The following is a 71,461-nucleotide window of genomic DNA, read 5'->3' as shown; positions in this document are numbered from 1 at the left end:
TGATCCATAAAGCATAACTACTCTAAGGACAGGTAGCACAACAAGCCAACTTAAGAGCAATACTAAATTGCAATTATGTACTTAAAATACACGGGTACCGTCCTTTTGAGAGCAGGTTGTAGATTCTCATCAAGGTCCTTTACTTGATTCACCAATAATGATTCAGGACCTATACACCTTATTTCACTTGAGATGAACATGGGATTAGTGTTTCACAATAATTCAACCTTGGATCAATAAACACCAAAACAATTAACAGCTTAAGCATATAGTTTTAGATAACCGTCTTAATCTCTCTCATGGTCTCCAGTCCATCTCAAGGCACCTGCATGGTCTAGTTAGCACAGTTTGGTACCCATCTCGGGATGGGTCCATAATGATCATCTAAATGTGCCTTTGGTACCCAAATTGCCTTTGTGCTAGTTCTAGGTGATCTCGTTATAGATCTAGCACAAGTGTATGATTTGGGTCTCCTACGCGAATAAGATTGACACAAATTCACTTGCTTAGGAATCTTACCTTTATAACATACCTTGAATAGATGACCCTGCTCACCACACTTGTAGCAGAAGCGTCGTTCAACTTGACACGACGCTTGCTTTGTGTCATTTTCCTTGGTGAGTGTCACCTTGGGGGATGCACATCCTTGATTCTTCATGATCGGACATGAAGTGATCGTGTGGTCCTTATTGTTGCATCCAAAACAACTCCTTGTCCCTTCATTTTTGTCTTTGTACGGACAAGACGTGATGAGGTGGCCCAACTTCTTGCACTTGAAACACCTCCTTCTTCCTTTTCCCTTTGTGTACTTGAATGACATGGAGAGAGGGTCAGTGCAAACAACATGATTAATTGAATCTTTACCTTTTTCCAAGCTCATGTTGATTTCTTCATCTTTAGGAACATTTTTCTTATTGAGCTTGACACTTGCTGCAGTTTTTCCTTTCTCAAGCTTCTTCACCACGCGCCCGTGGATATCTTGAGAGAGTTGAGCAAAGTGTCTTCTCCTCAGTTGTCGTTGCTTCTTATTCCCACAGAATTTCTTTTGTGACCCTAAAACTTGTTGCTCAATCAATGATTGGCTTTCTTTTGAGCAACAGAGGTTAGCACATGATGATATACAATTCAAATGCGCACACGTGCGAGGATGAGGTTCACATGAATTTAAGTTTGCAATTATAACCTCATGAGCAACATTAAGCATGATATGGTCATCAACTAGTTTATTATGAGAATATGACAACATATCATACTTTTTACCTAGAGCACGTTTTTCTAAGTCCATTGTTTCTACTTGACTCTTAAGCATAGAATTTTCCGTTTTAAGTTGAGCAACATCAGATAATACATCATGATTATTTCTTTGCTCAAATAAAATAGATTCATACCGATGGACCAAATTATCATGAGAGCACTTTAGCTCCTCATGTTCTTTGGTCATCTTCTCCAAGCTGTCGTTGGTTTTGATGAGAGTCTCCTCTAGCCTGAGAAGCGTCTCGCCTTGTTCCTTGTTCCTCCTCAACAACTTAACTAAGAGCACTTTGTCTTCTTTGTTGAGATGGGTGTAGAACCGGCGAATCTCCTCTTCTTCCACATCACCGGTCTTATTTTCCCTGTCATTATTATTAGTGGAAGCAGTACAGGAAAATGTACCTTGTGGTGATGAAGACTCATCCTCGCTATCATCCTCATATTCCTCCTCATCATCGCTTTCGTCTCCACCATCATTGTTAGCAATAAGACATTTATAACTAGTGGAAGACAAACCTGTCGACGAGGTGGATTCATCGTTGGGTGCCCATTGTTCTTGATCTTCTCCCTTTGAAAGGTTAGTATCACAAGCAATATAGGGAGTAGAAGCAGTACAATTTGCCACACAATATTTTACTTTAATTCTATTCCATAAATCATGAGCATCAACAATTAAATCATTACCACTACTCATGATGGCAAAATAAGCACCTCTAGAAAGAGAATCAACTAAGATGCTGCAAGCACGGTGATTGAGAGAAAAACATCTTAGTTCATCATTAGAGGGATTTTTACTAATATCAGATGGAAAAATACTTCTCCTAAAGATCTGTCTCAAATCAGGATCAACACTCATGAAAGCATTATAAATAGAGACAGACCAAGATTTGTAATTAAAGCCATTGCCTAAAAGAAGTTCTACAGTTACCTCTTGTGACGACATCGTTATCTCCGGACGGCTAAGCCCACACTGGAGAGGCCTAGCTCCGATACCAATTGAAAGTTCCCTCTGACCCGGGAACAGGATCTGGATGTCGCCTAGAGGGGGGGGGGGGGTGAATAGGCGAATAAAACTTATTACTTTAAAACTTAAATTCTTACTCTACTCGAAGACTTCGTACGCAGTGGAGTGAGAAGACTCTTCAAGTAGGTTGCAGCGGAATAGAAGATCCTGTCTCAAAATGTCCTGCACTTCAAATAAAGCTTATACCACAGATAAGTATTGAAGTGCAGATATAAAGGCGAGTAGAAAGAGAGTCAGGATACAATACAGAACAGAGCACACAGACGCAAGGATTTATCCCGAGGTTCGGCCAAGCCTGAAATGCTTGCCTAGTCCTCGTTGGAGTTAGCCACACCTGGGCTTGGAGTCTATTTCAACTCCTTCCTCCGTTTGCTCAGATCTGTCAGTATGACAGATAGAGCCTTTCACTATTGAGTGGGGTTACAACAGAACCGCGGCTGCTTACAAACTTCTTGGCAGCCCTCCGGCAGAGTAACGATACGCTCAAGACCTTGCTCTAGCTCTTAGCAGCACTACTCCTCTCTCTAAAGGCTTATAGTTGTGCCTTCTACACAAATTAGAGAGATACACACAAGAGGGAGAGTGAGAATTGATCCGAGTGATGTCTATACTTGTTGGCTGCACTTGTTGTCTGCTTGAGGCGCCTAGGGGTCCCTTTTATAGGCACAAGGGGCCTAGGAGCCGTTGGAAGCAATCCAGGAAAGCAAATCTTGCCTTCAGTCGGGTGGCGCACCGGACAGTCCGGTGCACACCGGACACTGTCCGGTGCCCGATTTCTTTCCTTCTATGGCGAAGCCGACCGTTGGCAGTCTTGGAGCCGTTGGCGCACCGGACATGTCCGGTGCACACCGGACAGTCCGGTGCCCCCACTTGACCGTTGGCTCGTCCACGTGTCACGCGCGGATTGCGCGGCCGACCGTTGCCCAAGCCGACCGTTGGCTCACCGGACAGTCCGGTGTACACCGGACAGTCCGGTGAATTATAGCCGATCGTCGCCAGACTTCTCCCGAGAGCGGCCTGTTCACCGGAGTTCAGCCTGGCGCACCGGACACTGTCCGGTGCGCCACCGGACAGTCCGGTGTGCCAGACTGAGTTGAGCTTTGGCTGTACACATCCAAGCCTTTTGTATTCCTTTTCTTTTCTTCTTTTCTCTGTTTCTAACACTTAGACAGATACATTAGTACACAAAAGCCGATGTACTAAGTCTAGAAACATACCTTCTCTTGACTTTCACTTCTTTAGCATTTGACATGCTTTGAGCTTTGATGTTGGACTCATAAATCATCAAGTCAGCTTGCCTTGATCTATATTAACGTTTCTGAGCTCCAACATCCTGCGAAGGTCACATAGAACATCTCCAAACATGGGAACAACCCAAACTAAAGGTCAAGGTGCACTTAGCTCTTTTGGGCTGCTTCCAGTCCTGGCTTTGACATCTGTTCTCCTTCTAGTGACCTTGTTCACTTCTTAGAGCTTGATCTTGAGCCTTATGACTTACACCACATAACTATAGCTGTTACCTCATTGGTTGTAAGTCATGTCCTTATGTAGTGATCCTTGATGTGCCATAGCTCTTCTCAACTCGATCATCCTTGACTTTGCAAGTCTTCTTCTTCACCTTTGGCTTTGGGTTCCTCAGCCTCTTTGACCTTCTCCCATGCACTTGGTACCTCGAAGCTCTTCTTGCCTCCATCCTTGGCTTGATCAGTTGTTTCCGAGCTACGCACCCGAGTCTCACTTTATGCAATGTCCATCTTACTTGTGATGCCCGTTATCTATCCATCATCTAGTCCTTGGACCATCACATTTGTTCACTTGTGTTGAACCCTGTAGGCTTTACCTTAAGCACCTGTTCAACACTTAGTACACTTGTTAGTCCTTTAATTGAGTTGTCATCCAAACACCAAAACTCACAAGAGAGCTTTCAATTGCTTCGGCCTCCAGGTGGTTCACCTTTCCATGGTTGTAGGCCTGACCACGACCTCCTGGTGCTTACTGTGGCGCTCCTTGTCTTGTTGGGGTATTGACTGCTGGCGACTGCTGAGCTGCCTTCTTTGGACAGTTCTTCGCCCAGTGGTTTTGTTCTCCACAATAGAAGCATGCACGACCTCCTACTTGCGCTGGAGCTGCTTGGCTATTCTGGTTGGTTGCTGGGGCAGGAAGGCGAGCTGCCTGGTTATTCTAACGCTCGTACTGATTTCCTCCCTGCTGGTTGCTTTGACGGTACTACTGCTACTGCTGCTGAGGAAAATGCCTCTGGTACTGGTGCTGACGCTGATGCTGATGACCTTGCTTGAATTGCTGGGGTGAGTTTCCTGAGTAGCGGAGACGACTGCTACTCCCGACCTGAGATCCACCGATCTTGCGTTTCCTGTCCTCCATCTCCCGACGCTTCCTTTCAGTAATGATTGCCCTGTCGATCAAATGCTGGAAGGTAGGGAAAGTGTGGTTCATCAGCTTGTGGTGGAGGGGATCAACCAATCCTTTGAGTCATGACCCCTCATGAATTCTGCCCGCTTGTCTCTGGGCACCTGTGGCATCTGAACTTCACTTGAGGCTGAGGTGGGGGTGGCTGCTGCTGCATCTGCTGCATTGCTGCTAAGGTCTGACTAATTGCTTAGACTGCTTGGGTCTGCATCAGGAACATTTGCTCAATGGTCATCGGGGGTGGCGGTGGCAACTGCTGCTGAGCTACATCTTCCTGGGGTGCCTGCTGTTCCGGCTGAGCACGCCTTGCACCTCTGCGCCTGTTCTCAGACATCTGTAGAAAGCACACACACATTAGATCTAACTCTGCAGTCTTTCAGCATAAGAAAATATATACGGAAATCTCCATAACACTAAACAAATGATCATCTTCACTGATAGCTTCTCAGATAAAGAGGAAAGTGGAAATAAATGGATTACCCAACTAAATGACTGACTTTATTAATAACTACACCAAGTTGCAGGGGATACCCATACCTTGATGACAATCATTACAAAGATCCAACTTCATTACATGTTCATCACGACAAGCATTCCAACATATGATAAGCAAATTAACTCTAACTAAGACTTACTAGACTAAGACACTGAATTAAGCATTATTATAGACTCCGACTCTATCGATCTATGGATCCAAATCTATCCGGGTCGTGCAGTCTGGGGTACCATAGTCGAAGCGATCACGGGGCGGTGAGCGGTAAGGGTGCTAAATCCTGACAGGGGCGAGAGAACCACCATCCAGATAGTGGCGTGCTGCGCACTCAGTATACAATTCTGCAACCTCCGCCCAAACCTTGCCCAACTCGTCAAGGGCATGGTCCAACTCGGTGTTGAGCACGGCGGCCAGGTGGACCATGCTGTTCAGCCTGGGATTGCCTTCACCAACTAGCGAGACAATCACACCTCTAGCACTGCTGGTCGAACAACGAGAGTAGTACTTCAGGTCAAGGCCATCAGCTACCCCGCTGAACAGCGAGCAATACTGAGAAAGTGCATGTCGTGCTGCATCTTGCATGGCTGCCTCGGCAATATCCCTCTCAGTAATATAATAGTGCTCTGAGAAGGCCTCTGCACCCCGGAGATCATCGTCCGGATGGCGCACCAAGCAAGTAGCCTCCCACTGGTCCGGGTATAACCCGTGACGATGCTGGTAGACTACACAACGGTACTCGACGGACCAAGTGTGTCGGTCGAAGGCCCGACATAGCAAGGTATCGAGAGCGTCGTGGAAGTGACACCCGCAAGCGGCGTCATGAGTGATGGGTCTAGCGATCCACCCCTCCGGCTCTGACTCCTTCGAGAACTCCGTGCCGTGGCTCGAACTTCCACCAGCGTCGTCGTCGTCTCCGTCTCCGTCTAGGTATCCTCCGGCAGCAGGGATGCCCTGTGGTGGTGCAGGGGGCATCTCTGGCTGAGGTGTAGGGGAAGACGACCTCCCAGACTCCACCTCCTGCTGAGGCGAGGGGGAAGAGTCCTGCTGCTCCTGCTCCTGGCATCGACGCTCCTGCTCCTCGCGCAGGCGACGATGCAGTCTCTCCAGGTGACTAGACTGACCTAGCACCGTGCGACGCAGTGGACGCTCCGCCAGGCGAGAAGTCAAAAAGGGGATCACTGACTTACGTGCAGTGCATCTAAGATGAGCCATCTACAAAAACATCGTAAGCACAAGAGTGAGAGTAGAACTATAAGACCAGAAAGTAAACAGAAAGAAAAGTGAGACAAAACTTTTGAGATAAGTAAATAACATAGAGTTGGTCAAGATGACCAACTTTTGAAAGGACACTAAGGTCAAGGTAAGAGTAGGGGTCTATAGTCCTTAGGGCGACCATCCTAGTCTAGATTAGCGGTCCTACAGTCAGCAAGGGCTTTGATACCACTTATGTCACACCCGGTTTTGGAAGGCAAACCGAATGCGAACTATGTACGTGCCAGGATCAGAACTCACGTACACAATGATTACATAATTGGACATCATCACACAATGCTCAAAGTAAATAGAGGAAAGGTACTTTAATTACATCAAGATGTCCAAGACATCCACAGAGTCTAATACATAGCCCTAGTCTTCAACATTAATATCAAAGTGCGGAAAACGAAACTTAGAAGATAAGCCTACACAGGCAGCTGACTGGGGTTTGCCACTAAGATAAACTAGAACTCATCGTAGTCCTAGAACTCCTCAAAGTCCTCCATGTTGCCAGCATCTTCTCCTGAGCACTGAGTATAGTGGGGACAACCTGGGGTGGGGTGGTTTGTAAACCAAGGGTGAGTACACATCAACGTACTTAGCAAATGTCCCGTTTGGCTAAAGTGGACTAGCTGTATGTGGAGTTAAGTTTAAGCAGTTGCTTTTAGTTGGTCAAGTTTTAATACTATAACTAGAGCCATATTTTAGTAATAAACCCAATTATTACCCAGAAGTACTCCCTCCAAAAGGACATACTAGAGAGCAAAAATTATGACTATCATTGCTAACCATCATCATAAAAGTAATCAAAGTTCTATAATCAAAGAGAATCCCAAGGCCGCTCATAACCATGAGCACGGTTGATATACCAGTTTCTAACACTTTGCAGAGGTCGCACACTTTACCCACAAGTCGTGATTCCCTTTCTGCCTAGGGTTCTAGCCTCCCCATTGATCACTACCAAGGTGACCTAGCAAGGCCTCACAACGTAGCCTTTACAAAGATTTCCCAGAGGTCATAGTCGCCCGTTAGGTTTCTCCAGTTTGATAAACACACTACATCTCCCCAAAGGAAGGGTGACTAACAAAACCAAATCGAGAACCTCTACAATCAGCCTCGGCACAGCAAGTACTGTGCCCGGACCCCATTGACGAACCTACGGCGAAGCCAACTACTCCTCTGGTTCCTCTAATTAATCAGCTAAGGGCGTCTCATTCCACCCTCATGTTTGCACTGTTATCCCGGGTTGTCACTCCTCAAACAGGTCCTTACGGAGAGGTACTCAGGAAACAACCAAAGTCCACTAAAGTATCACAAGAACATCATCGGGATAACATCATCGTACCATAAATATTCACATCATGTTCCTTGATTAAAGTAAAGCAGTAGCATAAAGCTAACCATGATAACCCAAAAGGTAAACAAAGATAAGGTAAATACAGACTTGTTAATCTTTAAGTTTTCTATAATGTAATACGGGACAATGAATTATGAAGTATGTAGGACATAATAGGTCAGAGGACACTTGCCTTCACCAGGTTGTTGCTCAGGAAGATCTTCGGCAACACACTTAGGAACCACAGACTGCTCGTTGTCTAAGTAAAGCGATCATACATTCAATACATTTGGAAAGTACAAATGAACAGCACATCAAACATGTATAAACATTGGAACACATCTCAAAAGATATAGTATTAATTAAATAAGAAGGAGATCAAATTATAACATGAACTAATCTTAATTAGGAGTTGATTACTCTTTAAGTGTTGTCCATGATTACATAATCTAATACTATTCATTTTATTGAGACCTAAAGGTTAAACCAGAGATTAATTCTTATCTTACACATTATTAAACTCACAAGATTAAACATCAATTTCCCTCTAGGGTTTTCCTTTTATTTATTTTATTAAAGGAATAAATCAACATTTACATTAATCTTATATTCTAGGTAAAAATTAAAGTGCAGAGACTATAGATGAACATAATTTATTTGGACAGAGAATAATCTTATGAACATTTTGCAATTTGAACCACTAAATTTGGAGTTCATATGAAAATATATGAAATAAACAAGTTTTGAAGCTTAAAAAATACGAAATTAGGTCTAATTCTGTAATTATTTAAAAGCACAGGGGTTGTTTAAAAGAACACAAGGGCCTACGTGCGAAAACCAGGGACGACGTGTTCATTTCCGAAAACCCGAGGGTCTCTTAAGCAAAAATACACGCAAAGGGGTATCAGACAATCTCAACCATCGGATCACAGATCCATGGACAGGATTAGATCCGCGGACACGCGCGTGGGAGCGGGCGCGACTGACAGGCGGGGACGGTTGTCAGCGACCAGAGGGGGAGATAGGCTTACCGGTCGGGCCCAACGCCAGGCGATCTCAGGGCGATCTAGCGAACCCGACCGTGGGCACCATGCCGGCGCAGGAGCACCAAAGAGCGCGAGACACGGTGAGGCGGGCTAACGGTGGCGCGGATCAACTCCGGCAAGGAATTGCGCGGGCAGAAGGACAGTAACGGACGAATTAAGGGCACGGGAAAGTTGCTCACCTCGAGTGCGAACTCCGGAGCGCTTGGGGTACGACGGGGCTGCGGTGGAGCCTCGGGTCGACAATGGCGGGCTCCGGCTGCGCAAGAAGTGCTCCGGTGAGCACGGACTGGGCAAACTAGGGAGGGAAAAGGCAAACCGAAGGGTGTCCCAAGTTGCGGGTGATGCGGCGGTGCTTACCAGGGCCACGGACGCGACAGGGACTCAACGGAGGTCGCAGAACGGCGGCGGTCTTCGGTGAGCGGCGACATAGCTTGTCTAGTCGCGTGCGCAGGGTGAGAGAGGGGGCGAGGGGGTTCGGCTGAGGGCGCAAGTGAGAGGGGGGAAGTGGGCGAGCGGGGCGCGGGGATGTGTCCGGAGAACGCGCGGTCGTGGGCGCGTCCACGACGAGGGACGTGGGCGGGAGGGAGAGAGGGGAGAGAGCGCGCAGGCGAGATAGGCCGATAGGCGGGGTCCAGCTGTTAGCGCGGGCGGGCGCTCGGGCACGCGCGCGGGCTGGGTCAACTTGGGCTAACTGGGCCACATTGGCTTTTTCTATTTCCTAGGAATTTCTAATGCCTTTTCTATTTATTTTCTCTAGGGTTTTCAATTCAAATTCAAACCAAGTTTCAAATTTAAATTAAATCAAACATGTGCAACAATTCAAAGAATATTTGGAGCTCAACATGATGCAACATTTCATGACTCATATGGTTTTGACAAAATAAAATAAATAATCCCTTACTAATCAAGCTAATTCTACAAAAAGAAAAGGAGAGAGAGAAGAGTAACACCTGAATTTGGTTGATAACTAGAAAGAAATTTTATACCCCCAAATTCAGGGTGTTACAGTTTCGAAGTGGGAGATTATGTTTACCTGAAGGTGTTACCCATGAGAGGAATCAAAAGGTTCAGAGTCAAGGGCAAGCTAGCACCTCGATGCATCTGATCGTACCAGATTCAGGCAAGACGTGGAGAAGTGGCATATCAGCTTAGCCTACCAGATAGTCTGTCAGCCATGTGCATGATGTGTTCCATGTGTGTCAGCTGAAGAAGTGTTTGTGAGTGCCAGAGGAGCAATTGCCAACAGAGGATCTCTAAGTTCAAGAAGACCTAACTTATATTGAGAAGCCAACCCAAATTCTGGAGACAACATACAGAGTCACTCGAAGAAGCACCATCAGAATGTGCAAAGTCAAGTGGGGCCATCATTGAGAGGAAGAAGCCACCTGGGAAAGAGAAGATGATCTGAAAGCTAAATATCCCGAGCTCTTTGCTAGCCAACACTGAATCTTGAGGGCGAGATTCTTTTTAAGGGGGATAGGTCTGTAACACCCTGAATTTGGGGTATAAAATTTCTTCTTTAATGCCTACCAAATTCGAGTATTACCTCTTGTTTCTCTCTCTCTCTAGACTTCTTCTCTCTTCCTTTTTATTAGAATTATGTCAATTAGGTGAGATGTTAACAATTTATTTAATGTAGCAAAACCTATCTGAGTCATGAAATGTTGCATCATGCTGAACCTAAATTATTCTTTTGTTTGATGCACATGTTTGAATTATTTGAATTTGAATTGGGTTTGAATTTGATTTGAATTCCATAGAGAAAATAAAAAGAAAAGCATTTGGAAATTCCAGGAAAATAGGAAAACCAAATTCGGCCCACTTGGCCCAATCCAGCCCAGCTAGGCCGCGCGTGCGCTCGCTCCACCTAACAGGTGAGACCCGCCTGTCAGCGTCAGCCACGCCCGCGCTCGCTCGCGCTCTCTGTCCCTCTCCATCTGCCGGTGGGGCTAGCTTGTCGGCGCCGATTCCTTCGTTCGCCCGCCCGCTCCCTCTCGCTGCCCGGTGGGTCCACCCTATTAGCGTTGACTGCCCGTTCGCGAGTTTGCTCTCACTGGCCCGCAGACCCCACCTACCAGCCACCTCCCCTTCCCTAACCTCCCGCCCGCGCACTCCACCGTGGACGCACCCACGTCGAGCGTTTCTCGGCCACTCCCCCCACGCGCCCGACCTCCTTTTGAGTCCACACCCACTCACGCACTCACCTTGCCCAGTAGCGCTCCTCTGCAGACCCCCTCGCACCCCTCTCTCGCTCTGCGCGCGCGCCCGTGGAGCACCACCGTCGTCCGCCGTGACCTCGGGTTCGTTCCGCGACCGCCGTCGAGCTTCTGTCGCGTCTGTTGCTTCTGTAAGCTTTGCCTCCTTGTCAGCAACTCAACACACCCTCAGGTTTGCCCCCATCTCCTCTATTTTCCCCTGCTCGCGCTCACCGGACTTCTTGCCGTACTGTCGTGTCTCCGCCGCCGTCGACTAGGGCTCTCGTTGTGTCCTCGCCATTGCTGAGGCACTCCAGAGCCATCTCTCGGGGTAACAAACCTCCCCATGCTCTTGATTACCCATTTCCTACCATGTTGTTTGCGTAATCGCTCGCCGGAGTTGAGCTGCGCCGCCGTCGGGCCACTCCACCGCAGATCGGTGCCCCCTGGTGCCTCTGCGCTGGTGTCGTGCCCACGGTCGAGTCCGTCGTGTCACCCTGAACTCGTCTGAGCCCTTTCCCAGCGTTCCAGACACTCTTCGTGGCCGCGCCCTCGCCTCCGGCGAAACTCTGCCGTGGAATCAGGCGACGCCGCCGCTAGAAGCCCAACAACCCAGCCCGAGCTCGCCATTAGATCTCAAGCGTCCATCTGAGATATGACGGCCTGACTGTAATTAAACCCGATTTGATCCTAGCCGTTCAATGGGGATCTAACGGCCTGTAGCTGGGCCTAGGCAGTCAAGCCGCCTCGCCCTAGGCCGCTGACTCCCCTGGCCCACTTGTCAGCCCGCGCTCGCGCGCGTGCGTGCTTGCTTGCTCGCTGAAATCTGATCGTGGCCGTTTGTCTGCGATCGGATCGGATGGAAGAGACCCTCAGCTTTCTGAAATCAACCTGCTGTCCCTAGTTTTTGCGCGCAGGCCCCTGTGTTTTTGTAGAAAAGCCTCTAACCTTTTAGTTTATCGCAGAAATAGACTTAGTTTTGTATTTTGAATTCCAAAATTTATTTATTTCATATCTTTTGCATATGAACTCTAAATTGGGTGGTTCAAATTGTGAAATGTTAATAAAATTATTCTCTATCTGTTTAAATTATAATCATTCACTGTATGCATGTATTAATTTTATGTCTAGGCTATAGGTGCATGTAGAGTAATGGTTTAGTTATTAAAAATGGAAAACACTAATAATAATTAAGCGATTAACTTTGTGAAAGTAATCTCATGTAATGCATGAACCCATCCCTGGTATAATTTTAGTAATTCATTAAGATAAATGAAGTTAAGCTATGTGATCCCTGAGATAAGTAGTACTTAGAGAATCATGAACCTCTAGGTGTATTAGTCCACTCTAGAACCTAGGTTTACCTCTTGTGTTTTTACTGTTCTTTCGAGCTTGTGTTCACTTGATTGTATATGTTTGGTGTACTATTTCTTTGTCATTATCCAAATGTGTTGAATGCATGCTCGCTTTATTTAGACAATGAGCAGTTCATGGTTCCTGAGTGTGTTGCCGAAGACTTCACTAAAAAGCAACCTTGTGAAGGCAAGTATCCTCTAACCCATTATGTCCTACTTACTTTATAATTCACTGTCCCACATTACTTAATTGAAACCTAAGGATTGACTAGTTTGTATTTACCTTGTCCTTGATTACCTTTTGGGTTATTATGGTTAGCTTCATGCTATTGCTTTACTTTAATCAACAAACATGATGCAAATATTTATGATACAATGATGTTATCTTGATGATGATGATCTGTGATACTTTAGGGGGCTCAGGCTGTTTCCTGAGTACCTCTCCTTAAGGACCTGTTCATTGAGAGACCACCCGGGATAACAGGACAACCATGAGGGTGGAACGGGACACCCTTAGCTGAATAATTAGAGGAACTTGAGGTGTAGTCGGCTTCGCCTTAGGGTCGTCAATGGGGTCCGGGCATAGTACTTGCTCTGCCAAGGCTAGTTGCCAAGGTTCTTTTGATTTGGTTTTGTTAGTCACCCTTCGTGTTTGAAGAAGTATTGTGTTTATCAAACTGGAGAAACCTAACGGGCGGCTATAACCTCTGGGGAATCTTTGTAAAGGCTACATAGTTAAACCTTGCCTACTCACCTTGGAAGTGTTTGAGGGTTTGATCAACTCGAGGCAAATAGGTATCACGACTCGTGGGTAAAGTGTGCAACCTCTGTAGAGTATTCGAAATTAGTATATCAGCCGTGCTCACGGTTAAGAGCAACCTTGGGATCCTCTTTGATTAGAGTAACTTTGGATACTTTATGATGATGGTTACTAATGATGAATATAACTGTGGTTTCAGGTATTTCCTCTTGGCGGGAGTACTTTTGGGTAATAACTGGGTTTATTACTAAAACTTGGCTCTACTACTAAGTAATAAATACATGACCAACTAAAAGCAACTGTTTTAACCTTAACTCCACATACAGCTAGTCCACTTTAGCCGAACAGGACATTTGCTGAGTACGTTGATGTGTACTCACCCTTGCTTTAAAACCCCCAACCCCAGGTTATCCCCATTGCAATCAGTGCTCAGGAGGAGATGTAGGCAACATGGAGGACTTTGAGGAGTTTTAGGACTACGATGAGTTCTAGTTGTGTTAGTGGCAAACCCTAGTCAGCTGCCTATGAAGGCCTTATCTACTACGTTTCGTATTCCGCACTTTGATTATGATTATGTTCAGTTAATGACTCTGTAGATGTATTGGACATCTTGAAGTAATAAAGTACCTTTTCCGCTATTTATTTTGAGCAATGTGTGATGATGTCCAACTATGTAATCGTTGTGTATGTGAGTTTCAGATCCTGACACGTACATGGTTTGCATTCGGTTTGCCTTCCAAAACCGGGTGTGTCGGCGTTCCGAGACCGGGGGGTCCCTTGGGCCGACGAGTGAGTGTCGCCGCGTGCCCCAGCCCAGATGGGTCGAGTGCGAGGGCGAGCGCGAAGGGGGGAGAAGCGAGGCGGCCGGAGACCGGTGTGAGAGAGGTGGGAATCCCGCGGCCTTCGTGTTCGTCCCGCGCCCAGGTCGGGTGCGCTTGCAGTAGGGGGTTACAAGCGTCCACGCGGGAGAGGGAAGCGAGCGGCCCCAAGAGAGCGCCTGTCTCGTCCTCGTCCCCGCGCGGCCAACCCTCTCTAAGAGGGCCCTGGTCCTTCCTTTTATAGGCGTAAGGAGAGGATCCAGGTGTACAATGGGGGGTGTAGCAGAGTGCTACGTGTCTAGCGGGGGAGAGCTAGCGCCCTAAGTACATGCCGATGTGGCAGCCGGAGAGATTTTGGCACCCAGCTGGTGTGATGTCGTGGCCGTCGGAGGAGCGATGGAGCCTGGCGGAGGGACAGCTGTCGGAGCGGTTGGGTCCATGCTGACGTCCTCTTGCTTCCGTAAGGGGGCTGAGAGCCACCGTCGTCACAGAGCATGCGGGGCGCCATTATTGCCTATCTGGCGGAGCTAGCCAGATGGGACACCGGTCTTGTTCCCTGCGGCCCGAGTCAGCTCCAGGTAGGGTGATGATGGCGCCTCCTGTTGACGTGGCGAGCCTGTGCCCTAGGTTGGGCGATGTGGAGGCTCCTCCGAAGCCGAGGTCGAGTCTGTCTTCCATGACCGAGGCCGAGTCCGAGCCCCTGGGTCGGGCGAGGCGGAGGTCGTCGGCAGAGGCCAGGGCGGAGTCCGAGCCCTGGGGTCGGGCGAAGCAGAGTTCGTCGTCTTCTGGGGCTGAGCCCGAGTCCGAGCCCTGGGGTCGGGCGGAGCGGAGTTCGTCGTCTTCTGGGGCTGAGCCCGAGTCCGAGCCCTGGGTCGGGCGGAGCGGAGTTCGTCGTCTTCCGGGGCTTAGCCCGAGTCCGAGCCCTGGGTCGGGCGGAGCGGAGTTCGCCGTCTTCCGGGGCTTAGCCCGAGTCCGAGCCCTGGGTCGGGCGGAGCGGAGTTCGCCGTCTTCCGGGGCTTAGCCCGAGTCCGAGCCCTGGGTCGGGCGGAGCGGAGTTCGCCGTCTTCCGGGGCTTAGCCCGAGTCCGAGCCCTGGGTCGGGCGGAGCGGAGTTTCCTATGGTGCCTTTGGCAGGGCCTGACTGCCGGTCAGTCTCACTCTGTCAGGTGACACTGCAGTCGGAGTGGCGCAGGCGGCGCTGTCCTTCTGTCAGGCCGGTCAGTGGAGCGGCGAAGTGACGGCGGTCACTTCGGCTCTGCCGGAGGGCGCGCGTCAGGATAAAGGTGTCAGGCTACCTTTGCATTAAATGCTCCTGCGACTTGGTCGGTCGGTGCGGCGATTTAGTCAGGGTTGCTTCTTAGCGAAGGCAGGGCCTCGGGCAAGCCGGAGATATGTTCGCCGTCGGAGGGGGGGGGGCCTCGGGCGAGACGGAAATCCTCCGGGGTCGGCTGCCCTTGTCCGAGGCTAGGCTCGGGCGAGGCGTGATCGAGTCACTCGAATGGACTGATCCCTGACTTAATCGCACCCATCAGGCCTTAGCAGCATTATGCTGATGGGGGTTACCAGCTGAGAATTAGGAGTCTTGAGGGTACCCCTAATTATGGTCCCCGACAGTAGCCCCCGAGCCTCGAAGGGAGTGTTAGCACTCGCTTGGAGGCTTTCGTCGCACTTTTTTGCAAGGGGACCAGCCTTTCTCGGTTGCATTTTGTTCCGGTGGGTGCGCGCGAGCGCACCCGCCGGGTGTAGCCCCCGAGGCCTCGGAGGAGTGGTTTCACTCCTTCGAGGTCTTAATGCCTTGCGTAATGCTTCGGCTGGTCTGGTTGTTCCCTCATGCGAGCTGGCCGTAGCCCGGGTGTACGGTCGGGTCCCAAGTTCTCGGGCTGGTATGTTGACGCTGTCAACGGTTCGGCCGGAGCCGGGTTTGCGAGAGCAGCCCCCGAGCCTCTGCACAGGGCGAGAGGGCGATCAGGGACAGACTCGGCTTTTTTACATACGCCCCTGCGTCGCCTTTCCGCAAGGAGGAGGGGGGAAAGCGCCATGTTGCCCTCGATGGGCGCCGAACATGGTGTCTCCGGTGAGCTGCAAGCGGGTAATCCAAGTGGACGTCCGTGCCCCGTTCGTTAGGGGTCGGCTAGGGGCCCAGAGGCACGCCCAAAAGTACCTGCGGGTGATCTGCCGGACCCGGTCCCCTGGCGACGGGGTCCGAGGGCTCGATGCCTCCCTCTGATGGGATTCTGTTACAAGATCGCTCCCGCTGGTCTCGGAAATGTCCTAGGGTACCTCGGGAGCGCAACCCGAGCCTTGGTTATGTATCGAATGTACCCATGGTCATCCCTCGCTCGGCGTCTGAGGCGGCTGTGAACCCTTCGGGGGCCAGCCTTCGAACCCCTGTGGAGCCCGAGTAGCCTGAGGCGGCCGTGGAGCCCTTCGGGGGGCCGGCCTTCGAACCTCTGACTAGTAGTGGGTGTAGGGCCCACGCGATCTGAGGCGGCTGTCGAACCCTTCGGGGGGCCAGCCTTCGAACCTCTGATCAGTAGGGAGGCTCGGAGCCTGGTTCCTTCATGGGGAAGGATCCTTTTCGGGGTATCCCCCTTTCTCGGTCCCTGTTGCAAGAGAGAGAGAAAGAGGAAAAAAGGAAAAGGATACGAAATCGAACGACGCGACGTACCTTTTTTGGCGCGGTTATTTCGGCGAAGGCGAAGCGTCGCCCGCTTTTCCTACCAGAGGCGCCGCCTGTCCCGCCGCGGAGTTAATGCGACGGGGCGAGTGGTTGGCGGGGCGGCCGTTGCACGTGCGCGAGCCATTCGAGGAACGGATCACGGGCGCGTTGTCTTCGCGCCGTGAGAGGGGGTTTTCTTGCTGCCCCCGGATGGGACGTGAGCTTGGCTGACGACGTGACCGCTGCTCCCGCCCGCCTGCCACCGTCATTACTGCCGGCCCATTTTTGACCGCATTGACCGCCACGCCAGGCTGGCGCTGCTGGGTCGTGCGCTGGGTCGCCTCGAGTCGCGGTATTGGTTCTGCAATCGAGGAGGCGCGGTGGTGGCGCAAGTGGCGGTGCAGTTGCTTGCATGAGGCATCCGGCGCGCCGGTTGTGTGACGCGTGGGCCTGGGCCTCCATGCTGGGCGTGTCGGGAGTCGGAGAAGCGCGCCCACTTGGCGCGGTTGCATGCCGCCTGCATGGCTGCCCGCCCCTTTCGCCCGTTGGTCTGGGCAAAAGTGGAGGGTCACTTGTAACCGCTGGGCGGTCGTGTGCACCGCGCGCGACGGTTTGGCTTCTTCTGCTCTGAGCCGGCTTGCATGACATGCGGGACCCAGCCCCCGCGCCGCAGGGGAGGGCCTTGGAGCGTGTTGGAGAAGACTCAGCCCATGACGGCTGGGGACGCAGGTAGGGATAGTCGCCTTTAAAAGGAGGGTGACCTCCTTTGGAAGGTGACCATGTCTTCGCGCTCCCTTATGCACCGCGTCTTTCCACCTTCCAAGCCCCCGGATGGGGGATACCCGCCGTCTTTCCGCCTCATCGTTGGAGGAATGCAACTCCATGGGAGTTGGTACCTTTCAGCCATTGTTCGGCTTCAAGGATTTTCATCATGCAGCCTGGCTGCACCCCTCCGCCGGCGGTCACCCAAGATGGTGACCTCCAGCTTGATGGTGGGGGAAAGCGAGCCGGGCTGCGGCCTCTGCCCCTCCCTCAGCCTCAAGGATTTTCATCACCAGGGCTGGGGAGGGGAGTGTGCCGAGTTGGGGTCGGCCCCTGCATGGGCGGTGGCCCGCTCCTTCACTCAGTGATCGGAGGGAAGGGCGGTCGTCGTCCGTGGCGCTGGCAGCTACAGCGTGCCTGGCTTTCGGGCGCGAGTGGCTTCGGAGCCGCTCGCAGCGCCGGCGTCTGCCACGACAGCTGGAAGAGGTTCTTCCGCCGACGAGATAGCCAGGGTCGCCCACGGACCGACCTCCAACTCTACGGTCTTCTGCCCGTCCTTGCCTCACAAGTTTGGGCATGGGCGGGGGCCTCCTGGCAGCTGCACCCGCCCTGAGGTTAGTGCTGCCGCTGTTCGGCCCCCTAGAGCAGAAGTCGTCGTCGTCGCTGCTGCTAGAGCAGGTGACGGCGCGCCGTTCGTCGGTCTTCTGTTGCTCCGCAGGCCCTCCCCCATGGAGTGGGGTTGTTCGTACCTGCGGAGGGGGAACCGGAGTTCTGTTTGTAATGGCACTTTGAATGCCAGTATTTTTGTTCATTATGGCTGTCGAGGCCTGAACATGTATGTAATTTTGGCACGGAGCCATGTTTTTTTCCTCATTTTCGAGCACTAAGACTCGCCTGTTGGTTGTCTGAACCGCTTCACCAAGCATGAGTCACCCCGTGTCAAGGTGACGAGTGAGGTATCCGTATCCCGGAGGCGTAGGAGTCCCTCGGCTCGGTCGGCCTTGTTGTCTGAGGCTTCTCTAGCTTAGTTAAAGGGACCCCTTGGCCGCTCTTCGATGAGCCGAGGCCAGGGGTAGCGATATTAGCACGAACAGAGGCAGAGTTGGCTCAAAAATGAAACCTGGTTGGCCGGAGCCTAGCCGGGTCGTCCGTTAGCGGGACCGACGCCGGAGTTGACCAGCCGAGGCCTCGGGTCGGGCTGGCGCCCTTGGAAGATGGTTGGCCGAGGCCCCAGAAGTGACTGGCCGAGCCGCCTGCTCAGGCCGGATTCCCGGAGAAGACCCTGGCGGCGATGGCCCGGGCGTGGTGATGACGTCGTCCTTCGGAGTGGAGATCTTTGGACCGCGTCGCCGTCCGAGGCTAGGTCGAACCTCGCCGAAGGTGTCGTTGATGCCGAGGGTGCTGCTGCCCCCTTCCAACGTCAAGATCCGAGCCTGCAGGATCAGATTGTCTTGTATTGTGTGCCTTCTGCGGCCGCCGAGGCCAGAACACACACCCTCGCTGTGTTGTAAAGCTGCGTCTCTTTTCCTCTTGTTTCGAGTATCTGGACTTTTTTGTCGGTAACAGGGTTGTTTGTGCGAGCGAGAGTTGCTTCTCGCGGAAGGTGATGAGTGAGGTATCCGTATCCCGGAGGCGTGGGAGTCCCTCGGCTCGGTCGACCTTGCCGCTTACGCGCACTTTCACCCGTCCATGAGGCTCTGTCACCGACTCAGTCGAGAAGGCTCGAAAGATCGCTTCGGCAGAAGAGCTTCCGAATCATGAAGACTTGTTCGGTCCGCGGAATCACTTTATCCAAACGCGAGTTACTTATCGCAGAAGGTGATGAGTGAGGTATCCGTATCCCGGAGGCGTAGGAGTCCCTTGGCTCGGTCAGCCTTGGTTGCTTACGTGTACTCCGTCGTTTTCAGCATCCACTTTTCGAAGCAGTCAAAAAGCACGAAAGATACTCTGGCAGAAGAGATCTTTTTTCGAGGAAAATTTCAACGCAGAGGGGGTTCCCCCCCTTTTAGCCCCCGAGGGAGGGTCGGGCTTTGCCGAGGCGAGGCCGACCCTTCCTTGACGACTAAACTTTGCGTGGGTGCGAGGCATATGAACAACTCGAAAACATCTTAAGGGTAGAAGCGACGTAGCTGTTGGATGTTCCAAGCGTTGCCGTAGACCTCGCCTTGACTGTTGGCCAGCTTGTACGTTCCGGGCTTCAGAACTTTGGCGATGACGAATGGCCCCTCCCAGGGAGGCGTGAGCTTGTGCCTCCCTCGGGCGTCTTGTCGCAGCCGAAGCACCAGGTCGCCCACCTGGAGGTCTCGGGGCCAGACCCCTCGGGCGTGGTAGCGTCGCAGGGACTGCTGGTACCGCGCCGAGTGTAGCAAGGCCTTGTCCAGAGCCTCTTCCAGCTGGTCCAGCGAGTCTTCTCGGCTAGCTTGGTTGCTTTGATTGCTGTAAGCCCTCGTCCTCGGGGAGCCGTATTCCAGGTCTGTGGGCAAGACGGCCTCGACCCCGTAGACTAGGAAGAACGGCGTGAAGCCCGTGGCTCGGCTCGGCGTCGTCCTCAGGCTCCAGACCACCGAGGGGAGTTCCTTCATCCATCGCTTGCCGAACTTGTTGAGGCCGTTGTAAATCCGAGGCTTGAGCCCTTGTAGAATCATGCTGTTGGCACGCTCTACTTGCCCATTCGACATGGGATGAGCCACGGCGGCCCAGTCCACCCGAATGTGGTGATCCTCGCAGAAGTCCAAGAACTTTCTGCCGGTGAACTGGGTGCCGTTGTCGGTGATGATGGAGTTCGGGACCCCGAAGCGATGGATGATGTTGGTGAAGAACGCCACCGCCTGCTCGGACCTGATGCTGTTTAGAGGTCGGACCTCGATCCACTTGGAGAATTTGTCGATGGCGACCAGCAGGTGTGTGTAGCCCCCGGGCGCCTTCTGCAAAGGACCGACGAGGTCCAGACCCCACACGACAAAAGGCCAGGTGATGGGTATCGTCTGTAGAGCCTGAGCGGGCAGGTGGGTCTGCTTCGCATAGAATTGGCACCCTTCGCAGGTGCGGACAATTCTAGTGGCGTCAGCCACCGCCGTTGGCCAGTAGAAGCCTTGTCGGAAAGCATTCCCGACAAGGGCTCGAGGCGCTGCGTGATGGCCACAAGCCCCCGAGTGTATCTCCCACAGGAGTTCCTGACCTTCGGTGACGGAGATGCATCGCTGGAGGATGCCTGAGGGGCTGCGGTGGTAGAGCTCCTTCTCATCGCCGAGCAAGACGAACGACTTGGCGCGCCGCGCCACCCGCCGAGCCTCGGCTCGGTCGAGGGGTAGCTCTCCTCGGTGGAGATATTGCAGGTACGGGGTCTGCCAGTTTCGGTTAGGCGTGGCCCCGCTTCGCTCCTCCTCGATGCGCAGTGCCTCACCCTCGGAGGCCGAGGGTACCTCGGGCTGAACCGAGGGTGCCTCGGGCAGAGCTGAGGGTGCCTCGGGCTGTGCCGAGGGTACCTCAGGCTGGACCGAGGGTACCTCGGACTGGGCCGAAGGCGCCTCAGGCTCGGGCGTGTCGTCGATCTTGACGGAGGATTGATGCAGGTCCCGGGAGAAGACGTCCGGGGGAACCGTTGTTCGCCCCGAGGCTATTTTAGCCAGCTCGTCCGCAGTCTCGTTGTAGCGCCGAGCGATGTGGTTAAGCTCGAGCCCGTAGAACTTGTCTTCCAGGCGCCGAACCTCATCGCAGTAAGCCTCCATCTTCGGGTCGCGCCAGTGGGAGTTCTTCATGACTTGGTCGATGACGAGCTGCGAGTCACCACGGGCGTCAAGGCGCCGGACCCCTAGCTCGATGGCGATCCGCAACCCGTTGACCAGAGCCTCATACTCGGCCACATTGTTGGACGCCGGGAAATGGAGGCGTAGCACATAGTGTAGGTGCTTCCCGAGGGGCGAGATGAAGAGTAGGCTCGCGCCGGCTCCCGTCTTCATCAGCGACCCGTCGAAAAACATGGTCCAGAGCTCCGGTTGGATCGGAGCCGTCGGTAGCTGGGTGTCGACCCATTCGGCTACGAAGTCCGCCAAGACCTGGGACTTGATGGCCTTCCGAGGGGCGAACGAGATTGTCTCGCCCATGATTTCCACCGCCCACTTTGCGATTCTGCCCGAGGCCCCTCGGCACTAGATGATCTCCCCCAGGGGGAAGGATGACACCACAGTGACCGGATGAGACTCGAAGTAGTGTCGCAACTTTCGTCGTGTCAGAATCACCGCATACAGCAGCTTCTGAACTTGTGGGTAGCGGATCTTGGTTTCGGACAGTACTTCGCTGACGAAGTAAACTGGCCTCTGAATGGGCAATGCATGCCCCTCTTCTTGCCTCTCGACCACAATCGCGGCGCTAACCACCTGAGTGGTCGCGGCGACGTAGACCAAGAGGGCTTCTCCGGCAGCTGGAGGCACCAAGACAGGCGCCTTTGTGAGGAGCGCCTTCAGGTTCTCAAGAGCTTCCTCGGCCTTAGGGGTCCAAGTGAAGCACTCGGCCTTCCTTAAGAGGCGGTACAGAGGCAGACCTCTTTCGCCGAGGCGTGAGATGAAGCGGCTCAGAGCCGCGAGACATCCCATGACCCTTTGTACGCCTTTTAAGTCCTTGATGGGCCCCATGCTGGTGATGGCTGCGATCTTCTCTGGGTTGGCTTCGATGGCCCGTTCGGAGACGATGAACCCCAAGAGCATGCCTCGGGGCACCCCGAAGACACACTTCTCGGGATTGAGCTTGACGCCTTTCGCCTTGAGACATCGGAGTGTCACTTCAAGGTCGGAAAGGAGGTCGGAAGCTTTCCTCGTCTTGACTACGATGTCATCGACGTAGGCCTCGACCGTGCGGCCAATGTGTTCGCCGAACACATGGTTCATGCACCGCTGATACGTCGCGCCCGCATTCCTCAAGTCAAATGACATGGTGACATAGCAGTACATGCCGAAGGGCGTGATGAAAGAAGTCGCGAGCTGGTCGGACTCTTTCATCCTGATTTGATGATACCCTGAGTAGGCATCGAGGAAAGACAGGGTTTCGCACCCAGCAGTGGAATCCACGATTTGATCGATGCGAGGCAGAGGGTAGGGAACCTTCGGACATGCTTTGTTGAGACCAGTGTAGTCTACACACATCCGCCATTTCCCGCCTTTCTTTCTCACAAGCACGGGGTTGGCAAGCCATTCAGGATGGAATACCTCTTTGATGAACCCTGCTGCCATTAGCTTGTGGATCTCCTCGCCCATCACTCTGCGCTTCTCCTCGTCGAATCGGTGCAGAGGCTGCTTGACGGGTCGGGCTCCGGCCAAATATCCAGCGAGTGCTCGGCGACATCCCTCGGTATGCCGGGCATGTCCGAGGGACTCCACGCGAAGACGTCGGCGTTCGCGCGGAGAAAGTCGACGAGCACTGCTTCCTATTTGGGGTCGAGCCCGGAGCCGATCCGGATCTGCTTGGAGGCGTCGCCGCTGGGGTCGAGGGGGACGGCCTTGACCGTCTCCACTGGCTCGAAGTTGCCGGCATGACGCTTCACATCTGGCACCTCTTTGGAGAGGCTTTCCAGGTCGGCGATGAGGGCCTCGGACTCGACGAGGGCCTCGGCGTACTCCACGCACTCCACGTCGCATTCGAACGCGTGCTTGTACGTGGGGCCGACGGTGATGACCCCGTTGGGGCCCGACATCTTGAGCTTCAGGTAAGTGTAGTTGGGGACGGCCATGAATTTCGCGTAGCATGGCCTTCCCAGTACTGCGTGGTAGGTTCCTCGGAACCCGACCACCTCGAACGTCAGAGTCTCCCTTCGGAAGTTGGAGGGCGTTCCGAAGCAGACGGGAAGGTCGAGTCGTCCGAGGGGCTGGACGCGCTTCCCGGGAATGATCCCATGGAAGGGCGCAGCGCCTGCTCGGACGGAGGACAGATCGACGCGCAGGAGCCTGAGGGTCTCGGCGTAGATGATGTTGAGGCTGCTGCCTCCGTCCATAAGGACCTTGGTGAGCCTGACGTCGCCGATGACGGGGTCGACGACGAGCGGGTATTTCCCTGGGCTCGGCACGTGGTCGGGGTGGTCAGCTTGGTCGAAGGTGATGGGCTTGTCGGACCAGTCTAGGTAGACTGGCGCGGCCACCTTCACCGAGCAGACCTCCCGACGCTCTTGTTTGCGGTGCCGAGCCGAGGCATTCGCCGCTTGCCCGCCGTAGATCATGAAGCAGTCGTGGACCTCGGGGAACTCTCCTGCTTGGTGATCTTCCTTCTTGTCATCGTCGCGGGCCCTGCCACCCTCCGCGGGTGGCTCGGCCCTATGGAAGTGGCGCCGAAGCATGACGCACTCCTCGAGGGTGTGCTTGACGGGCCCCTGGTGATAGGGGCACGGCTCCTTGAGCATCTTGTCGAAGAGGTTGGCACCTCCGGGGGGCTTTCGAGGGTTCTTGTACTCGGCGGCGGCGACAAGGTCCGCGTCGGCGGCGTCGCGTTTCGCTTGCGACTTCTTCTTGCCTTTCTTCTTGGCGCCGCGTTGAGTAGACGCCTCGGGAGCATCTTCCGATGGGCGGCCCTAGGGCTGCTTGTCCTTTCGGAAGATGGCCTCGACCGCCTTCTGGCCAGAGGCGAACTTGGTGGCGATGTCCATCAGCTCGCTCGCCCTGGTGGGGGTCTTGCGACCCAACTTGCTCACCAGGTCGCGGCAGGTGGTGCCGGCGAGGAACACGCCGATGAAATCCGAGTCGGTGATATTGGGCAGCTCGGTGCGCTGCTTCGAGAATCGCCGGATGTAGTCCCGGAGGGACTCTCCCGGCTGCTGCCGGCAGCTTCGGAGGTCCCAGGAGTTCCCGGGGCGCACGTACGTGCCCTGGAAATTGCCGGCAAAGGCTTGGACCAGGTCGTCCCAGCTGGAGATCTGCCCCAGAGGCAGGTGCTCCAACCAGGCGCGAGCGGTGTCGGAGAGGAACAGGGGGAGGTTGCGGATGATGAGGTTGTCGTCATCCGTTCCACCCAGTTGGCAGGCCAGACGGTAGTCCGCGAGCCACAGTTCCGGTCTCGTCTCCCCCGAGTACTTTGTGATAGTAGTCGGGGGTCGGAACCGGGTCGGGAATGGTGCCCGTCGGATGGCCCGGCTGAAGGCCTGCGGACCGGGCGGTTCGGGCGAGGGACTCCGATCCTCCCCGCTGTCGTAGCGTCCCCCACGCCTGGGGTGATAGCCTCGGCGCACCCTCTCGTCGAGGTGGGCCCGACGGTCGTGATGATGGTGCTCGTTGCCGAGGCGGCCCGGGGCCGCAGGCGCGGTGTTGCGCGTGCGCCCGGTGTAGACCGAGGCTTCCCGCATGAATCGGGAAGTCGCGGCATGAGGTTCCGAGGGGTATCCCTGCCTTCGGGAGGCAGAGCTCTCGGCCCGTCGGACCGCGGCGCCTTCCAGGAGATTCTTGAGCTCCCCTGGATTCGCCGACCCTCGGTGGTGGATGGCTCCGACATCGCGCGGAGGAGCATCGCTGCTGCAGCCAAGTTCTGGCCGACGCCGCTAGATGCGGGTGGCGGCCTGACCCTAGCGTTGTCGACGACGCGGTGCTGGAAACCCTGGGGCAGATGATGTATTTCTCCGGCCGGGGGTTGGCCCGCCCATGCCTGCCCGACGTCCCGGTGGATCGGCTCAAGTGCTCCTGCTCCCTCGTCGAGCCTGGCCTGCACCCCGCGGATTTGCTCGAGCTGTGGGTCGTGGCCCCCACCTGAACGGGGACCACAGCTAGCTCCCGTGGGATGTCAACGCGGGGCACCGGCCTAGGGAGATCACCATCCTCCGGCATGCCAAGATGATTGCCTTCGGAGGGACCCCCTAGATCGACGTGGAAACATTCGCGGCTTGGGCCGCAGTCCTCGTCGTCGAGGCTGCGGCTACCGTCGGAACAGTCGGAGAGGCAGAAGTCACATGCGGTCATGAAGTCCCGCATGGCACTGGGGTTGCCAAGTCCAGAGAAATCCCAACAGATGCTGGGGTCGTCGTCTTCCTCGGACCCAGAGGGCCCGTAGGTCGAGACGTCCGTCAACCGGTCCCAAGGCGACCGCATGCGAAACCCCAGAGGGTTTGGACTCGCCTCTATGAGAGCGTCCGCCAAAGCGAGGTCGCTAGGCGGGTTGAGGCTGAATCCAAATGACGTAGGATGGGAATCGGTCGGTACCTTTTGGTCGACGAGCGGCGATGAAGTCACGTCGAGGACTGATTGCACCGTCGTCTCAGGTACGAGGGCGACGTCCTGCAAGCTTTTCGCAAGCGCGCTGGCGTCGTCCACTTGCTCGGGTTTGGCGTGTCGCGGAGAGATGGCGCTCGTCTTCGTATCAGGCGCGAAGTCGATACCCGGTGCGCCCCTCGTTGGGGTGCCGGCGCTGTCGACTCGCTCGACAGCCGACGAGGCGCTGCCTCCTGCTTGGCCTTGGTTGCCCTGCCTTCCCCTCCGCCGACGGGGAAGAAGGCGGGACGAGCTCGAAGATGGCTCTTCCGCCACGCGGGGAAGACGTCGTCGATTCCGCCGCCGGCGGGCGGGCTGTCGGCCGCCATTGTCGTTGCCGCACCGCGGTGGAAGGAGTATCATGTCGTAGCCGCCGTCGAGGGACATGAACTCAAGACTCCCGAAACAGAGCACCGTCCCGGGTTGGAGAGGTTGCTGGAGACTGCCCATCTGGAGCTTGACGGGAAGCTGTTCGTCAACACGCAGCAGGCCCCTACCTGGCACGCCAACTGTCAGCGTTCCGAGACCGGGGGGTCCCTTGGGCCGACGAGTGAGTGTCGCCGCGTGCCCCAGCCCAGATGGGTCGAGCGCGAGGGCGAGCGCGAAGGGGGGAGAAGCGAGGCGGCCGGAGACCGGCGTGAGAGAGGTGGGAATCCCGCGGCCTTCGTGTTCGTCCCGCGCCCAGGTCGGGTGCGCTTGCAGTAGGGGGTTAAAAGCGTCCACGCGGGAGAGGGAAGCGAGCGGCCCCAAGAGAGCGCCTGTCTCGTCCTCGTCCCCGCGCGGCCAACCCTCTCTAAGAGGGCCCTGGTCCTTCCTTTTATAGGCGTAAGGAGAGGATCCAGGTGTACAATGGGGGGTGTAGCAGAGTGCTACGTGTCTAGCGGGGGAGAGCTAGCGCCCTAAGTACATGCCGATGTGGCAGCCGGAGAGATTTTGGCACCCAGCTGGTGTGATGTCGTGGCCGTCGGAGGAGCGATGGAGCCTGGCGGAGGGACAACTGTCGGAGCGATTGGGTCCTTGCTGACGTCCTCTTGCTTTCGTAAGGGGGCTGAGAGCCGCCGTCGTCACAGAGCATGTAGGGCGCCATTATTGCCTATCTGGCGGAGCTAGCCAGATGGGACACCGGTCTTGTTCCCTGCGGCCCGAGTCAGCTCGGGGTAGGGTGATGATGGCGCCTCCTGTTGACGTGGCGAGCCTGTGCCCTAGGTTGGGCGATGTGGAGGCTCCTCCGAAGCCGAGGTCGAGTCTGTCTTCCATGACCGAGGCCGAGTCCGAGCCCCTGGGTCGGGCGAGGCGGAGGTCGTCGGCAGAGGCCAGGGCGGAGTCCGAGCCCTGGGGTCGGGCGAAGCGGAGTTCATCGTCTTCTGGGGCTGAGCTCGAGTCCGAGCCCTGGGGTCGGGCGGAGCGGAGTTCGTCGTCTTCTGGAGCTGAGCCCGAGTCCGAGCCCTGGGTCGGGCGGAGCGGAGTTCGTCGTCTTCCAGGGCTTAGCCCGAGTCCGAGCCCTGGGTCGGGCGGAGCGGAGTTCGCCGTCTTCCGGGGCTTAGCCCGAGTCCGAGCCCTGGGTCGGGCGGAGCGGAGTTCGCCGTCTTCCGGGGCTTAGCCCGAGTCCGAGCCCTGGGTCGGGCAGAGCGGAGTTCGCCGTCTTCCGGGGCTTAGCCCGAGTCTGAGCCCTGGGTCGGGCGGAGCGGAGTTTCCTATGGTGCCTTTGGCAGGGCCTGACTGCCGGTCAGTCTCACTCTGTCAGGTGACACTGCAGTCGGAGTGGCGCAGGCGGCGCTGTCCTTCTGTCAGGCCGGTCAATGGAGCGGCGAAGTGACGACGGTCACTTCGGCTCTGCCGGAGGGCGCGCGTCAGGATAAAGGTGTCAGGCTACCTTTGCATTAAATGCTCCTGCGACTTGGTCGGTCGGTGCGGCGATTTAGTCAGGGTTGCTTCTTAGCGAAGGCAGGGCCTCGGGCAAGCCGGAGATATGTTCGCCGTCGGAGGGGGGGCCCTCGGGCGAGACGGAAATCCTCCGGGGTCGGCTGCACTTGTCCGAGGCTAGGCTCGGGCGAGGCGTGATCGAGTCACTCGAATGGACTGATCCCTGACTTAATCGCACCCATCAGGCCTTAGCAGCTTTATGCTGATGGGGGTTACCAGCTGGGAATTAGGAGTCTTGAGGGTATCCCTAATTATGGTCCCCGACAGGGTGTGACAGAGTAGTGAGCACTTAGCACATACATTGCAAGATTCCTACGATGTTGGTGCCATTCTTCAGCGTTGGCTTCACTTCACCACGAGCCACGAAGCTAGGCACTGAGTAGGCGAGCATAGGGCGCGAACGTCATGCTTTAAGCATGCAGCGTGCTGGCGGCTTGGCATTGGCGTCTAGCGAACGATGATGCACAGTCGCACAACCATGGAATCGCAGGGCCAAGCACGCAGACAGGCCGCAGGCAGCAGGCTAGTGGTAGACTGATACTCTGGTAGTGAGTGTGTGAGGGTGTTGAGTCCGTTGACAGTGGACGGTAGGCGACCAAGTAGAGAGGCGAATGAACGGTAAGCATGACGGTGGTGCGAGGCGGCAGACGTAGACCAGCGGTGGCGGTGCCGTGGCGCATCGTGCGCTGGTGCTTGGCGTAGGTGGCGATCGCTAGGGACCCTAGGGATGGACTTGGATCTTAGATGGGGACGACTGCACGCTGGAGCGGTGGAGGCTTGGACTTGGCCGCTAGGGTTACACTACACACGTAGACTGCCAACCCGTGACCTAGACCCAGTGTTTAGATTATTGAGTATCCGATTAGTATTTGGGTACCGGTCTGCTAAACCCAAAATTTCCTATAAAAATTCGGGTACCGACAGGTTCTACCCGTATTGTATTTGTCCTTTTGGGTTCGAGTTTTTCAGGTTTGGATTTGAGTTTTTCGGATTTGGGATTCGGGTATCGGGTTTTTTGTCTGGTCCTAGGCATGGCCACTTGGGTGTGGGCCACGGTCGTGCCATCGCCCGATCGGTTGCGCTTGCAGTCACGGTCTATGGCTTGCGGGCAGCAGCGCGCTGGTTTGGGTGTGGGTCTGCATATGGCAAATGATAGTCAATGGGAGCGTAGTCAATCATCAGTCATGCCTCTTGGGCCCGGAGGCTGGTCTTCCATATGGTACAAGGTGAATTGTGGCAGAAAGACTTTGCACGTATCCTTTCCGTGGTCTCCACGACTGAGTGTGTGGAGTGGACCATGACTAGTCGTCTACCATATTCCACCAGCGTTAGGATCCTCTTCCGTAACGTTCATGGATGTTGTCGCCACCGAGTTTTTTTCTATTATAGTATTCGTTTTACTAGGCTTCTCTCTTCTAATATTAACAACATTATCTTCTCTATAATAGTATTTATAAACAATCTTATTCTTCCAAATAGTACTCTAATCCCTTTTCATTATGTCTTGCTTTTTCCTTTTTCCTTACATGCTTACCAGACTATAATGTGCTTCTCTACCTTGCTGGTCTCCTACAGTAGAGAGAGTCCCTTTTTAGAAGCAAGATACTGCATGCAAATGTATACGACTCCTAATGCACTTCTGTACCTTTGCCAGCTAATGCATTAGGCGTGTGGAAGGGACGACCCTCAGAGGCTATTCACTATAGCTATAAAGTTACAGCTGGCTGTTCACCTCTGCCATGCTCTGTACATCTCTACTACTCTATAAGAACCTAACGTAGACCATGGTGCACGGTTCTGCCCATGCCCCCACCCCCACCAGTGCTCCCCACGCGCATCTCCCCTCTACCTCTCTGCATCCTGGCCCCCCCTCTCCCAAGGCACGTCTCTCGGCCTCCAGCTCAGGCCCCCAATCTAGTTCTCGTGCATGCGTTCCCAACCCCAGCCCCCGCCTCGGTACTGCTCCCCCTCGGCGTCGCTCCCCCCTCAGCAACGCTCCCCCATCGGCGCTGCTCCCCCGCTTCGTGCGCTGTGGGTGTCCCTCCTCGCTCGCGACCAACCCGCCCCCGTGACCTCCGCATCTCGCCGGCCTATGCGTCCCACGTAGCTCGCCCACTCCTTCGCTCTTTGCCCACCGCAGACGTGGACTATTGCTTCCTCGTCACACGGCCACTCTGCCCCGCCTCGACCTCCACCCCACCACCGTTAGAGCCCGAATGAGTGAGGCATCACCATGCATGATGTGCAAGACCTACCCACAGCAAGCCAGCACCGTCTGCAAGAACGACTTCATCATCATCAAGAACCGTCCCTGTAAGGTATATGTGTGCTTAGATTTACAATCAGATTTATTTCATCAATTAGTATGGATCTACATCGTTGTGCCATGAACTGGTGATCTTGTTCAGGTTCTAAAGACTGTAGTAGCACTAATACCTCGTGAAATTGCAAATCTTGTTTCTATTCCCCATTAGAATTGGTTCATGATGTTTTCTGTTTGAAGAACCTCATCTTCTTTTTCAACTCACCAATTCAGCTTGGATTTACATTTATTTTCCACATTTTGAAGCTTCCTATGAATATCATTTTTCTCCTCTTGTTCAACAAAAATCACATCCCTTAATTCATGGATCTCATTTGCATCCATAGTGAAGGAGTACAAGCTGGTGTTTATGTTGGTAGCGAGAGGAAGAAAAAGTTGAGTTCTAGGTCTCGTTCTTCACCAACATGTGTGAAAGAATTGCTCTATATTTCTTGAAATGAAATGTGATATTTTTGCATGTTAATCTAGGACCGTCTTGTCAATTTGTTTGAAGCTCTATCTATCTACCTAAAGGATAATTTAATTATCTCTAGAGTTCGTACTGTTCCTGAATGTCAATCATGCACAGACCAAATTTGAGCAAATAGTCCAAGATTATGTCTGAGATCAATTCATTGGAAAAACATAAACTAAGATTATGACGTGGTGGAGGTGAGCTTTGGCAGCAGAGGCGGCAGCGACCCCGACGCGTACGCTGTGGTGCTCAAGAGGAAGCTCGACCTGTACTACGCCACCGTTGGCAAATCCATGGTGTGGTTTCTCTTCCTTCTGCTACTTTTCTCCTCCAAAGAATATACTTTTCTAGGCCTATTTGAGTTGTTGTCGCTTGTGTGCTTCGATGTTTCAGTTTCACCTCTAGCTTGATTTCGAGTCACAATGGAAGAAATTGCAAAGTCTAGCACTTCATTTATTTTTCCTTTTATTTTGGGGAGGGGATTTTTACTATAACTTTTGGATTTTGAAAATCACAAGAAGAAGAAGAAAAAGTCGGTTGCTTCATTTGTGGACTTAGGAAGTTGTTGAATACTAACATCAGATGTTAGTAGACATCAAGACATCAACGAATTCCCACCAGCTTGGTTTAATTAGTTATAGCAAGATATCAATGAATTCCCATCAACTAATATTGTAGCTCATACAAATTATAGAGTAATTCCCACCAACTTGGATTTTTTTCTTCAGATTCTTCTATTCATCTTTTTGTCGTAGCTAATTGATTCATAAATTCTAGGAACCTTCGAGAATTGTTCCACATTGATGCTACAGATTACATGATGTCCATATGCGTTGATGACAATCTGAAAGAGCTTTCTTCACCTAGGAAAAGTGGCAATATTTTCTATCTTTCACATGATGAATGTTTTGTCACAAAAACCTTGAGAAAAACTGAGATGAAGGTATCTCCTCACATACTTTTTATGCGTGTGTGTTTTACTTGCTCTTAATAGGTGTAGTGTATTGAGTTACAGTACTGAAAAAATATGATTCCAGAATTGATTTTTTATTTCTGTTGTTTGAACTTTGAACACCAGTAATTTGTTTTGCATAATTAATGATCAACCTGTCATCTCCTATTTCTTCTCTTCTATGTTGTTTCCTATTGTGAACAATTTACCTTTTGTAGTTGTGGATTTCCCTTTTTATCTGTAAGAAGTTCAGTAAATGACATGATGCCGCTCTTTAATACGGTCCCAAGTTAAATGACCTCCTTTTTGTGAGATATAACTTTTGTAGTTGTAGTGTTCTATGTGTACGCTCATAAATATGGGAACCACTTGCGTGGTTGTAACAGAAACAAAACTCATATCCTGTTGGGAATTAATTTCTGGAATGATGCCTATAGACATATAGTTTGCTTCCACTGTTAGCATCACGTTAGCTATGATAATTTCATACAATGTCACTTTAGATATTTTTGGTCTGGTTAGATAAACATCCCTTCTTCCTAAACATAAGTACCATTGGGTTTCAAATAAAGGAACCATAAAGCTTTTGATGTTGATATTTTTTGCCAAAAAAGAGTCATAGATATTTATTTACTATTTTAATTGCCTTTTTTACAAATCATTCCTCAACTTTACCAGACGAGCATTTTTTTGTGACAGTACTCTTGATCTCATTGTGTTTGCTAGCATATTATAACATGTCACAGAACTATCAGACAAGGATAGAGATTCCTTGGAAAAGATAGGGAGCTTCCAAGTTCCAACGCATGATGAGGTCTTTTTCAAAGCCATTATATTTTATTTGATGATCAACATCTCCTTTATTTTCTTCTGACATATTACAAGCTAGAGAATTTCAATTATTTACCTGGATATTGCTTCATTAGAGAAACTATAGCAGTTTTGGGGGTGATTCTAAGAAATGAAGTCCATCAGGGCTACAACCCCCGTTGCTCCTGAGTCATGACCCTGCACTGTCACCATGCTTCCTTGCATGGCTATCGCTCTACCCCTACTTGACTCGTGGTAAATGGGGCTGAGGGCAATTTCTTGCTGGATTAATGATTGTTGCATGGCTTCTTTTCTTATGAAGCCATGTATTAATGATTGTTGCTGAGCAGGGTGGCCAAGCAAGACAAATTGGGAGAAGGTTTTTTTAAATGGGGGGTGGGGGTTGAGGAGCCTACTGTTGGCGGCTTAGAGGAGCTTAAAGAAACCAAGCCTGTCAAGGCTTGAGGTCGTAGAACATGGAAGTCAAGATGGCGAAGGGGATCATGTAAAAGAGCTTGACAACCTGCACATTTTATGTGTTTCAAATACCCCTTCTGCCTATTGACAACCAATGTTTTCTTAGAGTTCTACATGTTAGCCATTGAGACCAACTTGAATACGAAAACACATAAAGCTTGCAGGTGGTAGACTAACCGTAAAGAATTGACTTTGGGGATGTCTATTCATAACTCTCCCTATGTTGCCACTTTTGTCTTTATCAGTTTTCTTCATTACCGTTTGCTTTGCAGGTTGAAGAGGATGGTTCGATCGTTAAGATCAGTCATGAAGAGAAGCGTGATGACTACATGAAGTTCTTTGATAGTCTCCCTGGTTAGACGTTTAACTGCGACTGCTACTAGCAATGTTTTCTTGGGGACAATTGAATTTTCTTTGCCGTTTTGCTTTCTTATCGTCGTTGTGGAATGTTACTGGATAGTTAGTTCGGTTTGTTGGTGTATCCTCCTGAACTTTCCTGTCATTGCAGTTAGTTTTGGCATAAGGTTTGTTCTCAATTGCTATTTAGGGAAGTTATTGCATAAAGGGTTATTTGGCACTAGGTTTGTTCCCAATTGCTAATATTTTATGAAATAATTTGTGTGGCGTCGCAATGCACGATCATAGATGGTTACATTGATATTTTGCTACATGGATTTTGAATATGTTTTATACTAATTTTTAACTCATGTGGCAATGCACGGGCACAAACCTAGTACAGGATGAAGCGAGCAGTCTACCATGCCACATCCATACTACTTCACTGCTCCTACACTGTTGCACAACTGATGGTAATGCCGGAGACTTTGTGCAAAGCAAAGCAGCAGGAGCTAAATATTGTTGGCTGATTGGCTACAAAATAATTTATATGAAGAGTAACCGTCAATATGGATATGAAGATTGCATGGTGTTCAAAAACAATAACAAGTAGTCAAGTACGACATAATTATGCATAAGACAAAATATTATCATCCGGAATGCCATAATCAGTAGAACACTCTATGCACTCAATCAAATGAATTAGCATCCGACCAATTGCTAGATCCAAAATGGAGCCGCCACTATATGAGCAACCTTGAATTGAAATGCTACTGCTGATTACACAACCACTACGTAACCATGGTGGGCTCTTTGTGTAAGCACCCACACACGCCCGTGGCAGGGTGAGGCATACTGTAAGCAGTACAGGGCCAGAGGAGGAAGGAGACCATGGGAGTTTTATCATCTGCAACCTTGAGGTTGTGGGCCGTGTTGACGACGCTTGTTGCTCCGCCGGACGACGACCCCGTCGGCGTGATGGGAATGGGGGAGGCGAGAAGACAGATGGACTCGCTGGAGGAGGTGAGACGACGGATGCACGAGAAGGGCAGAGAAGGGTAGCATGGTCCAGTTATCAGGTCAGAAAAAAGGAAAATAATAGAAATAATGTTAAATATAGATCATAGTACTATTTGGAAGGATAAAATTGCTTAGGAATACTATTATAAAGAAGATAATGTTGTGAGTACTAGAAGAGAGAAACCTAATAAAATGAGTACTAAAATAGAAAAAAATTCGTCGCCACCGGTCGACTGACGCGTGTTGGTTTGGCTGTGGCCTGATCCCACTTAACAGCGGCGATACGTTACGACAGAGGAACCGCTCGCATTCCACCATCCTCCTAGATAATATCAATTATAAATATTAAATATAGATTTAATTAGGTTTAATAAATTTATCTTGTTCTTTATTGGTGCAATTAATTTTATAATTAGACTATACTTAATATCCGTAATTATTATTCATACATTAAATATATTTAATATGACATGAACTAAACTTTAGTTAGATGAAACCAAACACCGTCTAAGAGCTTGTTCAACAGAAAAGAGAGCTTGTTTAAGAGAAAAGGTTGCAGAGGATTACAAAGACTAAAATCTTCTTACTATTTAAAATTAAATAGCAACATGATTTGGGCCCCTTCAACCCCTCCAATCCCACGCTCTTAAATAAACGCAAAGTCCTCATGTATCATCATTGATAAAAATGGATAGGAAAATCGTTAAGAACAAGCATAGCCAACTTCATTGATAAAAATGGACAGGGAAATCGTTGTGAACAAGCATAGCCAACCTTGTTAGAGCATCTCCAAGAGACTAGCTAAATAACTCGTCAAGTCAAATTTTGGCTACTCAATAGCAAAATAAATCTCCAACATACTAGCTATCTGACTCGCAAGCTATCTTGCTCTCTAAATTGACTCTCTCACTAGCTAAATTTGGCTAGCCACCTGACTAGCCAAACTAGATAAATAATCTGTTGGACTGAGATGCAGATATAGAGTATAATATTTATGAAAACGTAAATAGATAGTCAAATAAAGAGCAAAAAATAAAGAGTCTCTTGAAGATGCTCTTATCTGTTACGTGCACCACCACGGGTCAGGGCGGTTATACATGAATTGAACACGCGTAGCTTGCAAGCTACTACTTGTACAAGAGGTGGGATTTGAATTCGTCAAATTTAAAATGCAAATTTTACAAATATCATCGGATATAAAATATTAAAATAAAAGTTGTAAAACTTTAAAAGTTATTCAACTTTGTAGTTGACAACATTTTTGTTTAAATTTGTTTACGACCTTAAATAGTTAATTTGTACTTGGATTGTGTTAATATGTGGATAACATAGCTACAATATAAATGTAAAGTAAGTGATAGAAGGAGTGGTAGAGAGGCGATGAAGTTGGAGGTTTGATTTCTACAGACTGTGTAGCGTTGCGAATTTAGCAAAAAAAAATGACGTAACTTGCATTTTTAACAGGTTGGCGGGATCTGGATGAAGCCACCAATTTTTTTATTTATAGAACCTGGTTTATGTTTTTAAAAAATATTAGCACATGTGGTTGTCATTTATCCGCCTTTAAAAAACTTTGTTTCTACTGGCTTCTAGTAACATCGATTTTAAAAAAACTCAATAAAAATATGTTTGCAACTGTCTTTATAGAGCTTCTATATACTTAGTGTCATGTAACTAAACAAGCTGGCCCAATTTATACAATGGTCTTCATCTTTTTGTACATGATTTCGCTCTTTTGCAATGTTGTTGTATGAAAATAGTTTAAAATAACAATACAAATCTTTGATCGGGTTTAGACTTATTTGCTTACATGAGAATCAGAGCGGATTGAGAAAGATTAAAACTTTTTCTATTCAATTTTAATTAATTTTAATTCTTAATCGATTTTAGAATTGTTTATTTTAAGAGCTTATTTACTAGCAAGCAATTATATGCACTTAAGTCTCAAACAAGTCCTTACATATTTACATATCTTCGTGGATAAAAATGGGTAGGAAAAAGTCGTTAAGAATGTTAAAGGAAAATAGACGGTGGTGATCTCATCCAGAGATAAGAAGTCTCCAGAAGATCCAGAGAGAACAAGAAGTCTCCAGAAGATTAGCGGTTACCCATTCCCTTAATCCTAACTAGGTAAATGCCCGTGCGTTGCAACGGAAACATGTAATAACACGATAACTTATGTATAAATGTGTGTTATAGTGTTATGAGAAAATGTTTTGTAATCCATTTGTGATCTTAACCATACATAAATTTTGTTATTTTAATCAATTGAAAGATTCATTACTTGAACGTATAAGGAACTGATAGAGATCGAATTTGTTTCAACGATTATGCTGAATTGAACCTTAATACCATCATACCCAATTAAGATATAGTTAAAATCAAGGGGATTCCAATCAACACAATGAACATCTCCATTGTGAGCTTTCTCAACCTGGAAATAAATAATAAATAACTTTTAACATTATAGTCCATATAACATTTACAAACTCTGTTTGGAACAAGTAAAAAATTCAACAAAATACTTTCGACCAATAAATCAGTAAGGATCAATTTCCCAACACATTATATCAATTAAGTTAATAAAAATGAACAGTCATTGAAGAAATAAAATTAGAAACACAATTATCATGCAACAAGTAAAGTATCTCAGGCCAATTTGACAAAATAAATAGCTCCATGTGATTACAATGGTCTCATTAAAAACCAACAGCCCATCACCTCTTTGAGTGAAGTTATATTATTACAAAAGAAGCCGCATTGCATTCATGGACTCAATTTTGGCCAAAAACATAGTTTATCCAATTAGATATAGAACAAGAGAACTATCACCTTAACAGGTGGGGCAGTGCCAGTTCGAGCATCCCACAGAATAAGACAAGCATCATCACCCACATTACAAAACTCATGCGCACTTCATCCCCAAATAAAAAACAATATAAGGTATTAATATAAATAAATAAAGCTAGTACGTAGTATATTCTTATTACGAGATCTGTTTGTACTAATCCACGGTCTTCTTGTACGTGTACCAGCGCGCGATGAGCAGGTAGACGCCGAAGTTTCCGACGCAGAGCATGGTGAGCAGCCAGAAGTAGTCGAGGTGCGCACGGTTGATGTCGTCGGGAATCCACCCATCAACCTGGCCGGCCCGCGCGGTGGCGCGCGCGATGACGGCGACGAGCGCGGAGCTGACGTAGTTCCCCAGCGTGAAGGACGTGATGGAGAGGCCCGAGCAGATGCTCCACACGAAGTCGGGCGCCTGGTCGTAGAAGAACTCGATCTGGCCAATGAGCGTGAACACCTCGGACGCGCCCACCACCACGTACTGCGGCACCTGCTAGAAGATGGAGAGCGGCAGGTAGCGGGCGGCGCCCGTGTGGGTGTCGTAGTACACGCCGTGGCACGCGACGATGCGGCACCGCGCCACCTCCATCGCCCCCGCGGCGAGCATGGCGACGGCGAGCACGAGGAGGCCGGCGCCCATGCGCGCCAGCTGCGTGAAGCCGCGGCGGTGGCCCGTGGCGCGGCGCGCCAGCGGGACCACGAGGCGGTCGTAGAGCGGCACCCACAGCATGACGCTGAGGGTGTCGAAGACGGAGAGCGCGGCGGCCGGCACGCGGAATCCGCCTCCCACGTGCGGGTCCAGCGTGTCGCCCTGCAGGACGAAGGTGGTGGTCATCTGCGTGTACGCCGCCGCGAAGACGATGTCGCTCGCCCACACCGGCAGCAGCCGCAGCACGCACTTGAGCTCCTCCACCTGCTTCACCGTGCACAGGCACCACGCGCTCGCCGGTCGCCGCCGCGACTTGTCGTCCGCCGTCTCCACCGCGGCCTTGTCCAGGAACTTGCAGCCATGACCCACCAGCAGACTACACACTGTTTGATATATTGTTCCAAACAGACAGAGCATTGACAGTATCTTCAGAAGGTAAACATCTCTTCGAGAAGTACATGGCTATGCTTTTATTCTTCTTGGATTTCACTGGAAAACAAGTAATATGGTTGGTAAAAAAATTCCAATGTCAAATATGCATGGATCCTACTGAAACAAAAGCAAACTGATTAATACAAGTACATGGTGATGAATCCAATCCTAGCTTGTCAAGCACTTCTTTCTTTACCTGCAGTACATAACATGTTAAATCCATCTTGCCCTTGGTGGTGAAATAAACAAAATCATGCTACTGACATAGAAACTATGAACAATCAGCCACTGGATTTTTCAATGTGAGAGCATGTTCACCTTCCAATGATTGTCAACAAAGTCAGATATCTCTCTCACTTTGCGATTCAGCTGAGTCTTTGAAACATTTGGAAACTTGTGCTGCAGTAATTCCACCACCTTATGGATACCATCTCGACATGATCTTATCACCTGGGCCTGCATTGGGGTTAAAGCAAAATAAAAACTACAGCTGCATTCTATCTTCAAACAATAGATATTGCTTGCTAAGATTCACTTAGTGCTTACAATTTCTGGCAGATCTGTTTCTGGTATAGCAGATGCAGCCCCAGGAGAACCATCCTTCGGATTGGGCTGGCTAATTTCTTCAACAGTTGCAGATGAGCTGTCAGTTAGAGGCACATCAACAACTACACCTCCTGAACAGTTGCAGATGAGTTGTCAGTTAGAGGCACATCAACAACTACGCCTCCTGAACTCTTTGTTGTTCGCATCAGGGATGATGTGTTGAGAGACTCAACTTACATATATTTCATTTTATCATAAATCTAGACTTTAGGTGTTGAACCACTCCTAGTTCATGTAACTATGCTAGCCTTGTCATATCCTCCACACCACCGCGTGGATACTCTATATTCTTGGGGTAGGCACTTGACGCATTAGCAGTCACCTGCAGGAGAATTGTGGAATCAAATTAAACTGAACATACTGTGTTTCATATAGTCAGAGAAGAGAATGGTTCCCTATTTAAACAAGAAAAACAAATTAAATTAAATATACTGGTTCTAGAGTTTTTGGTTTGTTTAAACAAATAATTCGAAGGTTGTAACTTTTTAGCCAATTATGGAGTATATTTTAGGATGCACTCAACTTTACTACATAGAAAAAAATTAGAGAAGAATTTTTTTAAATATACATAAATGAGTACCTATGATTGTGGTCTTCCTTCCATATCTACAACAATCTATGGGACATTTTTGCAGATGATTGGTTCTCTGAACACAGTGCCTACACGAAGTGAGCACAAGAATGAAACTGTCAGTACAGATGACCCAAGAAATGTTAAACTTATAGGCTGTAGCAGCATCTTACCATTCAGAATGTTCCTAATTGTGCCATTCGGGCTCTTCCACATAGCCTCCAAGCCAAACTCCTTTACCCAAGCATTTTTCCTCTAGGACGCGATCATCGAAGGTGAGCGAGTTCTCGCTGCTGGGCACATTGAGCGTGAGCTGCAAGCAGCGCTTGACGGTGTGCGTGTTGTCCTCACGGTCCAGGTACATGTCGAGAATGCAGCCAATCTCTATCTACACGAACACCCGTTGCCTCCCCACTGGCGTCCGGGTCTGCTAGATTGTGCAAGGAACACTACATAATACACAGTTTCATCGTGTGAATTTACAAAGAATGAGTAATTGAGGATCTAAGAATTTGCAAAAAATTATAACCACCTTCCCACAAAATTCTGCTAGTCAACACTGAATGTATGTATGTATAAAAGAAGTCTATCACATTCACATATTTTGAAATAAAGGGAAAAAGGAGATGTTCAGAGCTGAAATGTCTCTTCATAGCTCATGTCAGTGAGATCACACCTAGTTCCTCTAGCAGGTAAAAAAACCTTTGCTTGGTCAAAAAATAGAAAACAATGCAACAGCTTTAGAAAAGAAGAAACGATGAAATAAATAGGAGTGCTTGGGCAGTCATTTGGAGAGTGAGAATACCAGATGTCCTTTGACAGGTGGCGAGGGAAGGGTAGAGATCCGAAAGAGAATTCTCTTCCCACAGTCTCTCTAAACCATTAGGTTGTTCTGGCTTTGTCTCGTATTTACGAGTGTAATTGGCTGACAAGCATGCATCCTTGCTTTTCCTGATATATATCTCGACTTCTTTGGGTTGCCGAGATAACTGGAGAGCAACAAACTGGAAAGATGCAGGGGCACACAACCTTTGTTTATTCATCTGGTAAGCTAAATTTATCAAGGCCAACAACAAGATTATGGAACCAACCTGGCAGAGATGTCGAATAGATAGTGTTGGCAGGCAACTGTGGTAGGGCTTTTCCAGTTTAGGCACACTTTGACCATCAAGTGGAAGCAGGACAAGATACAGGTTCAGCTGCAAGAAAGAAAGAAAATATTTAGGAAACCAAATTGATGATTCATGGACTTCTGTACAAGATCTGGTACCTCAGTAACCTTTTTAACAAATGTATCCATCGGCATGTTAGTATTACGAACATTCTGAAGCATAACTTGGAAATCACAACATCAAATTAGAAACCGGTGCACTACGACAAAATGCACTAAAAATCAGGGACTCTCTAGCTCCAACCCACTCCACCGTGCCACCCCAAAGAAGACATGAAACAAAAGGTGCGGTTGCAAACTTAGATATTTAGTTAGACTGAAACCTAAGAAGCCGCATGATTCAAATGAAGTCAAGTTACTGACTCATATATTACTCTGGCAAACAGAACAAAGTATGAACTTAAAAGTAAATGCTGCAAAAATAATTCTAGCACCACACAGATCCTCTAAATTATAAGGCACATTGTCCACTGGTAACTGTACCAAATCTGTTGAGATACCTGATTAATTGTATGCTGTCGGAATCCAAAAAACAGAGTAATAGCGGTACTGGAGATTTGGTACAATTACCAGTGGATTCCGACAGTACCGCTAATTATCATAAAATTTTCTTTCTGTTGGTTGCTCGATGGGAGCCCAATATTCAGTCAGGAGGAACACCATCACCAAAATTCTTTCTTATTCAGTGCAGGAGGAACACCCGCATGGTCATTGATCTAGGAGCATCGATCTATTAAAAGTAAATGCTGCAAAAATAATTCTAGCACCACACAGATCCGCTAAATTATAAGGCAAATTATCCACTGGTAACTATACCAAATCTGTTGAGATAGTTGATTAACTGTATACTGTCGGAATCCAAAAAACCAGAGTAATAGCGGTACTGGAGATACATTCTAAGTTAGTGTTAAACCTGTGCGGAAATCTCCTCAGCTGCGAACTGCTTGCCAAGCGCCGGGCAATCGAGCTTGTCGTTGCCGTTGTCATCCCTGATGACGGGATACGAGACCTGCTTGGACTCCTCGTCTACCTCGTTCATCTTGCGGTTCAGCTGCAAGAAAGAAAGAAAATATTTAGGAAACCAAATTGATGATTCATGGACTTCTGTACAAGATCTGGTACCTCAGTAACCTTTTTAACAAATGTATCCATCGGCTTGTTAGTATTACGAACATTCTGAAGCATAACTTGGAAATCACAACATCAAATTAGAAACCGGTGCACTACGACAAAATGCACTAAAAATCAGGGACTCTCTAGCTCCAACCCACTCCACCAGGCCACCCCAAAGAAGACATGAAACAAAAGGTGCAGTTGCAAACTTAGATATTTAGTTAGACTGAAACCTAAAAAGCCGCATGATTCAAATGAAGTCAAGTTACTGACTCATATATTACTCTGGCAAACAGAACAAAGTATGAACTTAAAAGTAAATGCTGCAAAAATAATTCTAGCACCACACAGATCCGCTAAATTATAAGGCACATTGTCCACTGGTAACTGTGCCAAATCTGTTGAGATGATTAACTGTATGCTGTCGGAATCCAAAAAACAGAGTAATAGCGGTACTGGAGATTTGGTACAATTACCAGTGGATTCCGACAGTACCGCTAATTATCATAAAATTTTCTTTCTGTTGGTTGCTCGATGGGAGCCCAATATTCAGTGCAGGAGGAACACCATCACCAAAATTCTTCCTTATTCAGTGCAGGAGGAACACCCGCATGGTCATTGATCTAGGAGCATCAATCTATTAAAAGTAAATGCTGCAAAAATAATTCTAGCACCACACAGATCCGCTAAATTATAAGGCAAATTATCCACTGGTAACTATACCAAATCTGTTGAGATAGTTGATTAACTGTATACTGTCGGAATCCAAAAAATTATAGGAGATCAAGCAACAGACACAGACCTGACTCTCATGGAGAAGGAATTGATGTCCTTGTTAAGCATATCCAATAAGTAGTATAGATAAGGCTTGAAAGTGAAGGTTCCTATGTGCCTAGGAACTCTCATCTCTCTTGTCTAAAACAAACCAGCCAGATGAGTTTGAAAAGATTCAGTTCTCTGGACTTTAGTGATCAGTGCTCGACAGATATACTTCACTATTGATTTGCATGCTTTGTTACTCCTCAATCGATCAATAACCTTTTATCCAACTACTAAATTAGCCAACATTTTGTTTCCCGTCCTAAGTATCACTTAGCAGCATCTAACTGGAAAATGCAAACAACTATTGACTGAAGTTATGAAGTGGCATACATGTATTTTAAAAAAAAATAGATTAATCCTATCGTAGCTATATGTTCTGCAAATTCTAGAGTTTTTTTGGAATCAAGAAATCAAGAAGTCTAGTTGTAAAAAACTTTTTTCAGTCCTTTTGGAATCAAGAAACCAAGTGTGATCTCTGATTCTTTGAATTAATTTAAGATTGAATTGACAAGCTACACTAACCGTTTTTGGTGGCAGTCTGATGTATCTCAAGGCTGAGTGCAGGCTTTCTTGCACTGATCGAGCCTACATGTTTGGATCCATTGTGGCCATGTTTTGTAGTGTTGTCCTGCACATATAAACCATAATGTTCAACTATGAGAATTGTAAGCTTTATATATATATATGGACATCATGGAAGATCAATTACACTGTTTTTATGCAAATTTAAAAAGTATAGATAATGGCAAACTAATTTAAACAAATGTTGTTTAACCTTCTTTTCCTGAAACATCTGAAATAGCTTCACCAGATCGTGAAGGAACAAACTGTTCATTTTTTCAGCAACAACATGCATAACATCATGTGAGAACTGAGATCATGTCATAGTTGCTGTTTGGGAAGCCAGTATCTCAATGGGATCTTGAGTAGTAGCATCCTCAGTTACTTTGAAACCGCAAAATGATTTTCTCCTGTCCATTAACAGGAGTAATCATGGATCAGGTCATATTTTATCATGGATTCTTTTGAGCACATTGCAGGTAGGTTGAGAGAATGTTAAGTACAGAAAAAGCAAGTCTAATGTTTCACTTTGTCTGCCTCAACCAGTAGCAATAACACGAGGAATAAACCACGTGGGTGCAAATACATCCAAACAGACATGTCGCATGACACAAGCAAACAGAGAATCCAAGCAACCTATGATTTTCTCAGACTATCTTGTAAATAGTCCTCCTTCCTAAGCAATAATACCTAATTGTTCACTCACAGAATATAGAAAGAGATAAGCAGCATACCCACGCAAATCAGGCTGTCTAATGGGTTCGTCTAAAGGATCAAAAATCAATATGCGCTTTTCTGCCTCTCCATTTAGCCGTTTGATCTCATCCTCAGCTTCTGCAATGATGAACCTTTATTAGTGCATTGCTTAATGAAGATCAATGAATAAGTGTAAATGATAATTTTTGTTTTATAATCAGAGAGGACAAATAGAAATTAACAAATGTTCTGTGCATTGAACAAAAAAGTAGCAACAAAAAATTGAGCAAAAATTGTCCAGACAGGTATTTTGAGGTTAAAATCCCCTCACGAAATCCAGCAGCCTGAACTCCTGCAAGCACTTTTGATGTGTTTGGTTTGTGGAGTGATGCACAAGCTGAACAGGTCGGAGATGGACTCCTCCTCTTTTTTCTCATACTTGAGCCATGCCCCGAAGATGAGCTTCTCGTGTATGGTGCTCACATTCTCCTACACATGCTGGAGGATCCTCCGAACAGCTTGGCCTCGCCGAGGCCACAGAAGACCTAGAACTATAGGAGGTACAGGGAGGCCTTGTCGTCAGGAGGGCGGCACTCCAGCTCCTTGTGTATCTGAGCCAGTATGCTGACATAGTCCGCGGGCTTGAAGTGCGAAAGCACAGCCGGCTCCGACATCTTCATCAAGGACTCTCTGCGACACAGACAAAACAGGATGAACATCTCAATCAGCCAACTTTGCACAGCCAAATCAACACCAGTGCCTAAAAGACTAAGTCTTGTGTGACACAATTGAAGCATAAACGAATGAGCATATGTTGACATATCAAGCCAGAACCAAGTGAAGGACTAAGAGCTTACATGGAGAAGCCGCCAGCAGCATGGCCAGAGAACTTGGAGAGCTTCTCCCACACAGGCTAGAGGATCCTCCAAACAGCTTGGCCAGAAATTTGTACATCATATCGATCATTCATTGCTTCTGCTATGTACCGACAGTGAGAGAGAGACCGGTCTATGTTAGGGTGGAATAGCGTCTCCGGCTCTCAGCCTGAGAAGAGGAGGAGGGCACCACCAGTGATCTCAGGTACGCCTTGGGCAGCGCCATCAGCTTCTTCGTCTTAGGAACGTAGGCCCTCCGGGTGAAGTTGTCGTAGTCGTTGGCCTCGATCTCGTCGAGGATCTACCGGTACAGGAGTAGAGAAGACCACACCTGTAACAGCAGCAGTCACTCATCTGACCGGGTTCTGAAAACGGCTAGCGTTGTGTGTCTCACCGGCCATCGGCTCTCCTGGTTGAGCTCGGTGGCGCCTTCCTCTCGAGGGGCAGCCATGAGTGGGGCGTGGTGTGGAGCTTGGTCTCCTTGTAGGCCGACTCGGAGAAGAACAACTTCCTCATGGCACATACCACGGTGGGGGTCCAGATCAGGACTTCACCTTCACTTGTTCCTCTTGAATCCACTCAAATCATTGCCATCCAGGGCCCCAAAATCACCCCGAATTCACAAGGAAACGCCGGGAATCAAACCCCCGCACCAGCCACGGGCAACAGAGGAGTAAGCTGCGTCGGCTGGTAATTGGGGGGAGCGGGGCGGCAGTCGCGGATCCGAGGACAGGCACGGTGAGCGGAGGACATGAAGGTGGTGTCTCCGGAGCGAGCGTGGTGGAGTCCTCATTCCTCGGAGTTGAGGTGGGCAACCAGACCTGCGGCGGCAGAGTCTGGTGAGGAGGAGGGGAGCGCACTGGCCCCAGAGGACAGGCACGAAGAGCGGGGCGCGCACGACGCGTGGGTAGTCCGCCATGGTCGTCGATGGAAGGGCACGGTGGGGGAGGATTTTGGTGTGGCGCAGGGGCGACGAAGATGCAAGGAGGATGCGCGGCGCTTCGGTAGCGACCTCATCGTTGGAAGGGCGCGGTTAGGGCGACGAAGACTGGGGCGTGCGCGGCGTGGTGGCGGTGGGCGAGGTTTTCGGCGCGGCGCGGTGGAGGATTTCGGGGCGGGCGAGCCTGGGGCGGCAGCCGGAATCGGGGGAGGAGAGGGGAGGTCGGGGGCGACGGTTTCCAGGCGAGGCGAGAGGGTTTCAGGGCGCGATCTAGGAGCGGGACCGGTGTGCGGGATCGGGGAGCGAGACTGAAACGTAGGATCGGACGGCTGGGATTACAGAATGGTAGAACGGATGGTTGAGATCGTAGAATGGCAGAACGACAGAACGACAGGCTACCTTTACTGCCTTAATAAGTAGTATAGATTAGCAATAATGTAAACACATAAAGTAAACGTGCTTTTCAACTGAACGGACGTGCGGGCGTGAAGCCGTCCGTTCACTATGTATATATTGTTTATGTTAATGGAATACAGAGATCAGAGATTCATTCTCAAGCAATACTTTCTAAACACGTTATTAGCACCCGTCTCTAACTGTCGAGAGAGGCCACCGTCGACATCCAAAAACCAGAGAAGGACTCGCCGTGAACCACCACCGTCGACATCCAAGAAACCAGAGAAGGACTCGCCGTGAACCACCGCCGTCGACATCAGGGAAGGAGAAAAGCCAGTCAGAAATCCGGCGAGAAAGACAAAGAAGGTAAACAAAAATGCCGATGCTTACTCTTTGCCGACTTGTGAAGAAACTCCGGCGAGCCGTCATCCGCGAGTTCATCCGGGCATGTCACCTGGGAGTTCTCGACGACGACCGTATCGGCTTCGCCATCCAGAGTGCCATCATGCAGATGAGCGCCGACGATTTCACCGGCGTGTGGCTTCCCACACTTCGCAGAACCGCTCGCCGTGAACCGCCGCGCCGTGGATCGATGCCGCGCCACGCACGCGCGCCAGCGGTGGCGGTTGTTCCTCCGTCTTCGACTCCAGTCGAGGCGACGCCGACCTCCAACCCGTACCCACCAGGCTACTGCCCGGTCCATGGATACGGGCAGTGTGTGCTGCGCGACGCCGGAATCCTCGACACCACAATCATCTCTGCCACCTCCACCGTCCTGCCGACGCCAACCCAGGCAGCAGAGGAGAGGCCTCGGTGGAGGCCACCTACGCCTGCGCCGCCCGGATTTGGCCGGCGACCAACCATGGCGGCTCGGACGGGCTGCCCGCCGTTCTTCTCCAATGCCGTTGTCAATTTCCCCCCACCTTCCGCGCTCCCGATGCCGTCCCCCGCGCTTCTTCCGCCACGACGCCATGCCGGAGTAGCGGCCGCGCGCCGCCCAGGTCTGCGCCCCGTCAAGAATGAGGCCGACCTCCCCAACGGCAGCAGCAGAGGATGGTTCTCCTCGGACGAGGAGAAGGCAGACTCAATCTCTTAAACAACAAGGAAGAAGGGGAGGACAGTGGCCATGGCTGCTGGTTCTCGCGGCACTAGCAAGGAAGTAACAGCGGCGGATGAGCACATGGAGCGGCAGATGCAACTGTTGGTGGCGGCTGGTGGAGAGTCCAATGTGCGATAGGGTTTTGGATGGGCAATAACATAGTATAATAGCCTGACTGGACACCTGTTATATCACTGAGAACAGGCTGCCATAAGCCTAAGCCCACGCACGCTACATGTGCTAGTTTATATTAGTTTATATATTCCAGCACTTTCTTTTATATTTTAACTATAGTATTAGACATATGTGTTTAAATATTATGTCCCTGTTGTACAATGTAACCGTAAATATGTGAATGTATATATGTGTTTGTGTACATTCTTGTCTCTTGTGAATATTTTTCACATAAAAAAATGACACTGCACTACAGATTTAACCCACACAATCAATAAATATTCGATCTGTTCTTAGGGTTAAAAGCAATATACATTTACATATATTTGCAAAACTTATATAACACATGTATCATCAATTAAATATATCTAAAATTATTTTGAGAATCAACATAAGGTGATAGAGACTAGGGCATTGGCTGCGTCTTATTAAAAAAAAGGAATATTTCAGCCTATAGACCATGCCTTTTTAGCAGCAATTTTAATTGCCTATCACTAAGAGATCTACATCATGTCTTAATATGATGATTATCTATACATGTTCTTCTCATAAAATAATACTCTAGATACTTGGTCTACTCCATTACTGGAGATTACCTTATTATTATTATTATTATTATTAATTTTAATAATTTGTGACAACACATAATTTGGAGATTATTACAACTTCGAATATCTAGAAATTCAAAGAATTTTATAGGATCGACAATATTTTATTTTTACAACACGACCATTAAGGTTTTACATTTACCACATAGGTAATATAATAAATCGATGGTTATACCTTGTAGGAAAAATGCAAGGAATAAAGGAATTTGAGGAACTTGCTATCGATGGTAGCAATTATCTTGCATGGGCATCAGATATCAAAATTGGTTTTGCATCTAGAGGGATTTTACATACCATTAATGCACCTGACGCAAACAATCCAAATATAACTGATATTGCGAAGTACACTGCATTACTCTTGTTAAGGACTTCCATCCATAAAGATCTCAAGAAAGAATATCTTTTGGAAGAAAATCCTCGAAACCTATGGGTCGCACTACAAGAACGTTATGAACAGCAAAAGGAAATTATATGTCCTGAAGCACAACATGAGTGGAATCACCTACGCTTACAAGATTTTAAATCTATAACTGATTACAATCATACAGTTCATAACATATGCACAAGGTTGAAATTTTGTGAAAAAGAACCAACAGATGCAGAAAAGATACAGAAAACTTTGTCTACTATGCACCCGTCAGACAGGGTATTGTGTAATCAATATCGTAAGAGAACCACCAAGTTTACTCTCAACTTATTCACTCGCTAATTCAAGCCGAAAAGAATGATGAATTGCTAATGAAGAATCATCATTTACGTCCTGTTGGTGCTGCACCTCTACCCGAGGTTCACCATGCACAGAATAAAGCTATGAGTAAAAGGAAATTTAATGGATCTCCACTTGAAAATCCAAAAATTCCTCCTAATCGACGTGGTCGAAATTTCAAAAAGAACCTTAGGCACAAAGAAAACAAGAGGGCTCGTGGAAATGAAAAAATTGCGAATGATAAACCACGTCTCTGTCACAAATGTGATTGCATCACACATTTCGCAGCCACTTGTCGTACTCCCAGGCATTTGGTAGACCTTTATTTAAAGTCAATCCGAGATGGCAACAAAAGATCAAGATATGAAGCCCACTTCAATCAAGCTACTGAGAAAGATAAGGAGATTGGTTGTTCCAACAACAAGGCATCCGCTCAGCAGATGGACGACATGATGATTGAATACAACTCGGGCGACATATGTGGAGATCTAGTTTAGATATCTACTTCTGAAATTTGATACCCATATCATTTAAGAGTTGTAATATAATTTATAGTTAAATGTCATATTATATAGAGTTTGCTTAGGATTTGAAGATAGTTATTACATAAGAGTTGTACTATTGATAGTACAAAACTCATATAAACCATAATATTATTATTGTAATATTGACATCAGATACCATATGTATGTATAAATAAATATTTAATAAAATAAAGAATTAATCACCTAATTCTTGTTATTAATATAGATGTCTACCGGAAATGGTTCATTGGAGGAGGAATTATGCCTTGTGGATAGCTGTACCACAAACTCTATATTAACTGAGATAAAATATTTCCAGACTTTAAAGAAAAGGGAAGGAAATGTTTTAACAATTGCAGGAAGAGATGCATTGATAGTTGGTTCTGGTAGAGTCATTATCACTCTCCCAATGGGTACTCAAATTGTGATCGAGAATGCTTTATTATATCCCGATTCAACTCATACCTTATTAAGTTATAGAGATATTCGTAAGAATGGGATCCATGTGGAAACATATGAAGAAAATAAAGAAGAATATCTACTTCTTACCAAACCTACTGAATATGACAAACAGATATGTGAAGAAATTCCAACTCTAGAATCCGGATTATATTATACATACATCAAGCCCATTGAACATGTTACATACAAGGTAATTTTTTAGAATGTCGATGCATTTCAAATTTGGCATGATCGACTACGGCACCCAGGTATCGGGATGATGAGAAAAATTATCACCAATTCTATTGGTCATGATTTGACTGAAGCAAAATTTCCCAAATCTTCATATTATATATGCACTACATGTGCTACAGGGAAATTGATTTTAAGACCTTCACCTCTTAAAATCCGAGCGGAACCACTTAGATTTCTTGAAAGAATTCAAGGCGATATTTGTGGCCCAATTGAGCCATCTTCTGGACCGTTCAAATATTTTATGGTTTTAATCGATGCATCTACAAGATGGTCACATGTGTGTTTACTGTCTACTAGAAACCATGCTTTTGCTAAAATAATGTCACAAATTATAAAGCTAAAGGCACATTATCCTGAACATCGGATCCATTCGATCCGAATGGACAATGCTGCTGAATTTTCCTCCCATGCCTTTAATGATTATTGTATGGCTTTAGGAATTCAGGTTCAGCACTCAGTCCCATATGTCCACACTCAAAATGGTTTGGCTGAATCTTTAATCAAAAGAATAAAGCTCGTTGCACGTCCATTACTAATGAATTGCTCTTTGCCTACGTCATGTTGGGGTCATGCAGTTTTACACTCTGCCGACCTACTACAACTAAGACCAACTGCATATCATGACTCCTCTCCCTTGGAGTTAGTACGAGGGGACCCTCCTAGAATTTCCCATTTGCGTAAATTCGGGTGTGCCGTTTATATACCGATATCACCACCACAGCGTACCTCTATGGCCCCCATAGAAAGTTAGGGATTTATGTGGGTTACCAATCTCCGTCAATAATAAAGTATTTAGAACCCCTAACAGGTGATCTATTTATGGCCCGGTTCGCTGATTGTATTTTTAATGAGGAACATTTCCCGACATTAGGGGGAGATTTCAAGTACCAGAAAGGAGAATGCCGAGAAATTGATTGGGAAGAGAAGAGTATCTCCTCCTCAGATCCCCGTACTAAAGAAAATGAACTCCAAGTTCAGAAAATTATTGGTTTGCAAAATATTGCAAATAACCTGCCTGATGCATTCACTAATTACAAAGGTGTAATAAAGTCTTTCATTCCTACTAGGAACGCGCCTGAAAGAGTGGAGGTACCAAACAAAACCGCTCAAAATCCTACTAATAAAAGGGGGAGAAGTAAGGCAATCAATAAGGATTCACTTCCTTTAAAGAAAAGAAAGACGGTAAATGCACATCAACATCAAGTTGATGAAACACAATGTGGAATTGATACACAACCCTCTTCGAATGCGCGCATAGTCAAAGAAGTAATATCGGAAAACCCGAGGACCATGGATACGAGAAATCCTGATGTGTCCTTAAGGGTAGATGAACTTGCTACCAATTATATTGAAACTGGCGAAACCTTTGACCGCAAGGCTACTGTAGTCGACTCTTATTTCTCTGAACAAGTTGCTGACATCCTTAATGATCTAGATCCTAAATCCATGGTAGAGTGTAGAAAACGCTCGGACTGGAATCAGTGGAAAGAAGCTATTGAAAAAGAGATTACCTCGCTTTATAAAAGAGAAGTATTCTCGGAAGTAAAGTTAACACCTAAAGGCACCTTCCCAGTAGGATACAAGTGGGTTTTTGTTCGTAAGCGAAACGAAAACAATGAAGTGGTGAGATATAAAGCAAGGTTAGTAGCACAAGGCTTTACGCAAAAGCCCGACATTGATTATAATGAAACATACTCTCTAGTAATGAGTGGCATAACATTTCGATACTTAATTTCACTGGCAGTACAAAATCGTCTATCTTTGCAGTTGATGGACGTAGTAACCGCATATTTATATGGGTCACTAGATTCAGAAATTTATATGAAAGTTCCAGATGGAATAAATATACCGAATCCATCGGCAAATCGTAACATGTATTGTGTAAAGTTGAAAAAGTCACTATATGGCTTAAAACAATCAGGGCGAATGTGGTACAATCGCTTAAGTGATTTCCTTTCTATTAAAGGATACACTAATAATGATGATTGTCCATGTGTGTTCATTAAGAAGTCCTCCACTGGATTTTGTATCATTTCAGTATATGTTGATGACCTCAATATTATTGGAAGCGAAAAAGATATAAATGAAGCACGTCATCATTTAAAGACGGAATTTGAGATGAAGGATTGGGGTCAAACCAAATTTTGTTTAGGTATTCAACTTGAATATTTACCTTCAGGAATTTTTATATATCAATCGGCATATATCCAGAAAGTATTAGAGAAATTCAATATGAATAAAGCATATCCAATCAAAACTCATATGGTTGTAAGGTATCTTGATATGAATAAAGATCCTTTTCGACCAAAGGATGAAGGAGAAGAAATTTTGGGTTCTGAATTTCCATATCTCAATGCTATTGGAGCACTCATGTATCTTGCAAATAATTCCCGGCCGGACATTGCATTTGCAGTGAATTTACTTGCGAGATATAGTTCAGCTCCTACAAAACGTCATTGGACTGGAATTAAGAATATTTTTAGATATCTTAATGGCACGAGAGATCTTGGTCTTTTCTATAGTAGAAGTCAAGACCCTACTTTAATTGGATATACTGATGCTGGTTATTTATCTGATCCCCATAATGCCAGATCTCAAACCGGTTTTGTATTTTTACAGGGTGGAACTGCTATCTCTTGGAAATCATCCAAACAAACTTTGGTAGCTACCTCCACTAATCATTCTGAAATTATTGCATTATATGAAGCCTCAAAGGAGTGTACTTGGCTTCACAGAAAGATAAACCACATAACGCAGTCATGTGGCATTGGTTCAATTAACTCACCAACCATTATCTATGAAGATAATGCTGCATGTGTTGTTCAGATGGAGACTGGTTATATAAAAAGTAATATTACAAAACATATTGCTCCAAAATTGTTTTATCCTCATGAGTTACAAAAGAATGGGGAAATAAACATTTTGCAAACTAAGTCATGTGATAATCTTGGTGACTTATTTACAAAGTCATTACCATATTCCACATTTTCAAAGTATGTTAAAGGGATAGGTATGAAACGACTTAAAGATTTGCAGGAATCAGGGGGAGTGTCACTCTCCACAATATAACCTAGTTGACATTATATTATACTCTTTTCTTTTTATGGATTTTCCCTTAAAGAGGTTTTACCATATAAAGTTTTTAATGAGGTAATATCAACAGAGGAAAGGTGTCTTATTATCTATTTTTCCCACAAGGTTTTTGTAAGATAATAATACACTAAATAGGATAGATTTAAAATAGTTTTGTATTCCTAGATGATGTAATAGGATAGATTCGATCAAGGGGGAGTGTTAAAGGAAAATAGACGGTGGTGATCTCATCCAGAGATAAGAAGTCTCCAGAAGATCCAGAGAGAACAAGAAGTCTCCAGAAGATTAGCGGTTACCTATTCCCTTAATCCTAATTAGCAATAATGTAAACGCATAAAGTAAACATGCTTTTCAACCGAACAGACGTGCGGGCGTGAAACCGTCCGTTCACTATGTATATATTGTTTACTAGGTAATTGCCAGTGCTTCGCAACGGAACCATTACAATGTAAAACATAATGGATTTGCACTTGCAATGGGGCTAGAAGCTCCAATATTTGGAAATGATTCAGAAGAGCAAATATGAGAAAGTGGAGCTTATTGCTTGTGAAATTGATCAAAAAAGCAAAGAAGGACACTGACTTGAGACGACAGGAAAGAAAGGAGGTAAGGCAAAGCCCAAAGCGGATAGATAGAAAAAGATCGGTAACAGGCTATTCATATTATTAACTCACCAAGCATTCTACCCGCTTTTCATAAAACTCGATATCATCTAGCACATGTAACAGGTGTCCATATATAGCATAGAAAAGATATAGCATGCACATTATGTCCTCTCCAATACCTTCACATGCATGTCTCATAGCTTCAATATCCCATGAACTTAATGCATCATCATTGGACTGCTAAGAAAATAAAATAATATCAGGTAAAGTTCCCTCCTATGAAATATTGGATTTTCCATTAATCTTCTAGAGCACATTTGCCCACTTGTTGTGTCCTTGGCATTCCTTATTTTTCTCATGGAGGATACTTGCACATCTCAACTGTTTCTCATGTCCTATTTCTTGTGAATTCTGGATAGGTGGATAAAAAATGGGCATTTCTAGTCCCCAGTTAAAAAGAGTAGAGAAATTGAATCACTGCAAAATATATGATAATTTTCACTCATCACCATTATTTGTTTTTGCAAATTGCAATCAACTCCTGGCAGGCAGTCTACTAAACGAAACCATTCATGCTTATTGGCAAATCAAAAATAATCGGGATATAAAATTCACTTTCTATAACAAAACCAGTCCAGTGAGTTGAAACATGACAAAAAACGCACCTAAGTAAATACTTTATTAGCTGGTAGCTGCTCGACAAGAAACCAAGAATCCACCACGTGTAGCAGTTGATGTTTTATCTTATTCACAAAATAGTGGTACAATTTAACAAAGAAACCTATTTCTCGTGGTTACTTTAGAGTGTAGACAATCGCAACAGCGCAAGGATGCAGCTCTAAAAAATAACCAGTAACCCAAACAATTCAACTCTCAAGCTAGCGAGTAGCAAGAGAGGCACATACAGACAGTATGTACACATAGGTGATTAGAGATGAAGCAGCACGCCTCGACACCCCTAAGGCCGTCGTAGACACCGATGAAGGTGGTGGCAACAACCGTCTCCACCTGGTTGTGGTCCTACAACATGTCGTTGGCCTGCACCATGGCGAAGGAGAACTCGCCCGCCGCGTGCTGTGTTAGATCCCACGACCACATCAGCTCGTCGGCGCCTATTTGTTCCATAAATAAAAGTGAGGTGGAATGGAGTTGGCTAAAAGCATATATGATTCAAAAGTTGGAAATGTCGTTATGAAAAAAGTTAAACTACATGAAGAAAAGGTGAATATACTCCTAATATCAACAATTCAACATAGAAGGGTTGCCAGCTATGAAGCCTGAACAAAATAGAATAGAAATCAACCTGCATAAGTAGTACTTGATAATTCTTTGGAGTCATCCGAATGGGAGTTGCAAAAGTATTGGCAGATTCATCTCATTCAGTCTCGCCCCTAGCAGCAAATATGCCACTTCCTGCATCTCCTTTGCCTAGAATTTGCCTACCAATTTGTATCTGAGCATAAGATTCTTTCCCAACTAAACCATCTGCTGGAGATGGACAGGCTTGAAAAACTAAGTTATATCCCTCAACTGTGCACTGCAGTGTATTTTTATATACATCATAAGGTCTGCTTCATGAAAGAGTATGAAGTCAATAATCAACAAATATAGCTAGACTTACAAGTTCTTTGAGAGTAGTGACAGAATTTCTTGTTTTCCTAGAATTGTTCTCCAACATTTTCATAAAGCGAGATTCCTCAGAAGTACTTGAAAGTGGCAACATATCATCCCTAGTATTTCTAGAGTAACCAAAGATGTTTCTGTAGCTACCGAAAACATCTTGTTTCATATCATTCAGCTTATTTGGATCAGATGACAAGTATTTATCTGCAAGTAAATTTACTATTTAAAAAACAGACTATTGTACAAAGTGTTGCAGCAATGCACAAATGAAACAAAGCTCTACACCTAAACCAAAAGGTTGTCAGCAAAGAAATTAAAGCTCAAGCAAATGGGCAAGCATGTTACTATAACTATCAAAAAGCATGAGGTGGCTATTGCTGAAACATGCTCAGGATAAAATATTACAAGATGTTTGATGATGCTCTAGGAGAGAATTCAAAAATATGCTCAGGATAAAATATTACAATGGAGGAGGTTCTTGAAGCCGTGTCTCATGCTGTGGTTGTATCATCTAGACAGGGTCGTGCATCTGATATCATCCCATAGCCAATATGGTGCTGCACTATATGTCCACCATGCACAATATTTCAGTGTCATATATAAGCCCCAATTATGAATGCCTAGCCATCTAGGTTGTCGTCGTTGTCGTCCATATCTGATTTGTGCAAAAAGCAAATCCACCTCTGAAGACCACAATAATAAAGAGAAGACAAATGGACCTTCTCGCGGTTCTGACAAGATTATCTACAAAATTGGCCCTCCAATCCCTACACACCCATTTTCACAATTAGACCAGACCAAAATAAGCGGGTCTAAAAAATGCAAAATTGCAGGATAGATGAAGGAGGACGACGGATGGAGTGGTCTGAAAAAAGAAAAGAAAAGGAAAGAGATGAATGAACAGGGAATAGGCACTTACCGTCCTGCGGCAGGAGAGATGAGGTTAGGCCCTGGAGCTCTGTCATGGCACAACGCCCCGCCGGCGATGCGCATCACGTGAGACTTACAATCCTAAAATAAGTACCCCCTATGTTTCAAATTATAAGTCGGTTTGGCTTTTCTAAGTGCATAACTTTGTCTATGCACCTGGATATACATCATGTCCAAATACATAGTGAAATATATGTAATGCTACATACAAATTCCAAAACTTGTAGTTTGGAATGGAGGGAGTTAGATTTATGAACCAAACTAATGAGATGCAGATGCACAGAGGGTCTTAGGTTGTCACCTCTTCGCCAGCAGAACACTGCAGTATAGTATCAGGTACAGTTGATGGGTCACAGTGATGTCCCCAACTTCCTAAGTCTTCTTCAGTAGGTCTTCCAATCTGAAAAAAAGTGGGCATAGAAAATTAAATGGAATCTCTTGAGGTTTAAAGCTGAAGAAATGCCTTGTCCAGTCTTCCCCAATGGATCAAGTTAAACAGAGATTACTGGCTACTTCAGAGTTAGGCAACGTATAAATAGGGTGCCATCAAAATTACCAGTTGATGTGCGCTATTCATTTTCTGCAAACATCCAGATATCTCACCAAACCCACCAATATCAGCATAATATTGCACTCCAGTTATTGAAGCCTTATGACCAGTGGCTGCAAAACCAGTACCATGCTTGTATCTGCGAGGAAATTCTTCAACTCCTTTTTTATTTGTTCATGCTTGTCACGACTGCCACCATTATCTTGCTTTTGATTTGGGAACGACAAACTAATTCGGCTTAATATAGTTGCAATGACTGGATTCTTCTTCCCCAAGGAGATGGCGCCAGAGCTATCTTCGCCTCGCCTCTCGGCGTTGTTGGACAATGGTTTGACCTGGTTCAGTATAATTCTGACAACCGCCTCAGGATCTGAGTTCTGGGACATAGTAACCATTGCTCGACGCTAGAATTCAGGCCCGTATTTTGGTAGAGATCCATTGCGATGGTGGTTTTACCCACACCACCAAACCCGACAATGCTCAGCATGCCGGTTTTCTCCCTCTTGCCATCTTCATGGATCCACTTCTTAAGATCCGGCATATCCTTCACCCCCACAAGCTGCTGGGCGCGGACGAGTTGTCGGGTTACGTCCTGATTTTCAGCAGCGAGATACCCCGTAGCGCCCCAAGTTGCTCTTCTTCTTCCTAGGCTGCGGGTCGCGGACGCCGTACCTGGTTCGGCGCTCGCCGATATGCTGCGCGCGGTTCTTCAGATCGACGATCTGGGTGGCGATGTTGCGGCGGGGGTACCACGTCCGGATCTCGTAGAGAATCTTGCGGACGGCCGTAACCCAGCCGCTGCCCCTGGGGTCTGGACGGAGGCTGTGGACGAAGTCGTCGATGCAGTCTTCGATGTCGTATGCGACGTCCCGGATCTGCTTCATCCAGTCCTCCGTCTGGTCGTCGTGGCCCTCCTCGCACTTGCTCAGGTTGCTGAGGAAGGCCTGCATGCTGGCTAGCTCGTCGGTGATGAATTGGATGTCGCCCCGGACGCCACGGATCAGGGCATACTCCTCTGCGAGGAGGGCGCGGATTTCGTGGAGCGCTCAGCTAGGCTAGGGCACGCGCGGATCGCGGACAGGGGAGGCGGGGGCATCCTGTACGCTGGATCTAGGCACGGATGTTGGCGTGGATCTGGTGCGCGGAGGTAGCAGCTGAGCGAGGGATTTCGCAGAGGTAGCAGCTGGGCATGCGGCGGGCGGCTCACGGCAGTTGAAACGGTCACGACGCGATTCGCGTAGGGATTTGCGTGCTTGAGAATCGCGGCGGTGGGAGGATCGCGGCGGCGGGGTTTTCTAAGGTCGGGCGGGCGGAGGCGGGGGCGGGACAGTCTACAATAAACGCTTAATAGTTAGTAGAGATGTTAATGGAATACAGAGATCTTCTCAAGCAATACTTTCTAAACAAAGAACACTCCCTGCATCGTCGTCGGCACTTAGGTACGTGTACCACCACGCGTCAGGCTGTGGTATATGAACTGGACACGCGTAGCTCGCAGGCTACTACGTGTGCTTTCGTGATAAGTAGATACACTGTCCATATTATGTCATTTATCTCGGTGAACGTTACTTGCGCGCATCCATGCACAATCTGTAGCGTTTAGAGACCCCAGCGACCAAACGAACTATAGCGAGGCAAATACAGTGCCCGCCGGCCCGGGACGTAGAACGCGCGCAGGAGCATGTCCGCCATTAAAGCCACGGCCGAGGACGCCGCTTCGTCCGCCAAGGCCGGCGTCGCCAAGGCCAAGGCCACCGCTGACGAGAAGGTCGTCCGCTGACGAGAAGGTCGTCCGCGTACGGTACGACGTCTGATGGATGCTGTTGTGTGCGCGCAGGTTGAGAAGGCCAAGACGAGAGATCCGTTGAAGAAGCGGGAGGTCGAGGAGGACAAGGAGGACCGTAAGCTGCAGATCGAGTCCGACGAGCGGGTCGAGAAGGCCGCCCACGGCCCCGAGAGGACCGTGGCGCACACGGCCGGTGAGCGGTGATCGATCGGACCTTAGAATGTTGTTTGGTTCAAGAACAGTTTATCTTCTTTCTCCTTACTTTTTTTTAGTTTGTGGATGAAATGGAATGAGTTTATATGTTACAACTTTATTTTTTTAATTAGTTAATAAAAACATAAAAAATATGGTCATCTCATCAAATTTAAGACATGAATTTATGATGTGCTATCTTATTTTATATGAAATAATTCCTTAAATCAAACACCCTTTTAATTGCCGCGCAAAACATTGTTTGTACTATACACTTTACTATTTGCGGAGTATGTTTTGAATGGTCCAATTTACTTGTGTTTTGCACTGTTTTGTTTTTAGAGTGTGTTTTACAACGTAAATTGTATTATATATTGGTTACAATGTGGAGTTTAAAGTAAAGGTTATAGTGTGGAGTTCAAAATAGTGGCTAAGACATAAATGTGATACGAAGAATGCTGGAGATAGCTTAGCGTGTGTGTTCTTACACTCTACAGTTTGTAGAGTTTTTTTTTTCACTCTACTGTTGTACGTAAACTGTATTGTTTGGACTATGGAATTTAAAATAAAGATTGCGGAATGGAGTTGGAATGGAGTTTGACCGTGTACTGTTTGTATTGTAGAATTTAAAATAGAGATTGCAGAGTAGAGTTTAAAATAAAGGTAAAGATATGAGTGTCACTACCGGAATCAGCTCCTTTGCCGTGTGTTCTAAACACACGGCAAAGGCTATTTTACACTCGGCAAAGCCTTTGCCGAGTGTAACACTCGGCAAAGAACGCTCGGCGAAATGTACATCGGCAACAGCTTCTTTGCCGAGTACTTTTTGTCGGGCACTCGGCAAAGTCTTTGCCGAGTGCCAATTGGCACTCGGCAAAGAAAAGTCACCGTCACGGCGCCAAGTAACGGTGACAGATCCTTTGCCGAGTGCCTACGGCGACACTCGGCAAAGACTGGTCCAGTGGACCCCACAGCCAGTCCCTGTGCCGAGAGCCCTAGTGGCACTCGGCAAAGGAGGTTTCTTTGCCGAGTGTCTGGTGGCCTGGCACTCGGCAAAGAATCCTCCAGTGGGCCCCTTTGCCAGTATCTTTGCCGAGTGTCTTGGCAAAAGCACTCGACAAAGATGTCTTTGCCGGTTCCCAGGTTTCCTTCTTTGCCGAGTGCCACTGTCAGCACTCGGCAAAGATGTCTTTACCGGTTCCCAGGTTTCCTTTCTTTGCCGAGTGCCATGGTCATAGCACTCGGCAAAGCCACCCTTTGCCGAGTGTAACACTCGGCAAAGTGACCAGGATGTCCCTTTTTTATTTGCTTTTGTTGTTCCATCCAAACAAACAAAAGATATATATCATTCACATCACATTATATATCAAGCACATCACAGAATGAACACATTTATCATCAACACCATATATATCACAAAGTCTCACAAAACAGATCACAAGTCTCACTAAAGTCAGGATCATCACAAAACAGATACAAGTCTGCATCATCACTAACATCACCAAGTATCTCACAAGATAAAGTGTAACTAACATCACCAACACTCATAAAGGTAAGTCTGGATCATCACAAAACAAATCATCAACGAGGTGGGCATCTGGACTGGTTCGGCGAAGGGCTGGACGAAGCATGAGGGTTGTTCGACGCCGCCGATTGACCCTGCACAGAGAAGAGATTGTATGTGTGAGAACATATGAATATATATCATGCAGTACTAAAATTTTGATACTCACAGGAGTAGTGAACTCTGTAGGGTCAGCTGCAGGGAACAACGGAGGTGGTGGAGCATGACCCTGTGCGGCGCCAAGGCTCTGCATGTACGCGAACATCTCCGCCATCCTCTTCTCTAGCTCCTCACGTTGCCTCCTCTCATCATCTAGCTGAGTCTGTAATATTTTGCCCTAATGTTACGATAATGCAAAGAGAAGCTATATAAAAATCAATGAACGATGAATAGATAAGGAATAACCTGGAGTTGCTGGATACGATGCTGTGAGGTGTCCTGCCGAGGTCGTATGGCTGGGCTCGCGCTCGTGCTCCTTGCTCGCACCTGAGAGAGAGTGGGAGTGGAGGACGAGTCGATTGCCCCGTCGGCAATCCAGTACCGCCCATGCCTCTTGCCTCCTCCGACCCTCATGAGGACATCTCCGTCGATGTCCTCGGTCCTCGGATCGTAATCTGGCCCATGGACCTCCTTGGCCATGGCGGTGTACTCACTGAGTCGGCTGTGGATGGCGGGGTTGGTGTACGCCTCGGGCCCGTCATCCGGGTTGTAGGTGACGTCGGACGTCGCCTTCCCCTTGTGGGCCATGGCATATGCCGAGAACGTGGAGCAAGGCGCGCCACCATGTGCCGCCGACTGCGAGAAAACCAACGAGATGGTTAGAAATCATGTCTAATCGAAAGTTATATACCTAAATAAAAAAGAGCGCGTACCCATGCTTCCGCGTATTTGCCCAGGCTGCGGCTGCCTTGATGGTGGGAGGGACCTTGCATCAGCAAACGCCGTTCCCGGCTAGCGTTGTGCGCCTCATCCCACTCAGCCGAGCACCACCTCTGCACCATCTGCTCCCAGCACTCAGGATGCGCGGCGCACCAATGAGGAATCATCTAAAAAAATATAAGTACACAGCATATCAGAAGCATATTTAGTACAAATAATAAAGTTTTGTATTTACCTGCAAGTACTGGTCCGGAGTCAACAACATGGTTCGGGCATCCTTCTTGTTCACCTTCTCCCCAAGGACGGAGCCGTGGTAAGTGACGATGGCGTGGATGCGCGCCTCGTAGTGCATGTCCACGACGAGCTTCTTACAGCATGTCGTAGACACCACATCCGCCCTGGCCTCATATCCAGCATCGCACCTGAAGAAATCCTACATACACAAAGACGATGTATCCATACATTATTTCAAGAATATGCAACAAATGCGACTTATTAAACAATATAGTGCGATGAAGACTTACCCACAGCTCTTGCTTCACCCGCTCCGCCTTGTTGTTGAATTGTCTGCCGTCCCGATCTACTGCATCGGGGGCGACGGCGTAGTGGTCGAAGGTGTATGCTGGGCTCGTCACTCCGGCGTACTCGACAAGTCCAGGGAAGTGTTCCCGGCATAGAAGGCCCAGGATGCCATTGGGGTTGCGGCCGTGACCCCCTGCAGTCTCCAAAACCATCCAAGACCTGTCCAAGTGATTAAGATGAAGTATTAGTTTCTATTATTAATTTGAACATATAATATGAAAAGGCAGCAACAATATCTAAAGTTACCTACCTCTCTCCATCGGGTCGTATCAGCGGACGTCTGTCACGAAGTATGGGTCGCTTAGGGAGGCTCGCGGGACCTCGCAGGTAGATACTCCTCGAACCTGAGGAGCCAGAACCTGAGACGTCCTGCTGAGCGGCGGCGTCGTCGTCGTCGTCCTGCTGCGCCGCATCGTCGTCGTCCTGCTGTGCCGCATCGACAGCGGCTTGCTGCTCCACCTGCTGCTGTACGGCGTCGTCCTGCTGCGCCTGCTCCTCCGTCCTACGGGTGCTCCTCCTCCCCCTCCCCCTCCTCGTCCTCGTCCCACCGCCCACCATCTTTGTCTAACAACCTGCAATTAAGAGTAAACAATTAAGCACAGATAAAAAATATGTATTTAGAAACATATGCAAAATAAATGAAATATAGCATTACATCGATTAAAAATAATCTTCATATGTGTCCGGGTTAGCCGGATCATAAGTGTCATCATCACTATCAACCATTTCGTAGTCGACATCATCTGAAGGCGCAATTTCTTCATTGGCATTGCCTTCAAGTATTTCTAAGTCATTCTCATTTTGCACCTCATCATCCTCGTCATCAACAACCATTTCAATATCTACTTCCATTCCGATCGCTTCGGTTAAGTCTATCTCAAATTGCCCTTCGAGCCCATCTTCTTGGAAGAACTCTCCGTCATATGTGTCCGGGTCTAAGTTATAATCTTCATCATTTGGAACAGGTAATTTAGCGTGCGGTGATACCTTATACACAACATCCCAACCCTTAAGATGTTGTTTCGTTTGGCACGCATATGGAAGATAATACACTTGTGTGGCCTGTTGGGCCACAATATAGACATCGTCTCCTGGTAAGGTGGAATCCTGTCGAATTTCGACTAGCCCAAGATTAGAATGTGTCCGTCTCGTAACTTCAGGGTCAAACCAATGACATTTGAATATCACTGGAGTAAGAGGTTTGGAACCATAAAAATTGAGTTCATATATATCTTCAATTCTTCCATAATACTCGACCTCGTCAAGCCCGGGCGTATAGACTCCAGAACACGTGGTTTTTCGATTGGGCCGGCTTTGGTCGTAGCTTGTTGTGCGAAAACGGTATCCATTGACGTCATACCCAGAAAATTTCCTGACCCTATAGGCAAAGCCATTGGCTACTTGTCTCAACTCGGCACTCATAGACGGCTCTCTTTGGCCCTGCAAGTTCAAACACGCTAGATTGTTATATTATTCGCACGTAAGAGCAACTTCAAATGACAAACTAAGCACGTACCTTACGTTTAAACCAGGAAATGAAATCGGGCAATCCATTTCCCGCACCCTTTCGAAGAAGGGTATCATATTCATGTGGAGTTGGGTCCCTTGATCGACGCCAGAATTCATGAAGAAATTGCTCCATGTATGGCGTCACCTCTTCAAGGTTGGTCAATACATATAGCATGATATGGCGCCACTCTTCATGTCTCAGGGTCTTGGTGGTCGAACCACTTGCGCTTCCGAGTTGCCCTCGAAAAATGCTGAGATTCGATTCATTGTCGCCATCATTGTAACGAGGGGGTGGATTATGCACGCTCGGCAGTTTGTCACCATAGTAAGTTGTTGTGAAGTTTGACACCTCCTCCAGTATGTATGCCTCTGCAATGGAAGCCTCGATTTTGCATTTATTTCTACATTTCTTTCGGATAGTCTTTAGACATCTCTCGATTGGATAGCACCAACGTCCCTGTACGGGCCCCCCCATTCGTGCCTCATACGGGAGATGAATAATCAAATGCTGCATCGGATTGAAGAAGCCGGGTGGAAAGATCTTCTCCAGCTTACATAGTAACACGGGTGCCATCCTTTCCAAGTCTGCAATCATGGTCCGAGCTAACTCTTTTGCACAAAGCTGGCGGAAGAAATAGCTCAACTCAGCAAGCGCTAGCCAGACATGCTCAGGGACATAGCCTCGAACCATCGCCGGAAGAATTCGTTCAATCCATATGTGGAAGTCATGACTCTTCATCCCTAAGACTCGCAGAGTAGATAAGTTCACCCCCCTACTAAGGTTAGCTGCATACCCATCAGGGAACATTAACATCTTGATCCACTCTAGTACTTCCTTCCTCTGGGCCCTGCTCAGGACAAAATCGGCCTTAGGCCTTCTCCATGTCTTACCACCACTAGGCGGCTTCATCTCTTGGTTTGGTCTATCACATAACTCTGCCAGATCCACTCTTGCCTTTACGTTATCCTTTGACTTATCAGGAATCTCCATAATTGTTGCCCAAAGTGCCTCGGCGACATTCTTTTCAGTGTGCATCACGTCAATGTTGTGTGGAAGGAGCAGGTCATCATAATAGGGGAGCCGAGTCAATCCCGACTTATGTGTCCACATATGTTGCTCACCATATCCCACAAAACCACCTTCTGGGTTGGCCACGAGACCATCTATCTGTTCGCGAACTTCGGCACCAGTCATCATTGCAGGTGGGCGGTCTGTCACCACGACACCTTTCGTAAAGTTCTTGATGTCTAGTCGGAATGCATGGTCAGGAGGGAGAAATTGTCGATGTTTATCGAATGACGAATATTTGCCACCCTTCTTCAACCAAATGAACCTAAGAGCTTCCTTGCAAACTGGGCATGGGAACTTACCGTGAACACACCAGGCGCAAAATAGCCCGTACGCCGGAAAGTCATGCATGGAGTACTGGTACCAAACATGCATTTTGAAGTTTGTCTTCGTAGCTCGGTCGTACGTCCATACCCCTTCCTCCCAAGCACGGACCAATTCATTAATCAAAGGCTCCATGTACACGCCCATTTTATTCCCCGGGTGTCCAGGAATTATCAACGACACGAATATGTTCTGTCTTTGAAAGCATACGCCGGGGGGGAGATTGATGGGGATAACGAACACAGGCCAACATGTGTATGGGGCAGCGGTCATTCCATAGGGATTGAACCCATCTGTGGCCAGCGCAACACGAACATTACGAGCCTCTTTAGCTTTCTCATGGTGAATGACATCAAAGTGGGTCCATGCTTCACCATCGGATGCGTGAACCATCTTGTCAGGATTGTATCGTTTGCCTTTTTTGTGCCATGTCATCTGTTTCGCGGATTCCTCTGTCATGTATAGACGCTGGATCCTCGGTATGAATGGAAGGTGGCGTAGGATTGTCACGGGGATGTCGAGCTGCCTCTTCTGTCCATCACCAGAGTCTACCTCCATGAACCTAGACGATTTACACCTCGGACAGTACTTTGCCTCAGTGTGTTCTTTCCTAAATAGGACGTAGCCCTTCGGACAAGCATGTATCTGCTCATACGTCATCTTGAGTGCACGAAGGAGTTTCTGTGCCTCGTACATGCTCTTTGGCAGAACGTGATCCTCCGGAAGCAGACTGCCAATAACTGTCAACAAACCATCGAAGGCGTCTCGACTCATGCTATACTGCGACTTGAACGCCATTATACGCCCAATGGCATCCAGTTGAGAAACCTTTGTCTTGCCGTGAAGGGGTTTCTGTGCCGCGTCAAACATGTCGTAGAATGACTTTGCGGTCGCCTCTGGCTCGTCCTCCGTACGTCCTTCGGCGAACTGTGCCTCGTGATAGTCGTTCAACATGTCCACTACCCCGGCATCAGCATCGTAATCCTCGACGCGTTGTCTCACCACCTCCTCTCTCGTGCGATGCGCTTCACCATGGAAGATCCACCGAGTATAGTCCGGCGTAAATCCATTCTTCCAAATATGTTCTACCATGGTCTTCTTTGGTTTTCTTTTCCGGTTGTCACATTTGCTGCACGGACAAGGGACTAGGCTAGCTCCTTTAGCAGATTCGCCATATGCCCGTTCCACGAAAGCATCGGTCTTCCTAATCCATTCTGGGGTGACATCATTACGTCGAACGCGGCCCGTGTACATCCACTCACGGTCCTCCATCCTCTAACATATATAACCGAGTATAGTTTAATATAGACATGTAATGCATGTACACTACGTTCCTACCTTCTAATAGGTGAGGATAGGTCCTAAACCCACCCGCGGTTGCGTAGATGGAGTTAGTTTCCATGCTCTACTCAGATCCAAGATAGAATTTCGGCAGCACCTCCCCGCTGTTCTCCGGATACACGTCCTGGCAGGGAGAGTGTACTGTCCGGAGAACAACAGGGAGGTGACGCCGAAACTCTGTCTCGGACCGGAGTAGAGCATGAAACTAACACCATCTACGCAACCGCGGGCTGTCCAAAAAAGTGGACAATTCGAAACTGATACATTTGTAGATATGCAAAGATCTGCATATCTACACCGTATCACTTTCGAACGGGAGACGCCTAACTGGGTTACGTGATCTATGACCATGATGCGGAAATAGAGGTTATACCTAGGGTGGCGGTGGAGTCAGGCTAGTGGGGCTGTGGCGGGTCAGTGCAGTGGCGATGCGACGCGGTGCAGGCAGACCCGCAGTGGCTAGGAAGACAAGTGTCTTCTCTTTAAAAAAGAAACACAAGTCTATTAATACAAAAAAAATATTGCCAAACTTTGTTCATATGAATTCACATCAACGACCGCCATCCTTAGGACCACGCATGCCATCGGCAAACCTACCACTACTTGTGCCTATCTACCGCTATCTAACATATATCGACAAAAAAATCGGCAGCACCTCCCCTGCACGGGGAGGTTTCCAAAACCTGCAAATAAAAGTAGCAGCACGATGGCTGATATTCACAGGTATATCAACGACACTATGACATATATGCAATGCATTGGACATCATATATACAAGTAGTCCAACCACATCTATCACAAGGTTTATGATTTTAGACTCAAATTAGTTGTGCAATATTTCGAACATCATATATATACAATTAATTGTAGAGTAGTAGTACAAGCTTTGATCAAGAAAAAAAATTATACATATTCGAGGCCGAGGCCGGCGACGATGGTGGACGCGCGGGTGGCCGGACGGCGGTTGCGCGTGGACGGCCGGGCGCAGGGAGTAGCGTAGGCGACCGGGCGGCGGCGGGCCGAGCTCGTGGGAGCCGCCGGACGACCGGGCGGCGGCGGCGGGCCGAGCTCGTGGCAGCCGAGCGGCGGCGGGCGCAGGGAGACGGCTGGGCGGCAGCGGGCGCAGGGAGGCCGGCGGCGGTGGTGGCCGGCCGGCCGAGCGCGTGGGGGCGGCCGCGGATGGCTTGGTGGCGCTCGGGCGGCGACGGGCGGCGACGGGCGTCGGTGTCACGGACACGGTGGGAAAGTGAATGAAGAAGGAAGGAGAAGAAGAGCCCGCAGGTCGGTATAATTAACTTCTTTGCCGAGTGCCCGCGATCTGGCACTCGGCAAAGATTTTTTTAAAATTAAAAAATATACTTTGCCGAGTGCCTTTGATCTGGCACTCGGCAAAGGCTTCTTTGCCGAATGCTTGTCAGTTGGCACTCGGCAAAGAATAGAATTAGGGTTTTTAAAAAAACTTTGCCGAGAGCCGCACGACAAGCACTCGGCAAAGCTTTCTTTGCCGAGTGTCCTAGCTGGGGCACTCGGCAAAATATATTTAAATTTTTTTATTTTGTTTATGAAACTTTTTGTGGTATGTTCCTACACTATGTAGACCTACATGTACCATTTTAGAACAATTATAACTGTGTTTTCAATAGCTAGTAGATTTAGTTCGTTTATTTGAATTTCTTCGGAAAATTTAGATTTGAACTGCAAGTCACTCGAAACTTGGAAAACCGTGCATGCAAAAATGATATCCATGCTACTTAGCACAAGTTACGACCGATTTCAGGAGCGGACCGGAAACTTCGAGCAACATGCTCACTAAACATGGCCGTGAACTTGTCATCCACATGTTTAAAAATTGTATAAAACACAAACAAAGTCAGAAAATCATGAAACTTGTCCACGTGTTATGATATCATATGTACAGGCTGCGATAAAAATTTTAGAATGTTTGGAGAAAGGAGTGCGGCACTATGTGTAGAAACCTAAGAGAACTACACATGAAATCATAGAGTTTCAATGTGGATCTCTTAGGTTTGTACACATAGTGTCCCACAACTTTCTCCAAACATTCTAAAATTTTTATCGCAGCCTGTACATATGATATCATGACACGTGGACAAGTTTCAAGATTTTCTGACTTTGTTTGTGTTTTATACAATTTTTAAACATGTGGATGACAAGTTCACGGCCATGTTTAGTGAGCATGTTGCTCGAAGTTTCCGGTCCGCTCATGGAATCGGTCGTAACTTATGCTAAGTAACATGAATATCATTTTTGCATGCACGGTTTTCCAAGTTTCGAGTGACCTGCAGTTCAAATCTAAATTTTTCGAAGAAATTCAAATAAACGAACTAAATCTACTAAAGATTTAAAACTCTGTTAAAATTGTCCACAAATGATACATGTAGGTCTACATAGTGTAGAAACATACCACAAAAATTTTGGGAGACAAAATCAAAAAAATTAAAATAAACTTTGCCGAGTGTCTATAGTAGACACTCGGCAAAAAAGTTCTGTGCCGAGTGCCAGCCGTTGGCTCTCGGCAAAGACTGACGGCCGTCAGCTTTGGGACGGCCGCTGACGGCCGTTTGCCGAGAGCCCCCTTTGCCGAGTGTTTGACACTCGGCAAAGTTGTCTTTGCCGAGTGTCGTCCTGTACCGAGTGTTCAGCTCTCGGTAAAGGTCGATTTGCCGAGTGCCTAACTTTACCGAGTGCGGCACTCGGCAAAGCCTTCTTTGCCGAGTGCCCGACAAAAGGCACTCGGCAAAGAATACAACACTCGGCAAAGCCTGCGATTCCGGTAGTGTGTGATGGGAACATGAGATATAAGTGTAAGTGTAATGCAGAATTTAAAATAAAGATTGTAGAGTGGAGTTTAATTGTGTCTGTGGAATTTAAAATTTAAAAAAGATTATAGAGTTGAGTTTAAAATAGAGGCCATATGTGTGGGTATGAACATGAGATATAAGTGGGATAGAAAAGCTATTAAAGATAGCTTAACGCATGTCCGAATTGGGATAGAAAGGCTACTAAAGATTACTAAAGATAGCTTAACGTGTTTCCGAATCGCTCTAGGTGCATATTCAACAAAAATGTCAGTTCCTCTCTGTTTTACTGCATTGTAATAAATACTCTCTCCGTCTCAAAATATAATTCATTTTAGACTAATTAAATATTAAATTATTAATCTATGTATGTAGTTTATATGTATATCTATATTTATTATCGTTTTGATAAATGTGGACTATGTAGTTTATATGTATATCTATATTTATTATCGTTTTGATAAATGTGGACGAAAAAGAGCTAAGAAAAAGAGCTAGAAAGGATTATATTTTGGGACGGAGTTTGGGATGAAGGGAGTATAATAATAAGAGATCTTAATTTTATTTTTGTAATTCTATTCTATTCGCGTTGCCACAACATTTTTGCTCATTAACTTAAACATCATTAAGTGTTGAGTACCAGATTTAGCACTTGGACGGCTAGAGGGTCCGACTGTGTAGCCTGAATAGTCCGTGCTCTAGATGGTCTGCGGGATAGCTAGGATAGTCCGTGATTAGATTAATTTAGAATAGAATCTTTATTTCTTGTGTGATTATTCTAATAAATCTTGCTAGTAAACTATTGGAAATCGCCTAGGAACGGGTCCAGACCTTTCTCTATATATAAAGGGAAAGGGATACAACTGACTGAAAGAGACACACTAGTACAATTTGGCTCTATACAAGTGGTAGACTTTTTACATCACATGCGGTTCGGTTAGAAAACCGCCTGTGATGTCCCAGGCGGTTCGGTACGCCTGTGATTTAATAGTATCACAAGCGGTTTTTGTTTAGGACCGCCTGTGGTGGTCTATCCTTTTCACAAACGGACCCTAAGGAAAAACCGCCTGTGATTGTGAAAATATGAAAATACAATTTAAATATGAAAATAATTTTAATTTTTAACAGAAATATGCAAATACAATGTAAATGAATTAATATTTAATTTTTAACAATAATATGCAAATACAATTTAAATGAATTATAATAGCACACATAGATAACTAGAGAGATTTTAAATTAATTGGCAACCACAATTCATAGTTGATCATACATGATAACAAATATAATTTGATTCATACAATTTTTCATGAACTACCATTTTCCGCATGTATGGTTTTAAGTTCTTATTAATTTTCTTTTCTACACGCTTGATTCTCTCTGGACCGTTAAAGACGAACATCTCTTCATACTTATTGTATTCCTCATCTTGGTCTCCCACATTCTCAACTCCAACAATTTTTTGCTTTCCAGAAATAACTATATGCATCTTCTCATCTGCTGGATCGAGTACATAGAACACTTGTGCAACACATTCGGCGAGAACCCACGGGTCATCTTTATATCCTACTTTCTTTAAGTCTACCAGTGTGAGTCTGTAGTTATCCACTATCACCCCCACAGGATGTTGTACCTATTGGCACTTAAATAAGGGTATTTTCAAGCTTGGGCCATAATCAAGTTCCCATATTTCCTCTATGAATCCAAAATATGTGGTCTTCTGTCCATGTAGGTCAAAAGCATCGATACGAACACCGCTATTTTGTGCAACACTTTTTATGTCTTTTGATTTAGTATAGAATGTGTACCCATTGATGTCATATGCTTGCCATGATGTCACAAAACACGATGGCCCAGAAGCCAAATTCTTCATTGTTTTCTCTTCCAAAGAGTCTCCGAATGGGATGTTTTTGTCCATTAACCATTCGCTGAAACGATGTTTGTGCTCCCTCATGATCCAGTCCTCTGTGCGGTTCTGATTTTCTTTACGAAGCTCATCTAGGTGTTCCTCTATGTAAGGCTCGGCTATCGTGAGATGTTGTAGTACACTACCATGAGCACAATGTACTAGCTTGTAATCCTCAACGCGAAAAGTTTCCTTGCCCATTCTCCCTCTCCCACATAGTTTACCCTCATGTTTAGGTACAGGCACACCTATCATTGTTGCGTCACTGATGTAATCTATACAGCTCTCAATCACTTCTTCTGTAGTGTATCCCTCCATGATTGAACCCTCTGGGTGAGCGTGATTTCGCACATAACCTTTTAATACTCCCAGGTATCGCTCCAACTAAAACATATGATGTAAATATAGTGGCCCTAATATTTTTATCTGATCCACGAGATGTATGATTAGGTGTACTTGCATATCAAAAAATGATGGAGGAAAACACATTTCAAGCTTGCACATAGTCTCGATGATGTATGCCTTTAGATAGTCCAAGTCTTCTAAAGCTATTACTTTTTGTGAAACCGCATTGAAAAAGTAACACAAGCGTGTGATGACAACTTTGACATGCTCTGTTTCGAGGGCTCTTACCGTAATTGGGAGGAACACCGTCATCAACACATGGCAGTCATGAGAGTTGTAGCCAAATAGAGACAAGTCCTTCATCCTGACTAGTCTGCTGATATTGGATGAGAAACCTGTGGGTACAACAATCAATTTATCGATCCAAATCTATCTTATGTATTAGGAGTAAAAGTAATTTGGCCTTAGTTATAGTTTTCCAGGTATACAACTGACTGAAACAGACAACAATTAATTTATGGATCCAAATCTACCTTATGTATTAGGAGTAAAAGTAATTTGGCTTTAGTTATAGTTTTCCGATCATTATCTTTACCTCTCTTCGACTCGCTGTAGTCTAGAGATGTCTTAGGTGATCTGCCGATTCTAAGATAACCATAGGATCCTTTCTCCCAAGATGACAAGTCTTAGGTGGCCTGCCGATTCTAAAACAACCCTAAGATCCTTCCTCCTCGATGGGGTACCTTCTGGGATGCGAGATTTAGGTTCTATAGAGATTCACGAAGCCTTTTGTGCCCTCATCCCACGTGGATAGTCCACGTGCTCGTAGAGAACAGTGAAGCTCTTTTTTAGAGTTGTGGACAGTCCGATGACCTAACGTGGACGGCTCGCGATCCCATTGAGAGATTCTCTAAAGTCTTTTTTTAGACTTTGTAAAGGCCTTGCAGTGTATGGCGGAGTTATTTGCA

The 71,461-nt window shown here is 47.6% G+C and overlaps 2 protein-coding genes and 3 pseudogenes across 5 annotated transcripts; 1 reads left to right on the top strand and 4 right to left on the bottom strand.

The window, feature by feature from the left end:
* On the bottom strand, window positions 36,876-37,774 carry LOC103639932 (Major Facilitator Superfamily of transporter pseudogene; annotated as a pseudogene).
* On the bottom strand, window positions 37,981-38,482 carry LOC103638347 (chromatin assembly factor 1 subunit pseudogene; annotated as a pseudogene). Its single transcript, NR_161408.1, has 3 exons — window positions 38,365-38,482; window positions 38,137-38,274; window positions 37,981-38,014 (listed from the first exon to the last, which is right to left on the bottom strand). The product of NR_161408.1 is annotated as a chromatin assembly factor 1 subunit pseudogene (transcript).
* Window positions 38,483-38,705: 223 nt separating this feature from the next.
* Window positions 38,706-39,254, bottom strand: LOC103638346 (isocitrate dehydrogenase [NADP] pseudogene; annotated as a pseudogene). Its single transcript, NR_161409.1, has 3 exons — window positions 39,169-39,254; window positions 39,005-39,084; window positions 38,706-38,746 (listed from the first exon to the last, which is right to left on the bottom strand). The product of NR_161409.1 is annotated as an isocitrate dehydrogenase [NADP] pseudogene (transcript).
* A 14,486-nt stretch (window positions 39,255-53,740) lies between these two features.
* LOC109942457 (uncharacterized) lies at window positions 53,741-56,026 on the bottom strand. Of its 2 annotated transcripts, XR_002265318.2 has the most exons (4): window positions 55,617-56,026; window positions 55,162-55,464; window positions 54,696-54,901; window positions 53,741-54,611 (listed from the first exon to the last, which is right to left on the bottom strand). XR_002265318.2 is itself a non-coding variant. In XM_035962537.1 (3 exons), the coding sequence occupies exons 1-3, from the start codon at window positions 55,190-55,192 to the stop codon at window positions 54,450-54,452; spliced, it is 399 nt and encodes a 132-aa protein (XP_035818430.1). In that variant the 5' UTR covers window positions 55,193-56,026; the 3' UTR covers window positions 53,741-54,449. The 2 variants fall into 2 exon arrangements, 1 of the variants encoding a protein (XP_035818430.1); XM_035962537.1 differs by having other exon boundaries at window positions 55,162-56,026.
* Window positions 56,027-57,716: 1,690 nt separating this feature from the next.
* Window positions 57,717-58,750, top strand: LOC103638344 (protein LE25). The gene is made up of 2 exons (XM_008661280.4): window positions 57,717-57,945; window positions 58,015-58,750. The coding sequence occupies exons 1-2, from the start codon at window positions 57,859-57,861 to the stop codon at window positions 58,165-58,167; spliced, it is 240 nt and encodes a 79-aa protein (XP_008659502.1). The 5' UTR covers window positions 57,717-57,858; the 3' UTR covers window positions 58,168-58,750.
* Window positions 58,751-71,461: the final 12,711 nt, after the last annotated feature.

Source organism: Zea mays, chromosome 9 (genome assembly GCF_902167145.1).
Source record: "Zea mays cultivar B73 chromosome 9, Zm-B73-REFERENCE-NAM-5.0, whole genome shotgun sequence".
In the NCBI taxonomy this organism is placed as follows: Eukaryota; Viridiplantae; Streptophyta; class Magnoliopsida; order Poales; family Poaceae; genus Zea; species Zea mays.
This window is presented reverse-complemented; position numbering and strand designations above follow the sequence as displayed.

What these genes read in the sequence shown, in the direction of transcription:
- LOC103638344 (XM_008661280.4), top strand. Translation starts at nt 57,859, where the DNA reads ATGTCCGCCATTAAAGCCACGGCCGAGGACGCCGCTTCGTCCGCCAAG. An exon ending in AGGCCACCGCTGACGAGAAG is followed by an intron (nt 57,946 to 58,014) that starts GTCGTCCGCTGA and finishes GTGTGCGCGCAG; the next exon opens with GTTGAGAAGGCCAAGACGAG.
- LOC109942457 (XM_035962537.1), bottom strand. Translation starts at nt 55,192, where the DNA reads ATGAGACACGGCTTCAAGAACCTCCTCCATT. An exon ending in CTTCAAGAACCTCCTCCATT is followed by an intron (nt 54,902 to 55,161) that starts GTAATATTTTAT and finishes ATTTACTTGCAG; the next exon opens with ATAAATACTTGTCATCTGAT. An exon ending in TCACTACTCTCAAAGAACTT is followed by an intron (nt 54,612 to 54,695) that starts GTAAGTCTAGCT and finishes AATACACTGCAG; the next exon opens with TGCACAGTTGAGGGATATAA.